Genomic DNA, 61924 nt, shown 5'->3' on the forward strand with positions numbered 1-61924 from the left:
TGTCCTTCGTACACTTCTCTCATCACATATTCTGTTTGAGAGGGTCCGAGACACCTTGCTAGTGGTCCACCGAACATCTTTCGATAAAGATTTCCTTGATATAAACAATATCGAGCAGTTTTTTTACGAAGCACGTGAGCCTTTCCTTTGTCATTAGGCACGGTACCATGCTGTAAAAAGGCAACAATTTCGTTTCTCCAATCCCATATTAAATGATTAAAATTTACCTCGTTTTTATCAGATTCGAGAACGGAATGAAATAAATGTATGACTGAAGCATTTGTATTGTTTGCTACGTCTGCGGCAGATGCGAGATTTGCTAAAGCATCTGCCTCTACATTCTCATCTCTTGGGATCTGCACTACTTTCCAAGTTTGAAATTGCTTTATTAACTCCCGTACCTTTGCGAGGTATTCTTGCATTCGCGTCTCTCTGGCTGTATAAGTCCCCAGCATTTGATTGACCACGAGTTGAGAATCACTCTTGATTATAATTTGTGTTATACCGAGTTCTCGTGCCAATTCTAAACCTGCAATTACAGCCTCATACTCTGCTTCATTGTTAGTTATAGAATGACATTTTATAGTCTGTCTAATAGTCTCACCCGCAGGTGGTACGAGGACTATCCCTAGGCCTGCCCCTTTTACATTAGATGAACCATCAGTGAATAAAACCCAAGTCCCCGGGTTTGCACCATTAAAAACTAGTAATTCTTTTTCTGCTTCTAAATACATCACCTGGCTAAAATCAGCCACGAAATCAGCTAGTACTTGAGATTTTATAGCGGTTCTGGGTTGATAAACAACTTCATATTCACTTAGTTCTATAGCCCATTTTGTTAATCTTCCTGAAAGTTCGTGTTTATGCAAAATATTTCGAAGCGGAAAAGCAGTAACTACATTAATGGGATGACATTGAAAATAAGGTCTTAATTTTCTGGATGCCATGATCAAAGCTAATGCTAATTTTTCTAGCTGTGGGTATCGTGTCTCAGCTTCCAATAAGGACTTACTTACATAATAAATAGGAGATTGTTTACCTTGGTCCTTGCGGACTAAAACAGCACTCACCGCGACTTCAGATACGGCCAGATAGATGAGAAGTTTTTCCCCCACCTTTGGTTTTGCCAACAACGGTGGTTTTGACAAATAAGCTTTCAAATTTCTAAGGGCTTGTTGACAATCTTCATTCCATTCAAAATGATCTTGCTTTTTGAGTGCAGATAAAAACTTAAAACACCTTTCTGAGGATTTGGAAATAAATCTCCCCAAAGCTGCAATTCTTCTTGTTAATCTTTGTACTTCCTTTTTATTAGTAAGGATATCAGGGATTTATTCTATTGCTTTGATCTGAGAAGGATTCACTTCAATACCACGGTTAGAAACAAGAAAAACCCAAAAACTTACCTGATGCAACTCCAATGCACATTTTTCTGGGTTGAGTTTCATATTAAATTTTCGCAAAATTTCAAATGTAACAGATAGATGAGAAATATGATCATGAGATCGCTGGGTTTTGATGAGAATATCATCTATATATACCTCCATTGTTTTCCCTAAATGTTCTTGGAACATTTTGGTGACCAACATTTGATAGGTTGCCCCAGCATTTTTGAGACCAAAGGGCATTACTTTATAACAGTAGGTCCCCCTGTCTGTGATGAAAGAAGTTTTTTCTTCATCACGAGGATCCATCTTAATTTGATTATATCCCGAGTATGCATCTAAAAAACTTAAAAGTTCATGACCTGCGGTTGCATCAATTAGTTGGTCTATACATTCTCAAAAGTATTTTATTTTCGTCTCCTGATTATCAGTAACCCGAATTTCTTTTTAAGCTTTGACCAAAAACTCAGATTTTTGGTTAAACAAATTGGTTCCGTTACCGGGAATCTGATAATCTTTTCTTTTAAGCTATATCTTGTCCATTGTCGTCACCATGTCAAACAACAACACCGACAATAACAGTAATAACACATTGGGAAACCATGAAAATCAAATCCATCAAAATCAAGATGACATGGTTCCCTCCCCTCCAGATTCACCACGTCAATCTCGTGAAGGCACTCATGTTACTGAATCCTGTGCTGATCAACAAGAACAATCTGAACACTTTGAAGGAGTTACAACTGAAGCTTTACAAAAGCTAATTGATGCACAGGTCGACAAAGCTCTTCAGGCACTTGTTAGTCGATTGCCTGCTGCACCACCCACACCAACTCCTAATAATAATACACCGGAGAATCCCCGTTCTGGTCTTGATAATTCTGGAAATGGAGCAACCCCCAGTGATCCACAGGAAGGGGGACCAGGTAATTCAAATAATTCATATTTGCAAAATTTAGTACTAACCTTGCAGAAACAGATTAAGGAACAAAATAAGCGTATTGAACAAATCCCTGGAGTTCCGCCTGTAATAAAAGGAGTAGACATGGACAAATACTCACAACAACCATGGAAGCCAAGTGCTGCTCCCCTTCCAATTCCGAAAAAGTTCAAAATGCCTGACATCCCGAAATATGATGGTACTACAGACCCACGTGACCACGTGACTGCATTTACAACAGGCGTGAAAGGCAACGACTTGACCAAACAAGAAATTGAATCAGTACTGGTCAAGAAATTTGGAGAAACACTTACCAAGGGTGCATTAACCTGGTATTCTTTTTTATCTGAAAATTCTATTAATTCTTTTGCTGAGCTTGCAGATTCTTTTATTAAGGCACATTCGGGAGCACAAAAGGTTGAGAAAAGAATGGAAGATATTTTCAAAATCAAACAAGGGGATTCGGAGTTGCTTAGAAATTTTGTTGATAGATTCCAGCGTGAAAGAATGACTCTACCTCATGTGCCTGACAATTGGGATGCAATAGCCTTTGCAAGTAATTTAAATGACAAAAGTTCTGAAGCCACGAGACGACTCAAAGAAAGCCTTCGAGAATTTCCTGCAACCACGTGGAATGATGTTTACAACAGGTATAGTACGAAGCTGCGAATTGAAGAAGATACCGTACCTAAGTTTCATCATGAAGAAAGGGGTGGTCCCCGAAGATCAGAAACCGAAAAAAGATCAGGTAAAAATAGGTACGATACATATATGGGACCTGCAGGAAAAGACCCACGGTCGAAACAAGATAGCCAGCAATATGATCAAAAATCGAGGAATAGGGACTCTGGTTCTTCTTCAAAGTTCAGGAACAAACAAGAATCACGAGATGATGACAGAAGTTTAAAGGCACGATTCGGCGGATATAATTTTAATGTCTCTACCTCCGAGCTCGTAGCTGTTTTAAGAAGCATGGGAGATAAGGTACGGTGGCCAAAAGAGATGCGGTCAAATCCACATAGACGCAATCCAGATCATTGGTGCGAATTCCACAATGATCACGGGCACAAAACTTCAGAATGTAGATTCTTGCAGAGTGAAGTGGATCATCTATTGAAGCAAGGATACCTCACTGAGTTATTTAGCGAGAAAGGAAAACAAGCTTATATGAAAAACAGGCAAGAGCCACCACAACCTCCTTCACCCAAAAGGACAGTGACTGTGATAAGCGGGGGAGAAGATATTCACGGCATAACCTACACTACCTCCAACAAGGTTTCTAAGGTAACAATTACACACGGGAAACGGGTGCGGCAGGTCCTAGAAAATGAAAGTATTTCATTCGATGACGCAGATACCGAAGGAGTGACAACTCCACATAATGACGCACTGGTAATATCTTTACTTGTACATGATACTAATGTAAAACGAGTTTTGATTGATCTAGGGAGTTCTGTAAATATTATATTACTAAGGGTATTACGTGAAATGCAAGCTGAAGACAAAATGATACCCAAGGCGCACACCTTGTCAGGCTTCGACAATTCAAGTGTAGTAACAAAAGGAGAGATAATTCTAACAACTTTTGCTGCGAGTGTTGTTAAAGAAACTAAATTTCAGATAGTTGATATGGAAATGGCCTACAATATGATCATGGGGACACCATGGATACACGATATGTATGATGTCCCATCAACTCTACATCAAGTTATTAAATTCCCATCACCATGGGGAATTTGCCAAATTCGTGGGGATCAGCAGATGGCTAGAAGTGTCAACGCTGTAACAAGTACGAGCACCGTAAATAAAGAAAAATAGCAATTACAGGAAACAGTTGAATGTAAAAAAGATCAAACTTCAGCTGAACAAGAAAAGACAGATTTGGACTCAAGGCCTGACACAATTCAGGAACCTGAAGAAAATGAAAGCATCAAAACGACAATTGAAGAGCTCGAGACAGTGATATTATTTGAGCAATGGCCTGAACGGAAGGTTTATGTCGGGGCCAATTTAAGCTTAAACATGCGAGGTATGATAATCAAATTTTTAAAAGCTAACTTAGACTGCTTTGCTTGGTCCCACGCTGATATGACAAGGATACCACCGGATGTGATGACTCATAAACTCAATGAGGACCCTTCTTTCACACCAATAAAGCAAAAGAAAAGAAAGCAATGTGCTTTCAAGAACCAGGTGATTCAGGATGAGGTCCAAAAATTATTAAAAATCGGATCGATCCGTGAGGTAAAGTATCCTAATTGGCAAGCTAACACGGTGGTCGTACCCAAGAAAAATGGTAAGTGGCGCGTTTGTGTGGATTATACCGATCTAAACAAAGCCTGTCCAAAAGATTCCTTTCCTTTGGTGAAACAGTAAATAGTTTTGTATTTCAGTAAGATTCCAATAATATTCCGAACCCTATAGATGGTGAGTTCTTCTCCTTTTATAGCTAATCCTAGGAGAAGAGGTGATGTCTTTGTCTTAATGAGGCAATTATGAGCAATAAATTATATTAAAAGAAACGTTACACAATTATTTCTTTTTAAAACAAATATTCTAACGTATTTGATATTTAATGCTATTTTTATACTCTTTTACGTCATCAGATTCGTATCTTCAACTTCTTCCGATCTTCGGTCTTTAGATGACTTGGATAGGTACGAGACTCGTACCTATTTTAGTAACGGTCCGTGTCAATGTTGCTTTCTTTTTCCCTTATTTGTTGTCACCCGTGCCTCTTGGATATTTATTGTGTTTTGACCGTTTGACCAGACCACGTGTCATACCACGTCACCTAAAATGTAAATTCAGTTTTTTCTCAATACACTAGAGAGAAAGATCCACCCCATTCTGATGGTCGTTGGTTTGCAATGAAATTTGGACATGGCCGCTGCAACTCTTGCCTCTCACCAACTCCATTGCTGCTTTTCTTCATCTACCAAATTCGCAATTACTAACAAAAGAAGACAATCTACTATTGAAAATAAGGAATTTCTTTCGCTTTTGCGCCAAATTTTGAGAGTTTCGAGTCAGAATCGCGGCCCTCTTGGCGAGACGATATTATGGTTGTTCTTGAACAAAGACGACGGAGTTGGGGGCTGAGCAACTTGAATTTTCTGTTGATATATTTTAATGTATTTCGATATATCTTGTTGTATTTCATTGTATTCATTATCTTTTTTTTCCATTGTAATTCAATTTATCTCGTTGTATTCCACGTATTTCATTGTATCCACTATCTTTTTTTTTTCCATTATATTTCAATGTATCCCGCTGTATTCTATGTATTTCATTGTATTTACTGTCTCGCTATATTCCATGAATGTATTCATATATATTTTTTAATTAATATAATTTATGTATTCAGATGTATTATATAATTTCTCTGAAGATTGCTATGTTTTTGGGGTGTTTTTCGGTTTGAGAATCTTTTTTACAACTGGGAATACAAAATTTGTATGCTATATTTGTTGAATTATATTAGGAGTTTATTTTGTTAATTGATTCACTTTCCGTTTAAAAATAGTGTAATCCCCTGTTTCACGCTGTGAATACAGTCGAATACAATAATCTATCCAGCTGTAATCCCATGTTTCACGTCATGAATACAGTCGAATACACTCGAATATAAAAATCTGTCTAGCTATAATCCCCTATTTCACGCCTAGAAATGCTATTGTATTCATAAATACAATAGTTTAAATACATCGAATACACTCTAAAAAATATGAAAACATAGTTATAAGAAGTAATATAATAAATGATAGCTACAACTAGCTAACAACCACTAAAACATAGTGATTTATGAAAGTTTCTCTTAATTAAACAATTTTGGTAGCTACGACATGCTGGTGAAATCCTTCTCCAATCAACCCCTTCCTTCTCCCACCAACAGATAAATAAAATGAAAAAGTAGAACAGTGCAAAATGGTAAAGCCTAATTATTTCGAGAAGTCAATTAAATAAATAAAAATTAGACTTTGAGGACTTCATAAATCATGTTGTTAAGTCTTATAAGTAAATAGTACTTTTTCTGTTTAGCTATCGAGAGCCTTGATGCATGACTAACCTTGTAATTACGAATAATAATCACCCCATTCTGAAATGAGGCAGAGATAGAATAACGTCTGTGATATGTTCTTTTAATATGATTTTGTTTTTCTTGGGCCGAGGTCCATTTGAAACAACCTCTTCAGCTTTACAAAGCAGGGTTATAAGATTTGCGTACATACTATCCTCTCAAGACCCCATTTATTAATTACACTGAACTTGTTATTGTTGTTGTATACCTTCTTTTGATAGCTATAATTAAGAAATTGTAAGAGATGTTTTTTTTAAAAAACATTTTGATAAAACTCATAAGAGTTATAACTACATGTTTTCTATTGCAAGTTTTATATGACCCATCATGAACGTATCATATAAATTGTTCATTAATGAAGCATTGCATGACATCTTAATTAATTTTCTAACTTCACGCACATAAGAGCGACAAAATGTGATGTTTACGAGCTATAATGAAAAGATGAATTCAAAAGCAGATCCAGATATAGATTAGGAGTTTATTCACTCATGTCTATATAGCTTGGATGTTAAGATGAAGTATAGTACTACTTGAGAAATTCAATTGTGCCACTGACCCTAGATAAAGAATCTAAGTAATGTTTCTCGTAAGTGGGAATGAAGGCTCTAATATTTGCAGATAATATAACTCAAAGTTTAATTTGAACTCTTTCCTAAAATTTCATTACATGCAATGGAATCAACTTCAACTTTGGTTCTCCATTACCTTTTCGAACAAAATCGAAACAGAAAACAAGAAAAGAGATACTAATACGATCCTTCTGAATTTTCCTAGTATGCATTACATTTTATTCACAAGCATAAATGAAGCTCTATGAGCAGTGAGAATTCATATAATTAGGGCATTTGTACATGAGGTTTACTCTTTAAATTATGTCCTGTTAACCTATTTTCACTAAATTGTTTGGAAAAAAAATGCATTCAAATATTTTAAAGGCGAAATTTATCCGACTGAGATGATTAGAATCTAATAGTCAAATATGATGCAAATAATTTCATATATCAACATCAACTTACTTCCAATTGACAGGTAGTTATTAGTATTTTTATTATTGTTGAACTACATTTTGCTCGTTAAAAACTTTTACTCTTGGTGGTCATTTGGTAGGATTAGAAAAAATAATACATGTATTAGCTTTGATATTACTAATCCTATGTTTGATAGTGTTTTTCAACTTATGTATACTACTAATACTTGTATAGTATTAGTTATACATCCTGTTCAGTACCAATCTTATACATAGCAAACTATGACAATAGCAATACTATAATTTTTAATACATGAATATGCATGTATAAATACATAACTATCCTTTTAAAAATTTTAATATATCAAATCAAATAGTCAATAAAAAATAATTTCAACATTATTAATATATTATATTCAGTACTATTCTTATATCTGTCTCTGTCTTGGTATAGTCCTCTCTTGGTAAATCCAGGCCCATTTCCTCCAGTCCAGTTGTTTTGATTTAACAAGGAATTAACTCTTCGGTAAAATTCTGGAAGAAGATGGTCAGCAAAAGCTGCCAAAACCCTTCACACCTAAGCTACGACTGCACATATTGAGAGGAAAACGAAAGACCCAAAAATCAGCTCAAAACCCAATAACCAAACAAGATTAACGGCAGAATGATCTATTCTTATTTTTTTTCTTAAATGCCCATTATACCCTCGAGCACTGACAGTTGATTCTAAAAAGACAAGTCGAAGCTTGCTGATTTAACGCCTTAACCGTCGGTGGGCCACTCTAATTAAAGTAGTGGCACTATCGTTAATAAAATAACCAACAATGGGTCACATTGACATAAAAAAGTTACTTACATTAACGTAACCTTTTGGTATTTTTCCCACCTTATAAAAATAATAACAACACTCTCCACTCCCCAAAGCAACATACACTACACACCTCAGTCCTAAAGTCACTAACACTGTAACCAGAGTCTAAGAATACTGTCGGCAGTGACAAACAACTTCCTCTATTTCTTGCTTTTTTTTTTCTTGTTTACACACTAACCTCGGTTTCTCCGCCTAGCCGGAAACTGAGGTGGTTATAATTGTAGTGCTGACCCACATTTCACTTACTTACATTATGGAAACTCACTGCCCAAATTTTAGTTTCACTAGTTTTTACTCTGTGGTTTCTGGGGTTGTGTTTTTTTGGGCAGTCATTGCTTCTGCTGGCCCTCTCCGACGTGTTGAAGACACACATTGGTACCCTGCTACGGCCACTTGGTACGGCAGCCCCGAAGGCGACGGCAGTACCGGTAAATTTATTATGGTTAAATGATACTATGTGTTTTTCATTTTAAATCCTAAGTGTTAAGGTTATGTTGTTTAATTTGATATAAGGGGTCGTTTGGCATGAGGTATAAGAAGGTATAATGGTGGTATAAAAATTTAATACCATCTTAATATTATGTTTGGTTAGCAAATCAGGTACTAAGTTATCCTTAATTTTAACACTGGGATAACTCATACTTAAAGAAGGTGGGGTAATTAGCACCGGTATAATTTATATCTTCTTCTTAGAAATTATGTCATTGTCATTCTTAATACAGCATATCAAACAATGAATAAACAACAATCCCAGCATAACTTATCCCAATATAACTTATACCGACATAACTTATCCCAATATAACTTATACCGACATAACTTATACCGGTATAAATCGTAATCCCCTAAATTTACTGAAAGACTCGTTACTCTTTATAAATGAATGAATGGAGTATTTTTCAAAGAAATTGAGTCAAAGTTATCAATTTTCTTTTAGTAAGCTAATTTTAAAAAGAATAAGTCTGGTGCACTAAGTTTCCGCCATGCACCGGTGAGGACCGGATCACAAGGGTCTATTGTACACAGCCTTATCCTGTATTTGGGCAAGAGGCTGTTTTCAAAGCTCGAACTCACCTTCTGGTTACACGACAACAATTTTACTAGTTACGCGAATGCTCCCTCCTTTTTGTAAGCTAATTAATTTGATTTTTAATGGTGGAATTTTTTGGTCAGGTGGGGCATGTGGGTACGGAAATATGGTGGATGTGAGGCCGTTCAGGGCAAGAGTAGGGGCAGTGAGTCCAATTTTGTTCAAAAATGGTGAAGGATGTGGGGCCTGCTATAAAGTTAAGTGTTTGGACCGTTCCGTTTGTTCAAGAAGAGCTGCGACGGTGATTATTACCGACGAATGTCCAGGTGGGTACTGTTCCGGCGGCAGAGTTCACTTCGACCTTAGTGGCGCCGCCTTTGGCCACATGGCTGTTTCCGGTTACGGCGGTAGCCTCCGTGACCGTGGTGTTATCTCCGTCATTTACCGCCGGTAAGGAACTTTTGTCATTTTTTATTCTTGTTATAACGGTCTTGTTTTTTTTTCCTTTCTGTTTTGTCAATTAGTGTTTAATGGTTTGTTAATTAATGTACCATATGTCATAAAGTTTTTGACAAGGCAGAGTAGTACTATTTTTGTTGACAATGACACCCCTGACTTAAGTGACTGTGTTGGGGTTATTTCTAAATATTTTTGGTCATTTTTTATTTGCTGTGATATATTTTAGTATTGATTAAATGCTGCTTAGTTATTTGCGCATATTCACACACGAAAAAGTGAATTATATTCTGTTTTTTTTGTGTATAGTTTCTGTATGTTTTATATCCTTTTTGGTCAAAAACTTCACTGCTACTTCCTTGGTTTGCATGAATTGGAGTCTGACTGCTGACCTACTTTTCCTCTGACCATATTTATTTCACCATTTTTGTGGTTAACTTTCAAGAGATTTTTATTATTATCTTCTCTTTGGAGGACTAATATTATTCTCTTTTCCTCACAGTAATTTATTAAGTAGTAACTTTTACATTTTAGACAGATGATGGGCACTAATATTCTTTAATTTGTGGTTGTAGAACTCCATGTAAGTACCCTGGAAAGAACATAGCCTTCCATGTAAATGAAGGGTCAACACCTTACTGGCTTTCTCTTCTTGTTGAATTTGAGGATGGAGATGGTGATGTTGGATCCATGCATATTAGAGAGGTACATGTCTTATGTCTCCGCTTATATTTATATACACTCGGAGACAAGCCAGAATTTAAAATTTATGGATTCAAATTCGAAATTGCACCACTTCACTGGGTTCAAAATATACTTTTTGCACTTAGTCGGATTATTAATACATATACAGGTCCAGGATTATTAATACATATACACCCCAAGGCAAAACTATATATTAGTTCAAATGAATCCATAACTTCTTACTGGGCTTCGCCCAATATACAAAGTATTTACACTACAAAATAACAATTTGTGTATAGCTTAAGCTCTTTATTTAATTGGTCAAACTGAAGATTGAAAGCTTCCTAGTCAAAAGAAGCTTTCGAGTACTAGTATAAAGGATGAGGAAACATGTTATGGTCTATACTTTCACGGTTATCAAAAAGAACCTTTAAAAAAAATTTAAGCTCTGCTTTAGAAGACTCTTTACAATTTACAAGAAATCTGAAATATATTAGACAAATCCGAATATTTAGTAGCTTTAAGAGAACTTTAAGAATCACGTGATACCAGACAAAGCAAAAAATCTTTGTTTGACATATGAAAGATTCATTTGGCCTACATTGATACTCTCTCTGCCACAATCACACCATTGTTTTACCAACAATATAGATAGCGTTTCTCCTTTTTGTGTATGAATATGAAAAGTTCCTCTCCATCTTGACTTGTTTGTCCAAAGTATTATGCACTTCAATCACTTTCCACATGCTTTTCTTTTTATCACTGTTTTACAATAGTGTTGCCTCCTTTTCATGCCGAGGGTCTTTCGGAAACCTCTCCACTCTTTGGGGCAGGATAAGGTCTGTGCACACACTACCCTCCTCAGACCCCACACGTGGGATTATACTGGGTTGTTGTTGTTGTACTGTTTTACAATAGTGCAAAAGTGTTCAATACATACAAAAGTTACCTCCTTTTTTCAACCAACCAACAACAAACCCAGTATAATCCCGTAGGTGGGGTTTGGGGAGGGTAATCTGTACACAGACCTTACCCCAACTTTGTGAAGGTAGAGAGTTTATTTCTGATAAACCCTCGGCCCTCTTTTCAACCAAATACAATTAAAAATGTCTTCTTCCCTCATTTTTTTATGAAGGGTAGATTCTTTTTCCTTTATCATCAGACAGACAAGAATTTTGAATTTTTTTTAAAAAGACTCTAAAATTTGCTAATTTTTCAGGCGAAGTCGAATGTATGGTTAGAGATGACACATATATGGGGAGCAAATTGGTGCATAATTGGAGGACCATTGCAAGGACCTTTTTCAGTGAAGTTAACAACACTGTCAACTGGAAAAGCCCTCTCAGCTAGAGATGTTATTCCAGGCAATTGGTCTCCTAAAGCCACTTACACCTCTCGTCTTAACTTCTTCTAATTGGCTCCCAATTACTGAAAAATTAAGATACCAGTCCCTCAATTAGCTCTTTGTGTCTTTTTTTAAAGGAAAAGTAGCCGTTTGGATCAGCATATAAAAGTATCCAAGGCTCTTTCCTTTTTTTTTTTCCTACTTTTGTTGTTGTTGTTGTTGTTGTTGTGTGTAACTGCTAGTAGCCCTCTCCAAAGGAGAGTGAGCGCCTTGCCTTGTGGTTTTTCTTGTAATAATAATAATTGTGTGGTGATACGTTAATTTGTTGGGTTGTAGGTTAAGTTTAGTGGGGTCATTTTCTGTGGGTTTTAACTGAGGATAGGACCAAATGAATGCACATGTAATGTAATGTTGCTTGATATGGAAACATGAATGAATGATGTGGGGACCTTTCTGCTCTTTTGGTAGTTTGGTTCTGTTTCCTACTATATTTAATATCTTGTCACTGTTCAATACTTACAACTGAACTCAGAACATCCTATGGTTGCAACATAAGAAATTGATCAACTCATCAACGGTTGCTCAGATCCTAATCACATACAGATTTACTATGACAAATAAACAGAAACGAATTCAGAATCTTTGAACTGACGATTATCATTTCACCTACTACCAAACTCTACTTCATCTAACACTGTCGGTATTACTTTGAAGTCGTTTTTTTCATAGCGGGGTTTGGGAAAAAGCGGGACTACAAAGGTCTATTGTACGTAAACTTACCCTGCATTTTGGTAAGAGACTATTTTTAGGACTTGAATCCATGACCTCCTGATCATATGACAACAACTTTACCATTTTTTTTCCTAGCCATGAGACAAAATGGAACACAGCGAAAGATCAGCACCACCTTATTGAAAGATGATATAAGATCGAGGGACCAGGTACTTACTCATATTCAGTGTTATACCAAATCAAACAATTTAACTATAATGGTCACAAAGTTAAAGTAACAATATACTCCACATTGATTAACCAAAGTAAAATATTTTCAATTCATTTACTTAATGTAAATATCGGATTCGATTAACATTTTCTCTTGAACTTGTGTTGTTGGGGTGGGGTGGGTGGGTGGGGAGTTAGGTGGGGTTTAACTTCAAGATTGGGGCAAAGCAATTGGGTGGCCAATAGTCATGAAAGCATAAATATGTTCTGAAACGCACACCTCTATCACATGCAATAAGAGTAAAGAACTTAGTGACAAGAATGATCTTGTCCACACGTGGAAGCGGTCCCAATTACAAAACAGTTACTACTTCTAACTTCATATTTGGAATCAACTGACACTCAGTTCTATACATGTGAATGGGCATGTGCCCAAATCCTCCCAAGATAAAAGGAGAATTCACACTCGTGACCAAGAGGTCCCTTAGCTAAGATTCTCAAGATTTCTCTTTAACATTTATGTAGAGATGGACAAATTAGGGGCACAAACATTCAACTCTTTGGTCCTTGCAACATCAAACTATTAGGAGTAGGGCTTAACGTGGATTTGAAGCCTGTAGAATACAATACATTATCTAAAACAAATTTACACTATCCGTGTATTGTAATCTTGAAGCGGGTAATCTATCTTATTTTTCAGGTTGTCATCCTGCAATCTTGTTTTAGATGATTTGATAGTGTAAAAGTTCTTTTACAATGTAAATTTGTATAAACACAAACAGTACATCTAAATATGAGTATGAATTGGAAGGGCTAAAACTAAAAGTAATAACTTAAGGGTGCATTCAGTTATCAAACATAGATCATGGTATATTATTTGCTGGAAACCGGGAACAGAGTATGTGACCAACTTCAAGTACTGGAAAGTGAAAATAACAGTGACCTAATGTGTGAGGCTCAACTAGTATCTCTACCTGCTTATCTTGCCACCAGGTCATTGACCTTGTGTTAGAATAGAATTATCAATTGGAAAGAACTAATTTCCACCAACAGACCTCCAACTACAAAAATTACAGTCCTACGCAATGCAGGATTCTACTTTTTCTTTTCACTTTTAATCGATAAGTCCATAACTCCAACAACAAGATATTCTCAACTGTATCAAATATTCATGAAAAATAATGAATTTCTGGAGGGAGTGATATTGGACCTAAATTGAAGCTGGGAAAAACGTTGTAGGGTACACTACAGGAAATGTAAAACTAAGATTGAAATACCATGGCAACACCTATGTTTTAGACACTCTTATTTGCAAAATTCCAATTAAACTGAGAAAAATTTGACAAGCTTGACCATCAAAGTAAAATTATATCAGTTCACTTTACAAGAAAATATTTCATTACCGCTGGGCCTTTTTAACCTTCTCTTTCCTTGTTTATGAGCTGGTTAAAAGTGTATTATAGTTTAAGTAAAATCTGATTTAAGAGTTCTAGACCAAACCGTGTAGCTTTCTTTGATTATTATTAACAGAAGCTTTCACTAAAACAAAAAACTAAATAAAATAATTGTGGTATAAAGAGACTAACTTGCATCGAAGCTCGTTTCTGTTCAAGTAACGTAAAGAGAACTAGTTAAAAACTCACAAACTAGCCGAACGAAAAGAATGTGTCGTGTGTAGATGCGACATAACACCGAAGAATGCTCTCTTAACCTCAATTAAAAGATTAACCAGCCAGGAAAAAAACTTCGAAGCACACAAATAACAAGCTGAAATTCCTGCTACAAAAGCTACTTCCAATTGTATAAAGGAAAAGGGAACAACAAACTCATCGCATTTCGCGCATCTAAGCAAAAAAGCCTAAAACATACCAGGAAGAAAGTCCCTGGCTGCAGAACATATGTCCTCAAAGGCCAGTCGCTCTTATTTGCAACATGACATACAGCAACAGGAAAAAAGAATGAATGAATGATAATAACTCCAGAGCAGTGTAATAAGAATTAATTAGGCTAGAAGAGAGAAAAGGCATTACTAGGAACTTATTTATGCAGTTGAGGCAGAATCACTTTCTGCAGCTTGTCCGCCTTCGACTGAAGTTGGTGTATCGGCCTTTGGTCCTTTTGGAGTACCAACACTAGCAGCAGCCGGAGATCCTTGTTGTGCAGCATCCTTGACTGGTGAAACAAGCTTGTCAATAGCAGCAGCTGGAGATCCTTGTTGTGCAGCATCCTTGACTGGTGAAACAACCTTGTCAATAGCAGCAGCTGGAGATCCTTGTTGTGCGGCATTTTCCGCATTCTTGGCATCATTAACTGCCTTTCCTATGGGACTTTTCTCATTTTTGGCATCCTTAGCCACCTTTGGTGTCGCGATTTTCTCATTTTTGTCATCCTTAGCCTCCTTTGGTGTAGAAATCTTTTCATTTTTGGCATCCTTTCGTTCCTTCATGTCCTTGGCGTCCTTTCCTTCCTTCGCATCCTTGGCATCCTTTCCTTCCTTTCCATCCTTACCATCCTTGTCTTTCTCAGGAGGAGGTAGCATATGTGGTGGAGGGTTCTGCTTCAGTTTGAGAAAAAGCTGGCGCATTCTAGACAGGTCAGTGGGTTTCCCAGGCTTTGGGCCCTGGATAACTGCAACTGAAGGCTTCCTCTCTTCCTCCTTCTTGCCTCGCCTCTTCTCAATATTAGGGACCTCATGCGGTATAATCTCTGCAATTGCTTTAAAGTATTGTTTGTGAGCTTCTTTGTGAAATTTCTCTTGGTTGGCCAGGTACAACTGCACAAAAGCACATGCATGGTCATTTACTATCAATTACTGTTTTAACATATAAGAGGTTTGAGTGCGAGCAGTTACTTTCTCCCTTTCTCGGTTATTAGATTTGTTGGTCTCGCAATTAAGCTTCCGTTTCTCATAAAATGATCGTATGTACTCCTCAGCTTCAGCGATAATCTGATTCCTCATTTCCTTTTCCTTCTTCTCCTTCTCCTCAAGATAAATGGCATTTTGGCTGCAGAAAATAGACAGGAGACTATCAGATTGCAAACATATCTTGGCAAGCATTATATGCATGTAAAAACAATGGGCATCAGTATATATCTCGTGGTGTATATCAAGTAAAATAGCGTAATACAGTCATAAACATTGTAAGAAACCGAATTTGATCCGAATCTCCTTGATGTCCCAAATGCAGTTCCTCGCTAAATATCCACAACTGAATAAGCAACTGAAGAAATTTTGACCAATTAACATCATGTGAAGTTCTAACCGTAGAAGTAAGTTAAACATCAGTGTTTTCTGTAAAAAAACGATACTTATCATTCATAGCCTGTTGAAAATCTCACTGAAAGGGAAAAAAACAGGTTCTGATTATGTTAAAAACTAAAATTAAATTATTGAACTCAGTAACGAGATCAGTTGTGAAAACAGTGTATTAATAGAGGAAGCAAAGCTTAATGACAGGAGAGAAAAGAGGGAGGAAGCAACTATTCATTATATGCATACATTTTATCTTAGAAAGGACATTTCGGAAACAGAACAACACAATCACAATCACAATCACAATCATTGATGATGACAATAATAACATTAACCAAGAAAGCAGACCGTCGTCATCTGCCCCTCCCCCTCCCCCCAAATCACAATCATTGACGACGATAATAATAACATTAACCAGAAAGCAGATTGTTGTTCAAAAATCACCTAAAGAGGAAAGGAACAATGAGAAAATCAGAGCTGAGCACAAAACATAGGGAGCTAGATATTTAATATTCACTGAAGATCATATACGATAAAGTTTGTCTTCTGCTCTACTACACCAACACCACTACGATACTCTCCTCTTTCCTGATGATTAGAAGTCTTACTGGGATGACTGGCTCGTTTCACACAATGACTGATCCAAGATGACCCAGGGACATACAAAACTCTAGCTACAAATTAGTAATATGATGTTAATTTAGTTTAGTAAGCTATTGGTTCTCCTTGACACCTTGGAAATTTTTTACTGCAAGTTTGAAGCTGTTGTTACTTTCTTTTTGTTTTCATATCGAGCGTATAGAAAATCAAGTATGGTAATCATTGCAGATACCATCCAGCAAGTTTCAGAATGATTCTGTGTTTTTAACCTCTTGACTGAAAGGAGTTAACACAAAATGAAATTGCTCTTGATGCCTCCTTTCTAATATATCTCTAAAACACCATTACTTATTCTTAACACTTTATAATAACTAAGTTGAGTTTTACTCACAAAACAGCACATTCTACAGTCTAAACTTCGAAATGACAAAGTCACATCATTGCCAGTGTGTTTTCCTCTTATATCCAACAAAAAAACACAATTGTCATTTCAAGCTGATATATATCTTTGGTATAAATCAGCAGACCATTGCTCTAATGTTTGAGATTTTGAACAAATGTGACTCAAGAATGAAAAAAGAAGAAAGAATTTAAATCCATAGATTCATTAGCCGCTGTCTTTCACTTGATTAACTACTGATGTCTCTCATAGCAATATAATAATTCAAATCCATGAAGACGAAGAACAAACTTAATACATTGACCTTTGGATTTACTGAGCTAAAAGTAACTGGAATCTCTTAATATTTAATGCATGGTTGAGGAATATTTCCTAACCAAGAAACATCATCAAACAGCAATGCACTTCAGAAGGCCTATTTAAATGTTTTACTCAGATAATCCTCAAGAACCTAGACACTTTAACTGCACGTAAATTAAACATATTGCATTGCGAGCAGCATTAATTACCTAGTTTAGTTCCTTTAACCGCATAAAGTCAAATAAATTTTCCCCGTCATGCATCTTCAACGATGATATAGCTCCTCAATGAATGATAGATGCTCAGCTATATCATACTATCAAAATAAAATACCAAAGGGACCACATCATTTATTTCCTAATGCACCAGCAAACTTGAGCTAGTGATCCCGATGCATATCAACAGTGAGGGAACTTGCAGTTTAACCCCATTGTCAGCAGTTATCAACTGAGAAATTGTACCAGTACGAAGGATGAAAAGGACTAACTATACATTGCAGTTAGAGTATACTGGCATATGGTTGCATTATCCATATTCTACATAAGAGGATGTCCAGTGTAAGTGCAATTAATGAAAAGAGGGCTTTAGTATATATGATCTTTTACTGTGTGCTTATATGACTAGAATGTTGGATTTCTAACAACTTGACAGCATCTTCTAGGAGAATCATGCTCAGAGGCAGATCCACTATTTAGAGGGATTGTTCTATATATTCAAAGGATTTAAGTTATATCCACGAAGTAATGAATTTTTTGCACCATCAGTATAATTTAATCAGCTTTATCAAGTTGTTTACTATTTTCTCTAGGTTATCAATCAATGTTATTAAATAAATTTACCTATAATTACATTTTAAGTGACCTAATTGTGTAAGTATCTTTTACACCATCATTGTACAGAACTTAAAAACTCTTCTCAAGATACATACACTTTAATTCCATGCATTATAATATAGAGTATGAGTCCTTTTGACTCTTGATTAATTAATTCCACTATGAGATAAGGGTATATATTTGTCATACAAGGACTCAATAAAGGGCGTATTAAGGCAATTAAATTCAAGCACAAATCCAAAAAAATTGAAAACCAAAAATGAGAAAAGCTCATCAAACATAATTCAGCATATTTTAGACCCAAAAAAGACGCATACACACTGTAATGGGCAAATGATATGTATCATCTGAAGATCAAAAGTTACAGTTTTGAAAACTGACCGACGCCATTCGCGAAAAGCAGCACCTTCTTCACGCATCTCAGTAGGATCGGGAAGCAACGGTCCATCAGTACCGGAGGAGAAAATGCCATCTGTATCAGTTCCGAGATCATAGGGCTTGGATTGCACACCAGATCCTTGATAATGATCCTCCGATGTCTCAAAAGGTGAACTATGATACTCGCCATTATTCTCCGGCGACTGCATGTTATCATGATGGTAGTAATGTTGCTGCTGTTCACCGGTGGAGAAATCGTCTATATCAGATGGAACCGGCGGAGGAACACCGCCATCATCGGCTGAGGGAACGTCGAACTCGTAACGCTGGGAATGAACGTCGTAGCCGTTGTAGTTGTGATCGTCAAAGGTACTTGTGGTCGACGGGATCTCTTCACCATCGAAATTCTCCATTGTTGCAAAGTGTTTGAAAAGGTCCCCTGTGAAAATGTGTGTTTCTATTCTATATGCAAATGGAAATGGAAATGCATGTTTGTTTGTTGAGATGGAATGAAACGAAGAGAGCGGTGCCCTGTGGAAAAGGTCTCCCCTATGCTGCTCCTTCAAAATGAAGCATCTGTCCACGTAGATTTTGTCAAGCCTTACGTGTAGTTTAGGTAAAATTTCTTTTTTTTTTAATTATTATTTTGAAACGATATAAGTACTGTATTTGCAAATTTTACACCTTGGTGGAAATAACTGGAACTTATAGTATGTGTGACCAAGCTTCTTCATGTGATGACCCGGTCAATCGTCTCATTAGTTACCGTTTCGTTTTCCCTATTTCTGCTTTTTTATACTTTGTTTATCCGTGTTATGTGGTATCGGGTTGGTCGGATCGAATCCGGAATGATTTTGGTAAGGTTTGAGTCACTTAGTCTCTTTTGAGGAAGCTTAAGTTGAAAAAGTCAACATAATGTTGACTTATGTGTTAGAGGGCTCGGATGTGAGTTCCGATGGTACGGTTAGCTTCGGGAGGTGATTTGGGACTTAGGAGCGCGATCGGAATGAGTTTTGGAGGTTCGGAGTAGATTTAGGCTTGAATTGGCGAAATTAATATTTTGGCGATTTTCGGTTGGTAGGTGAGATTTTGATATAGGGGTCAGAATGGAATTCCGAGAGTTGTAATAGATCTGTTGTGTCATTTGGGATGTGTGTGCAAAATTTCAGGTCATTCGGATGTGGTTTGGTTGGGTTTTTGATCAAAAGCGAAATTTAAAAGTTTTTGGAAACTTAGGCTTGAATCCGATGTGTTTTGATCAATTTGATGTTGTTTGAGGTGTTTTGAAGATTGGTACAAGTTTGAATAAGGTTTTAGGATATATTGGTGCCTTTGATTGAGGTCCCGGGGGCCTCGGGTGAGTTTCGAAGGGTTGAACGGACCATTTTGAGTTAAAGAAAAGTTGCAGATTTCTGTTCAACTGTTGCAGGTATTTTACTCTTCGCGTTCGCGAGTGGACCCTCACGTTCGCAAAGAGTCAGTTGATGAAGGTGGAATTTAATCCTTTGCGTTTGCGAATGGCTAAGTGTTTGTGCATCGCGTTCGCGGGGTAGTGTCGCGTTCGCATAGAAGAAAATGGGCGGCTGAGTTTCAGTGGATTTAATTCATCGCGTTCGCGAAGGCCTATCTGAATAAAGCATCACGTTCGCGATGTGGTGGTCGCGATCGCGAAAGAGGAATTTGGTCAAGGTTATTTTTGTGCTTCGCGAACGCGAGGCTTTGACCGTGTTCGCGAAGAAGGATTTTCAGGCCTGGGCAGAAGGTTTAAAAGGTCGTCTTGTCCGCGAATGTGGGGTTTATTTCTTCCATTGTTAGTCGTTTTTGGAGCTATTTGAAGGAGATTGAAGAGAGATTCAAGGGGAATCACTTGGAGGTAAGAATTTTGGACTTAAAACTCGATTCTATTGTGAAATCTACCTAATAAATCGTAGAATCTACGCCTAAAATTGAGGAATTAGGGCTTGAGATTAAGAGACTTTAAAATGAGAATTTGAGGGGCCATTTGGACTCCGATTTCAGTGTTCTTGGTATGTGTGAACTCGTGGGAGGATAAGGATTCCGTTGATGTGATTTTTATTGAGTTTTGAGACATGGGCCCGGGGGTCGGGTTTTGGTAATTTCGGGATTTGTGTCGTATTTTGATTATTTTCACTTGGGCTTCGTTCCCTTAGCATATTTTGACGTCCTCGTTCTGATTTTGGATAGATTCAACGCAAGTGGAGGCCGATTCGAGGGTCAAAGGTGTCGCGAGCTAAAGATTTGACCGGTTCGAGGTTAGTAATGATTGTAAATGATGTTCTGAGGGTTCGAAACCCCGAATTGCACATCGTAGTGCTATATTGAGGTGACGCACATGCTTGATGACGAGCGTGGGGACGTGCACTATTGGGGATTGTGACTTAGTCCATCCCGAATGACTATTTTACCGCGTATTTGATTGAAATCTATTTGCTATCATCATGATTTGGGCTGAATGCCATATTTGGGCCTTGTGCCAACTATTTGAACCCTTCGAGGATTTTTACTGGTATTTTCTCACTGTTTTGACTTTATACTTGAACTCAGTCATGTTATATTTCACTGTTTTTCGTACTCAGCCTTTTTTACTCTCTTTTAACACTTACATGATCTTTTAAATGATATTTTTGGGCTGACAATCATGTTTTACTATTGCCTGAATGGCTTGTGAGGATTTTGACTGAGTAAAGCCGAGGGCCTATGTTGTGAGTAAACATTTGATACTGATTATGAGGCCGAGGGCCTAGTGATGATACCACGAGGTGACTTGATATTGCGCTTGGGCCGTAAGGGGCCCCTCCAAGAGTTTGTACACCCCGAGTGAGCGCGAGTACCCATTGTGATGTGAGATTGAGCCAGAGAGACTGGTATTGTTCTATGTGATTGCCCGAGAGGCTGGTATTGTTCTGAGATGTTGCTCGAGGGGCAGAATTATTGATACTGTGCCCGAGGGGCGAGCTTTTTATGTGTTTCTTTTTCACAATGAACTGTCAAATTACCTGCTTAATTGTTGAAAAAGGCTTTTCATGAAGTTAAATTTGAGTTAAAGGATTTTTACCTATCTTTCACTAGTTTACTGTTTTAATGGTTTTACTGCTTCATTATAGCATGCTTTTGTGCCTTGCATGATTTCCTGCTTTCAGTCTTTATTTATGATTATTACTCACTGAGTTGGAGTACTCACTTTACTCCCTGCACCTTGTGTGCAGATTCAGGCGTATCTGGTCCCGTTCCTAAGTGCTGATTATTTCTGGCTCAGGCAGATCCGAGGAGTTTCTAGGTAGCTGTTGGCATTCGCAGCCCAAAGCTCTTCCCTATTTTATTCCTTCCTGTTCTTAGTTTCTGTATTAAACTCTGTAGTTATATATATTTGGAGTATTCTGTTTTGTTAGATGCTTATGACTAGTGACACCCCGGTATCGGGCTGTGTTAGGTTATTTTCTGCGAATTATGCTATTATCTGTTAACTTTGGATTATCTTATCATGCTTTAGATTTATTCCTTATGGTTTTACTGTTAATAATTGGATATGGGAAGTGTCGGCTGGCCTTGTCTTCACGAGAGGCACCATCACGACCGGGTCCGGGTTTAGGGTCGTGACAAGTTGGTATTAAAGCCTAGGTTACATAGGTCTCACGAGTCATGAACAGGTTTAGTAGAGTCTCGAGGATCATTACGGAGACGTCTGTCTTTATCCTCGAGGGGCTGCAGAACCTTTATGAAAAACTTCGTATTCTTGAAATTCTTGTCATGCGGCTTTGTTGATCCGAGTACTAAACTTCTGTTGTTCTATTCTCTCACAGATGGTGAGGACACGCGCTACCGGCCGGAATGGATAACCACCAGTACCACCAGCTGTGGCCATTAGAGGTCGAGGATGCTATCGTGGTTGCGGTAGGGGCAAAGGTGTGGCCCGCACAACAGCTAGGGCAGCACCTGCAGATCCACCAACCACCCTAGTTCAGGATCAGGTCCCAGTTATGGGCACTCCAGCAGCACCAGCTCAGGCACCAGTTGTGCCCATTGTGATTCCGGGTCTTCAGGAGGCCTTGGATCAGATCTTATCAGTTTGCACTGGCCTAGCTCAGGCAGTTTTAGCCACTACAGCCGTAGCTACTTCTCAGGCCGAGGGAGGAAATCAGACTCCCGTCGCTCGCACACCTGAGCAGGTCGTACAGGGACTTCAGACGCCGGGGGAACATCCTGCCCAACTGGTTACAACCGCCCAGGGATATGTAGTTCCTGCCATGGTAGAGGATGAGCAGCGTAGATTGGAGAGGTTTGGTAGGCTTCAGCCTCCGACCTTCAGTGGTGCAGAGGGCGAGGATGCCCAGGGCTTCTTGGATAAGTTTTAGAGGATGCTTCGTACAGTGAGTATTCTAGAGACCAGCGGGGTCGCTTTCACTACTTATCAGTTTTCTGGAGTTGCCTTCACTTGGTGGGAGGCTTTTGAGAGGCTTAAGCCTGTTGGTGCAGCACATCTTACCTGGCAACAGTTCTCCGTTCTCTTTGTGGAGAAGTTTGTGCCGCAGTCCCGTAGTGAGGGGCTGCGTAGGGAGTTTGAGTGGTTGCATCAGGAAGAGATGACTGTGACGCAGTACGAAATGAGGCTCTCCGAGTTAGCTCGTCATGCTATTTGGATGGTTCTGACAGATCGAGAGATGATTAGGAGGTTTGTTGATGGCCTCACTTATCAGCTTTGTATTCCCATGACCAGGGAGAGGGTGATTGGTGCTACCTTTGAGGAGGTTGTAGACATTGCTCGGGAGATTGAGTCTGTTCATCGCAGGAGCGCAAGGAGAGGGAGGCCAAGAGGCCTCGAGGATTTGGTAGTTATAGTGGTACTCCTTCGAGAGATCAGTTTCAGTACGGCAGAGGCCGTCCATTCAGACATGCTCAGCCAGCTCGCCCAGGTTATCGTGGGGCTTCATCGGGTCATGGTTCTCACAGTTCTCATCAGGGCCAGTCCTCACTTAGTGCCCTTCCAGCTCAGAGTTTGTCCCGTGCTCCATCAATTTAGGGCTCTTCTATGCCAGGTGCATTTGCTAGTCACTCCGGTGCGAGGGGTTCCCTTTAGTCCCCTTCTCCAGCACCTGGGAGTTGTTATGAGTATGGTGAGATGGGTCATATGTGGAGGCAGTGCCCCCATCATCTTGCGAGTTCATCTCAGCAGAGGGGTCAGTCATCGGCTTCAGCGCCAGTTACTTCACCACCACCCGCCCATCTAGCTAAGGGTGGAGGTCAGTCAGCTAGGGGTCGCTCCAGAGGGGGAGGTCGATCAGGTGGCGGTCAGGCCCATTTCTATTCACTTCCAGGCAAACCCGATGTTATTGCTTCAGATGCTTTTATTATAGGTATTATTTTAGTTTGCCACAGAGATGCCTCTGTATTATTTGATCCTGGTTCCACCTTTTCTTATGTGTCATCATACTTTGCTTGTTATTTGGATACGCCTCGTGAGTTTCTTGCTTCACCTGTTTATGTATCTACCCTGGTGGGCGATACTGTTGTTGTAGACCGTATGTACTGGTTGTGTGTGATGACTATTGGGGGTCTAGAAACCCATGTGGATCTTTTATTATTGTGTATGGTGGATTTCGATGTCATTTTGGGCATGGATTGGCTATCTCCGTGTCGTGCTATTCTGGACTGTCATACTAAGACAATAACATTGGCTATACCGAGTGTGCCACGGATTGAGTGGCGAGGAGTGACTGATTATGTTCCCAGTAGAGTGATCTCATTCTTGAAAGCCCAGTGTATGGTTAGGAAGGGTTGTCTTTCGTATCTAGCCTTTGTAAGGGATGTCGGTGCTGAGACTCCCAGTATTGATTCTGTTCCAGTTGTGAGGGATTTTCCCGATGTGTTTCCTACAGACCTGTCGGGTATGCCAACAGACAGGGATATTGATTTTGGTATTGACCTGGTGCCGGGCACTCAGCCCATTTCTATTTCGCCGTATCGTATGCAACCAGCGGAGTTGAAGGAGTTAAAGGAGAAGCTTTAGAAACTCCTTGATAAGGGGTTCATTCGGCCTAGTTTGTCACCTTGGGGTGCGCCGGTTCTATTTGTGAAGAAGAAGGATGGCACTATGAGGATGTGCATTGATTATAGGCAATTACACAAGGTAACAATTAAGAACAAGTATCCTTTGCCTCGGATTGATGATTTATTCGACCAGCTTCAGGGAGCGAGAGTGTTCTCCAAGATTGATCTCCGTTCAGGTTATCACCAATTGAAGATCAGGGACTCGGATATTCTTAAGACAGCTTTTAGGACCCGATATGGTCATTATGAGTTCTTGGTGATGTATTTTGGGCTGACCAATGCACCAGCAACATTCATGCACTTGATGAACATCATGTTCCGGCTTTATTTGGTATTCAGGTTGATCCGAAGAAGATAGAGGCAGTTTAGAGTTGGCCCAGACCGTCCTCAGCCACAGAGATACACAACTTTCTTGGCTTGGCAGGCTATTGATAACTAGGAAATATAATGCATTTTACACTCCTTCTTGCTTAAGTTTTTATTAGAAATGTGCGCAAAATAGTCCCAAAGGCTCATAAGTTGTGCTTGATTGCAGGTTTGATCAACATGGTGACAAGATGTCAAAAACCAACTCAAAAAGGAGTAAAACTTGCACAAGTACCAAAATAAGACAAAGCTCAGTCAAACAGGGTCAGTGCGGCCGCACACTATTCTGTGCGGTCCGCACAAGTGAAGTTCAGAGAGGTTGATATTTAGGCCAAAAGGCAATGTGGCCGCAAGGGGTTTTGTGCGGTCCACATTAGGATCATTGCGGCCGCACTCGATTTAGTGCGGTCCGCGGAGCCAAGGTTCAGAGAGGTGGTGTTTTGGAGGTTGAAGTTCAATGCGGTCCGTGGTCCTTTTTGTGCTGACCATAATGGAAGCCATCGCGGCCGCACTCGATTTCGTGCGATCCACATTGCCCAAGTTCAGAGAGCTGAGTATTCAAGTTCAGAGCCTTAGTGCGGCTACACTCATTTTTGTGCGGTCCGCACTAGCCCCGCAGGGTATTTTTGTCCAGATTTTTCAGCCTAGTATAAATAGATTATTTTCCCATTTTTAGGTTATCAAATAGTTTTTTATCAAGAGCTGCGCTCGTGACTTCATTTTTTTAGCTATTTCGAGTAATTTTAGTGTGATTTCAACTTTGAATCTTCAAGTTTAATTTAGTAATTAATTATTATGAGTTTCTCTTCATCTATTTCCTTGTTTTCTTCTCTAATTATGAGTAGCTAGACCCATAAGCTACGGTTGTGGCTCAACCCTAGTGTGGGTAATTAATGGGCCTTGTGTTTTGATGCTTGATTGTCTATGGGTGTTTGATATTTGGTCTAATTTAGGGTTTTAACTGTGAATTAGTAGTTGCAACCACTAGTTTACGCCTAGTAGACTTTGGCTCTTTTGAGAAAAAGAGCCTAAGTCCATGAAATTAGTCCAACAAGGAATTTGGGGCGTACTCAAGAGATTGATAGCCCTAATTAAAGGATTAAACCTAGAGATAGTAATACCCGACTTGAACCTTGATTGCCTGCAGAAATTTGCATACCCAATTGGTCTTGACAAAGTCAATTCGGGCAAAATCACTCGAACTACCGAGAGGTGTAGAGTGAGTAGAATCGTGCAATGGTTATATCATACTCCCCAAATGTGACAATCTAGCTTCAGACTCAAGATTTCGTCAAATGACCACCTAGGCGAAAGTTACTACCCTAGTGGCTTTTAATCATTTGAACAACTCGCAATAGTTTTATATTAGTCTTATTTATCTTAATTTAGCATTGAAGCATTATAAAATTAGAATCGTAATCAAAACAAAAAATGTGTAGAAGTGCAATTAAGAGCAAATACGCAACTCCACTTTAGATAGACACTCAACTGCAATATCTATCTCCCTGAGGAAATCGATCCCGACCTTAATCGGGTAAAAGCTGCTTCGACCTCTCTCGCTACTCCTTAGTAGTGCAGGGTTGGCCTTGATCAACTATTATTGCCGGTTTTTTTAGGGATTCTCATCTATCGCATTGCCCTTGACCAAGTTGACTCAAAAGGGTGTTTCATTTGTATGGTCGGATGAGTGTGAGGAGAGCTTTCAGAAGCTCAAGACATCTTTGACCATAGCTCCAGTGTTAGTTTTGCCATCAGCTTCAGGTTCATATACCATGTATTGTGATGCTTCGAGAGATGGTATTGGTTGTGTTTTGATGCAGGAGGGTAGAGTTATTGCTTATGCTTCTCCTCAGTTGAAGGCCCATGAGAAGAACTACCCCGTTCATGATTTGGAGTTGGCTGCCATGGTTCATGCGTTGAAGATTTGGAGGCATTACTTATATGGTGTGTCTTGTGAGGTGTTTACTGATCATCGTAGCCTCCAGCACTTGTTCAAATAGAAGGATCTCAATTTGAGGCAGCGGAGGTGGTTGGAGTTGCTTAAGGATTATGATATCACTATATTGTACCATTTGGGAAAGGCCAATGTGGTGGCCGATGCTTTGAGCTGAAAGGCGGTAAGTATGGGGAGTTTGGGATATATTCCAATTGAGGAGAGACCTCTTGCAATTGATGTTCAGGCCTTGGCCAATCGGTTCGTGAGGTTAGATATTTCGGAGCCCAGTCGGGTATTGACTTGTGTGGTTTCTCGGTCTTTCTTATATGATCGCATCAAAGAGCGCCAGTATGATGATCCATATTTGTTTGTCCTTAAGGACAGAGTTCAGCATGATTATGCTAGAGATGTGACCATTGCTGATGATGGGGTGTTGAGGATGCAGGGCCGGATTTGTGTGCCCAATGTGGATGGGCTTCGAGAGTTGATTCTGGAGGAGGCCCATAGCTCGCGATATTCCATTCATCCGGGTGCCGTGAAGATGTATTAGGATTTGAGGCAGCACTATTGGTGGAGAAGAATGAAGAAAGACATTGTGGGATTTGTAGCTCGGTGTCTCAATTGTCAGCAGGTGAAATATGACCATTAGAGACTGGGTGGCTTGCTTCAGCGAATGGATATTCCAGAGTGGAAGTGGAAGAGGATCACTATGGACTTTGTAGTTAGACTTCCATGGACTTTGAAGAAGTTCGATGCTATTTGGGTGATTGTGGATCGGCTGACCAAGTCCGCGCACTTCATTCCTATGTGTACTACCTATTCTTTAGAGTGGCTAGCAGAGATCTATATCTAGGAGATTGTTTGTTTTCATGGTGTCCCAGTTTCTATCATTTCAGACAATTTACATTGCAGTTTTGGAGGTCTGTGTAGCGAGAGTTGGGTACTCAGGTTGAGTTGAGCACAACTTTTCACCCTCAGACGGACGGGCAGTCCGAGCGCACTATTCAGATATTGGAGGACATGTTACGTGCTTGTGTCATTGATTTCGGAGGGTCATAGGATCAGTTTCTACTACTTGCAGAGTTTGTTTATAACAATAGCTACCAATCGAGTATTCAGATGGCTCCATATGAGGCTTTGTATGGGAGGCGGTATATATCTCCAGTTGGTTGGTTCGATCCCGGTGAGGCTAGGCCATTGGGGATAGACTTGGTGCAGGATGCTTTGGAAAAGGTGAAGGTGATTCAGGAGAGACTTCATATAGCGCAGTCAAGGCAAAAGAGTTATGTTAACATGAAGGTTCGAGATGTGTCCTACATGGTTGGTGAGAAGGTTCTGTTGAAGGTTTCACCCATGAAGGGTGTTATGAGATTTGGGAAGAAAGGGAAATTGGGTCCTCGGTTCATTGGGCCTTTTGAGGTGTTTTGGAGGATTGGGGAGATGGCTTGTGAGCTTGCTTTGCCACCCAGCTTGTCAAGTGTGCATCCGATATTTCATGTTTCTATGCTTCGGAAGTATATTGGGGATTCGTCTCATGTTTTGGATTTCAGCACGGTTTAGTTGGATGATGATATGACTTATGATGTGGAGCTAGTAGCTATTTTTGGTCGCCAGGTTCGAAAGTTGAGGTCAAAGGATATAGTTTCAGTGAAAGTGCAGTGGAGAGATCGGTCCGTGGAGGAGGCTACCTGGGAGACTGAGCGGGAGATGCGGAGCAGATATCCTCACCTGTTTGAGGCTTCAAGTATGTTTCTTGACTCATTCAAGGACGAACGTTTGTTTAAGTTGGGGAGGATATGACGACCCGGCACATCGTCTCATGAGTTACCGCTCTATTTTCCCATTTCTGCTTCTTTATGCTTTGTTTATCCGTGTTATGTGGTATCGGGTTGGTCGGATCGAATCCGAAATAATTTTGGTAAGGTTTGAGACACTTAGTCTCTTTTTAGGAAGCTTAAGTTGGAAAAGTCAACCGAATATTGACTTATGTATTAGAGGGCTCAGATATGGGTTTCGATGGTTCGTTTAGCTTCGGGAGGTGATTTGGGACTTAGGAGCGCGATCGGAATGAGTTTTGGAGGTTCGGAGTAGATTTAGGCTTGAATTGGCGAAGTTAATATTTTGGCGATTTTCCGTTGGTAGGCATGATTTTGATATAGGGGTCAGAATGGAATTCTGAGAGTTGTAGTAGCTCTGTTGTGTCATTTGGGATGTGTGTGAAAAATTTCAGGTCATTTGGAGGTGGTTTGGTTGGGTTGTTGATCAAAAGCGGAATTAAGAAGTTTTTGAAAACATAGGCTTGAATCCGATGTGTTTTGGTCGATTTGATATTGTTTGAGGTGTTTTGAAGACAAGTTTGAATAAGGTTTTGGGATAGGTTGGTGCCTTTAGTTGAGGTCTCGGGGGCCTTGGGTGAGTTTCGTAGGGTTGAACGGACCATTTTGAGTTAATGAAAAGTTGCAGATTTCTGTTCAGCTGTTGCAAATATTTTACTCTTCGCATTTGTGAGTGGACCCTCGCGTTCGCGAAGAGTCAGTTGATGAAGGTGGAATTTAAGCCTTCGCGTTCGCGAGGATGGTTACACGTTCGCGAAGGGCTAAGTGTTTGTGCATCGTGTTCGCGGGGTAGTGTCGCGTTCGCATAGAAGAAAATGGGCGGCTGAGTTTCAGTGGATTTAATTCATCACGTTCGCGATTGGTGGACAGTGATCGCGAAGGCCTGTCTGAGTAAAGCATCGCGTTCGCGATGTGGTGGTCGCGATCGCGAAAGAGGAATTTGGTCAAGGTTATTTTTGTGCTTCGTGAACGCGAGGCTTTGACCGCGTTCGCGAAGAAGGATTTTCAGGCCTGGGCAGAAGGTTTAAAAGGTCGTCTTGTCCGCGAATGTGAGGTTTATTTCTTCCATTTTTGGTCATTTTTAGAGCTATTTGAAGGAGATTGAAGACGGATTCAAGGGGAATCACTTGGAGGTAAGAATTTTGGACTTAAAACTCGATTCTGTTGTGAAATCTACCTAATAAATCATAGAATCTAAGCCTAAAATTGAGGAATTAGGGCTTGAGATTAAGAGGCTTTTGTGACGACCCGGCCAGTCGTCTCATGAGATACCGCTCTGTTTCCCCCATTTCTGTTTCTTTATGCTTTGTTTATCCATATTATGTGGTATCGGGTTGGTCGGATCGAGTTCGGAAAGGATTTGGTAAGGTTTGAGACACTTAGTCTATTTAGAGTGAGTTTAAGTTGGAAAAGTCAGTTGGATGTTGACTTGTGTGTTAGAGGGCTCGGATGTGAGTTTCGAAGGTTCGGTTGGCTTTAGGAGGTGATTTGGGACTTAAGAGTGCGATCGAAATGAGTTTTGGAGGTTCGGAGTAGATTTAGGCTTGAATTGGCGAAGTTGATATTTTGGCAATTTCTGGTTAGTAGGCGAGATTTTGAAAAAGGGGTCAGAATGGAATTTCGAGAGTTGCAGTAGTTCCGTTGTGTCATTTGGGATGTGTGTGCAAAATTTCAGGTCATTCGGACGTGGTTTGGTCGGGTTTTTGATCAAAAGCGGAATTTAGAAGTTTTTATAAAGTTTGGCTTGAATCCGATGTGTTTAGGTTGATTTGATGTTGTTTGAGGTGTTTTGAAGATTGGAACAAGTTGAATAACGTTTTGGGATATGTTGGTGCCTTTGGTTGAGGTCCCAGGGGCCTTGGGTGAGTTTCAGAGGGTTGAACAGACCATTTTGAGTTAAAGAAAAGTTGCAGATTTTTGTTCAGCTGTTGCTGGCATTTTGGTTTTCGCGTTCGCGAGTGGACACTCGCGTTCGCGAAGGGTCAGGAAGGGAGGCATTAGGTTTGGCCTTCACGTTCGCGAAGGGGAGTCCTGCGTTTGCGAAGGGCCGGAATTAGGGGTGGGCATAAAATCCGAAAAACCGAATTCCGAACCGAACCAAATTAATTTGGTATTTCGATTTCGGTTTTTTCGGTATTTCGGTCTAATTCGGTACTGGATTTTCGGTATTTTAGTATTTCGGTTCGGTTTTCGGTATTATAATTTTACAATTTCGGTACACCGAAATACCGAAATTTTGGTGAACCTATATAATATATATGACTATATCTAAGTTCTAAGCCCAATTACCTATTTAATAGCCCATGCCCCATTGTCCTATACCGTCTTCCGGCGTCCCACCCACCCAGGCCCAACTCCCCCAACCCCCAAGCCCAATCCCAATCAATTACCCAAGGCCCAAGTCAGTTAATAGTATACCCAATACCCAAGTCGAGAATCAAATTAGGCATTCTCATCAAAGTAGGGCAGCCATTAGCCATTACCCATTAGGGCTTACTGCTTGGGAAGGATATCATCGAGAAGAAGAAGACGAGAATCGACTGCGAGTCTAGGATATCAGTCTGCGAGTGTCGAGTCTAGACGAGAATCGACTACTTAGGATATCAGTCTACGAGTTACGACTTACGAGTTACGACCAGTCGACAGTCGAGCTCGAGCCTCATCTCATCTTTACCGGTTAACTTCACTACTTTTGTAAGTTTTGTAAGTCTCATCTCATCTCATTCTCATCCCAGCTCGATTTTCTGCATCAAACTAATTTAGGGTTATAGGCGGCGATTTCCAGCTTGATTCGATTCCTCACTCCTCCCAAATTCCGGGCAAACGAAGTGTCGAAGACGCTGCTGTCCTGTTCTAGTGTTCCGAGCTCGATTCAATTTCAATTTCAAAGGTATGTTTCGCTTTCTTTTGGTTGTACTGCTGATTGAATGAACTGCTATTCCGAGCTTTTCCCTTTAGTAGGAAAATATCATATGTATCACGTTCATGCTGTTTAATTCATTTGCTTGTATAATAACAGTTGTGAGTACACGACTATGTGTTAGGCTTACCATATGATTACTTTGTTTAGGTCTGATTTTTAGAACTTTCCTTGCATTTTTCTTGTGATAGACACTTTAGGATGATGACAGTTGAGTGAATTCATTGTTAGTCTTCTTTGTTATGACATTCTTATGGTTGCTGGTTTGGAAAGATTTAAATAATTGTGGAGTGTGGACTTGTCACTTGAGTAGTAATGGCCATGGTTTTTTATTTATTTATAGATGGCTAGAAAAGGATATTGTTAAATGTTAATGGCTTGTTTAGCCTTTTTAGCTTTTGCTTAGCTGTAGACTGCAGTTACATTAAAGTATTAGACTGTTGCTGCATCTGTTGGAAAGATATTGTTAATTCGTTATAGCCTTTCAAGAAGTATTGGGGTGAGCCTGAAAAGATGAATAAAATGATTTTGCTTCCGTCTTGGATCCACGTAACAAATTTGAATATGTTGAGGGAGCACTTGAAGAACTTTTTGGGTAGGAAAAAGGGAAGAAAATAAATGTTGAAGTGTATGCTTATATGAATTCTTTGTTTAGGGAGTATCTAAAAAAGTATTCAACCGAATGCGCATTTTAAATGGTGAAAATTCTCGGACTGTAATCTAATCATTTTTTACTTACTCTTTCTTTCTGTTGGATGTTGGATTAATATAACAGTACCTTTATTTTTTTTTAGGTAAATGCTAGTGATAGTCGTGGAAAGGCTGATTCAAAAATTGAGAAAGGAATTGGTGGTGGTACTACAAATTCCATAAAAGAACTTGTTAGCAATGAATCCATAGGTGCTAATATTGGCAGGTAAACCTCTGCTTTCTTGAATGTTTGTATCAGAAGTATGATATGTCATAATCCATGTTGATGATTGTAGATTGCACCATCAGAAGACTGTTCTGATTATGGATGAGATTGATGGCATGACTGCTCCTAGATTTCCTATTCTTTCGGAGTTGGCTCGTGATGCGTTGGCAATTTCAATTTCTAGTGTGGCGTCGGAATGCGCGGTTAGCACTGGTGGTCGTATTCTTGATTCATTTAGGAGTTCATTGACTCCTAAATGTGTGCAAGCTCTTATTTGTGTTGCACTGTGTTTAAGTGTTAATACTTAAGACTGTTTTTGTTAGACTGTGTTTAACTTGTTTAACTGTGTTTAAGTTGTTGGACTTGTTGGACTGTGTTAAGTGTTTAACTATGTTTAAGTTGTTTAATATAGTTGTGTAATGTGCATTGTGCAGTTGGCCAGCTTTTGCCAACTACAGTATACGCCAGATTCATTGTGCATTGTGCAGATTGTAATATTGTATAATATGACATACAGTATTGAGTATACTGGCGTGCAAGTTTGCAATTGCAGATTGCCAAATTGTAAAGAAGTTGTTGTCTTGTTTAGCTTTTGCTTTTCAATTATTCTTAAGCCATGTGAAATTGTGAATTGGTTATCACAGATTCACATCACAGGGGTTTCAGGTTTCAGCCACAATTAAGAGAATATAATATGTTATTCTTGTTTCAACCATGTGCACATTGTGCAGTTGTGCATTGTTATCTATCGGAAAACATATTCTTTTAGAGTGAAAATTTCAATTGTGCATGTGCACTGTTAGCACTTAGCATTGATTATTCATTGATTGTTAAACCAGAACCGTACCGAAACCGTACCGAACCAAAATAAGAAATACCGAACCGTACCGAAATATTTTGGTATGGTATTTGGTATACACAATTGATAAACTGAATACCAAAATACCGAACCGAAATTCTTACATACCGAACCGAAATACCGAACGCCCACCCCTAGCCGGAATAGTAAGCATCGCGTTCGCGAGAGGCTTGGTCGCGTTCGCGTAGGTTGGTGAAGCTGAGGCATAGCATTCGCGATGGTGGGGTCGCGTTCGCGAAGAAGAGTTTTGGTCAATGAAATTTTTGTGCTTCGCGAACACGAGGCATTGACCGCGTTCGCGAAGAAGGATTTTCAGGCCTGGGCAGAAGGTTTAAAAGGTCGTCTTGTCCGCAAATGTGAGGTTTATTTCTTCCATTGTTGGTCATTTTTGGAGCTTTTTGAAGGGGTTTGAAGAGGGATTCAAGGGGAATCACTTGGAGGTAATATTCTTGGTCTTAAAACTCGATTCTAATGTGAAATCTACCTAGTAAATCATAGAATCTAAGCCTAAAATTGAGGAATTAGGGCTTGGGATTAAGAGACTTTAAAATGAGAATTTGATGGGTCATTTGGACTCCGATTTCAGTGTTCTTGGTATGTATGTGCTCGTGGAAGGATAAGGATTCCGTTGAGGTAATTTTTATCGAGTTTCGAGATGTGGGACCGGGGGTCGGGTTTGGCCAATTTCGGGATTTTTTGTATAACTTGATTATTTTCGTTTGGGCTTCGTTCCCTTAGCATATTTTGACGTCGTGATTCTGATTTTGGATAGATTCGACGTGAGTGGAGGCCGATTCGAGGGGCAAAGGCTTCGTGGAGTAGTATTTTCATCGGTTTGAGGTAAGTAACTATTGTAAATCTGGAATTGAGGGTACAAAACCCTAGTATTTGACTTGTTTTGATAAATGCGGTGACGCACATGCTAGGTGACGAGCGTGTGGTCATGCACCGGTATGGATTGTGACTTGGTCCGTCTAGTAGCTACTATTAAGACGTGTATTTGATTTGGAATCTTATATTATTCCGTACTTTACTCATTATACTGTACTATGGGCAGTATGTCATGTTTGGGGCCTTGTGCCGACTTGTTGAGACCCTTAGGGGAATTTTTAATGTTTTTCCTCACTTTACTTGTTGAAAGCATATCCTCAGTCATGTTTTACTTGTTTAAATGTTTAAAGCTGGTTTATCACTCCACTTCTAAATGTGAGGACTGTTTGGGTTGAGTTTCCTAAATTTCTATTGTTGTGCCCGAGAGGCTGTGAGGTTAATGACTGAGAGAGATTAAGAACCTAATAGTGAGGATATTATATGTATATATTATGGATCGGACTGCACGCCGCAACGATACTTATATGGATCCGGCTGCACGCCGCAGTGATATATATTGGATTGGGCTGCGCACCGCAACGATATGATGTTTGGGCTGTAGGAGCCCCTCCGGAGTTTGTATACCCCCAGTGAGCATAGTCGACTATTAATTTTGGATCGGGCTGCATGCCGCAGCGGTTACTATGATTTCTATTATTATGAGATACTAATGAGCCTGAGTACTAAGAGCGAGTACTGAGTGACAAGAGTGAGTCACGAGTGACTGAGAGGCTGCCTGAGAGGCCATATTCTGAGTGATACCTTGCTCAAGGGGCCCAGTTATGATATATTTCACTGATTTCACTCTTCTTTTAAAAATAGCCTCTATTGAAAAATTGCTAAGTATATGACTTCAAGTGTTTTAAACTGAAATTGATGATTTTATGACGAAACTGGTTTTAAACTGTGAAGTTGACATGTTATCCTATTGTTTATTCAGTTATATGATTTTTAACTTCACGTCACTACTTTCAGACCTTATTTGCTTTAGTTACTTACTGAGTTGGCGTACTCACGTTACTCCCTACACCTTGTGTGCAGATCCAGGTGCTTGAGTGGCAGAGTAAGGGTCCTCAGCTGATCCAAAGGTTGCCGGAGATTTCAAGGTAGCTGCATGGCGTCCGCAACCCTGTTTTCTCCTTCTTATCTTGTTCTTTTCCGCATTTTCCAGACTTATGTTGTAATAGACAGTCTGTTATGCAGTAGAGGCTCTAGACTCGTGACACCAGATATTTGGGGATGTGTAGTTCATGTTTATTTGACTTCCGCATTTATATTTTTGTTGTTTTTAAACACTTATTATGGAAATTTGATATTTTAACCTGTGTTAGAAAAATGGTTTTGTAAAAAGGAATTTGTTGTAGTTAATGGTTTAGGTTGGCTTGCCTAGTAATGTGATAGGCGCCATCATGACCAGGTATCTAGGGTCGTGACAAGTTGGTATCAGAGCCTAGGTTACATAGGTCTCGCGAGTCATGAGCCGGTTTAGTAGAGTCTCGCGGATCGGTACGGCGACGTCTGTATTTATCCTCGAGAGGTTGTAGAACCTTTAAGAAAAACTTCATATTCCTGAAATTCTTGTCATGCAAGTCTGTTGATCCTAATATTAAACTTCTGTTGTTCCATTCTCTCACAGATGGTGAGGCCGCGTGTTACCTGGCAGGATGGATGACCGCCAGTACCACCAGCTGGGGCCACCAGAGGATGAGGACGCGGTCGAGGCCATGGTTGGGGTAGAGCAGCTAGGACAGCACCTGCAGATCCACCAATTGCCCCAGTTCAGGATCAAGTCCCAGTTGTGGATGCTACATCAGCACCAGTTCAGGCACCAGCGGTGCCTATTGTGATTCCAGGCCTTCAGAAGGCTTTAACTCAGATCTTATCAGTGTGTACTAGTTTGGCTCAGGCGGTTTCAATTACTACGGTCGCAACTATTTCTTAGGCCGGGGGAGGCACCCAGACTCCGGTTGCTCGCACACCTGAGCAGGTTGTGCAGGGACTCCAGACACCATAGGCACCTCCAGCCCAGCTGGGTGCACCAGCTCAGGAGTTTGTGGTACCAGTTATGCCGGACGACAAGCAGCATCGACTAGAGAGGTTTAGTAGAATCATGCCTCCGACTTTTAGCGGTGCAGAGGGCGAGGATGCCCAGTGGTTCTTAAATAAGTGCCAGAGGATGCTTTGTACAACGTGTATTCTAGAGACCAGTGGTGTAGCTTTTACCACCTTTCAATTTTCTAGGGCTGCCTTCACTTGGTGGGAGGCGTATGAGAGGCATAGGAATGTTGGTTCAGCACCCCTTACCTGGCAATAGTTTTCTATTCTCTTTATAGAGAAGTATGTGTCGCAGTCTCGCTAAGAGGAGCTACGCAGGTAGTTTGAGTGGTTGCGTCAGGGAGAGATAATTATGACGCAGTATGAGATGAGGTTCTCCGAGTTAGCCCGTCATGCGATTTGGTTGGTTCCCATTGATCGAGAGAGGATCGGGAGGTTTATTGATGGCCTCACATATTAGCTTCGGATTCTCATGACTAGGGAGAGGGTGACAGGTGCTACTTTCGAGGAGGTTGTTGACATTGCCCGTGAGATTGAGTCGGTTCGCCACCAGTAGCGAGAGGAGAGGGAGGCCAAGAGGCCTCGAGGATCTGGTAGTTACAGTGGTACTCCTTCGAGGGGTCAGTTCCAGTAAGGCAGAGGCCGCCCATTCAGACATGCTCATTCAGCTCGCCCAGATTATCGTGGGGCATCATCGGGTCATGGTTCTCACAGTTCTCATCAGGACCACTCATCACTTAGTGCCCTTCTAGCCCAAAGTTCATCCCGTGCTCCATCAGTACAGGGTTCTTCCATGCCAGGTCCTTCTACTAGTCATTCTGGTGCCAGGAGTTCCCTTCAGTCCCCATCTCCAGCACCGGGGAGTTGTTATGAGTGTGGAGAGTTTGGGCATATGAGGAGGCAGTGTCCTCGTCTTCATGATTGTTAGTCTCAGCAGAGGGGTCAGCCCTCAACTTCTGCCCCAGTCACTTCACCACCCGCCCAGCCAGCTAGGGGTGGAGGTTAGTTAGCCAGGGGTCGCCATATAGGGGGAGGTCGATTAGGTGGTGGTCAGGCCCATTTCTATGCTCTTTCGGGTAGACCAGATGCTGCTGCTTCAGATGTCGTGATTTCAGGTATTGTTTCAGTCTACCACAAAGATGCCTTTGTATTATTTGATCCCGGTTCTACCTTTTCTTATGTATCATCATACTTTTCCCGTTATCTGGATATGACCCGTGAGTCTCTTGTTTCACCTGTTCATGCATCTACTCTAGTGGGCGATACTATTGTTGTAGACCGTGTGTACCAGTCGTATGTGGTGACTATTGAGGGTCTGGAGACTCGAGTGGATCTTTTATTATTGTGTATGGTGGATTTCGATATCATTTTGGGCATGGACTGGTTATCTCTGTATCGTGCTATTCTGGACTGTCATGCCAAGATAGTCACATTGGCTATACCGAGCGTGCCACGGATTGAGAGGTGAGGTTTGACTGATTATGTTCCCAGTAGGTTGATCTCATTCTCGAAGGCCTAACGTATGGTTAGGAAGGGATATCTCTCGTATCTAGCCTTTATGAGGGATGTCAGAGTTGAGACTCCCAGTATTGATTCTGTTCCAGTTGTGAGGGATTTTCCCGATGTGTTTCCTGTAGACCTATCGGGCATGCCACCGGACATGGATATTGATTTTGGTATTGATCTGGTATCGGACACTCAGCCCATTTCTATTCCACCGTATCGTATGGCACCAGCGGAGTTGAAGAAGTTAAAGGGGCAGCTTTAGGAACTCCTCGATAAGGGGTTTATTCAGCCTAGTGTGTCACCTTGAGGTGCGCCGGTTTTATTTGTGAAGAAGAAGGATGACACTATGAGAATGTGTATTGATTATAGTCAATTGAACAAAGTAACAATTAAGAACAAGTATCATTTGCCTCGCATTGATGATTTGTTTGACCAGCTTCAGGGAGCGAGAGTGTTCTCCAAGATTGATCTTCGTTCGGGTTATCACCAGTTGAAGATCAGGGACTCATATATTCTTAAGACAGCTTTCAGGACCCGGTATGGTCATTATGAGTTCTTGGTGATGTCTTTTGGGCTGACCAATGCCCCATCAGCGTTCATGCACTTGATGAACAACGTGTTTCGGCCTTATCTCGATTCGTTTGTCATAGTCTTCATTGATGATATTCTAGTGTATTCGCGTAGTCAGGAGGAGCACGCGGAGCATTTAGGAGTTGTGTTGCAGAGATTAAGGGAGGAGAAACTTTATGCAAAATTTTCCAAGTGTGAGTTTTGGCTCAGTTCAGTGGCTTTCTTGGGGCATGTGGTATCTAGCGAGGGTATTCAGGTTGATCCAAAGAAGATAAAGGCGGTTCAGAGTTGGCCCAGACTATCCTCAGCCATAGAGATTCGCAGCTTTCTTGGTTTTGCAGGCTATTATCGCCGGTTTGTTTAGGTATTCTCATCTATCGCATCGCCCTTGACCAAGTTAACTCAGAAGGGCGCTTCATTTGTATGGTCGGACGAGTGCGAGGAGAGCTTTCAAAAGCTCAAGACGGCTTTGACCACAGCTCTAGTGTTAGTTTTGCCATCAGCTTCATGATCATATACCGTGTATTGTGATGCTTCGAGAGTTGGTATTGGTTGTGTTTTGATGTAGGAGGGTAGAGTTATTGCTTATACTTCTCGTCAGTTGAAGCCCCATGAGAAGAACTACCCCGTTCATGATTTGGAGTTGGCTGTCATAGTTCACGCGTTGAAAATTTGGAGGCATTAGTTGTATGGTGTGTCTTGTGAGGTGTTTACTGACCATTGTAGCCTCCATCACTTGTTCAAACAGAAGGATCTGAATTTGAGGCAGCGGAGGTAGTTGGAGTTGCTTAAGAATTATGATATCACTATATTGTACCATCTGGGTAAGGCCAATGTGGTGGCCGATGCTTTGAGCCGAAAGGCCGTGAATATGGGGAGTTTGACATATATTCCAGTTGGGTAGAGACCTCTTGCGGTTGATGTTCAGTACTTGGCCAATCGGTTCATAAGGTTAGATGTTTCGGAGCCCAATCCGGTTTTGGCTTGTGTGGTTTCTCAGTCTTCCTTATATGATCGCATCAGAGAGCGCCAGTATGATGATCCGCATTTGCTTGTCCTTAAGGAGAGAGTTTAGCATGATGATGCCAGAGATGTGACTATAGGTGATGATGGGGTGTTGAGGATGCAGGGCCGGATTTGCGTGCCCAATGTGGATGGGCTTCGGGAGTTGATTCTGGAGGAGGCCCATAGCTCGCATTATTCCATTCATCCAGGTGCCACAAATACGTATCAGGATCTGAGACAGCATTATTGGTGGAGAAGAATGAAGAAAGACATTGTGGGATTTGTAGATCGGTGTCTCAATTGTCAGTAGGTGAAATATGAGCATCAGAGACCGGGTGGCTTGCTTCAGTAGATAGATATTCCAGAGTGGAAGTGGGAGAGGATCACTATGGACTTTGTAGTTAGACTTCCACGGACTTTGAGGAAGTTCGATGCTATTTGGGTGATTGTGGATCGGCTGACCAAGTTCGCACGCTTCATTCATGTGTGTACTACCTATTCTTCAGAGCGGTTGGTAGAGGTCTATATTCGGGAGATTTTTCGTTTGCATGGTGTCCCCGTTTCCATCATTTCAGATAGGGGCACTTAGTTTACTTTGTAGTTTTGGAGGTCTGTGCAGCGAGAGTTGGGTACTCAAGTTGAGTTGAGCACAACCTTTCACCCTCAGACGGACGGTCAGTCCGAGCGTACTATTCAGATATTGGAGGACATGTTGCGTTCTTGTTTTATCAATTTCGGAGGTAATGGGATCAGTTTCTACCGCTTGAAGAGTTTGTTTATAACAATAGCTACCAGTCGAGTATTCAGATGGCTCCATATGAGGCTTTGTATGGGAGGCAGTGTAGATCTCCAGTTAGTTGGTTTGAGCCCGACGAGGCTAGACTACTGGGGACAGATTTGGTGCAAGATGCCTTAGAAAAGGTGAAGGTGATTCAGGAGAGGCTTCGTACAGCGCAGTCGAGACAGAAGAGCTATGCTGATAGGAAGGTTCGGGATGTGTCCTACATGGTTGGCGAGAAGGTCCTGTTGAAGGTTTCACCCATGAAGGGTGTTATGATATTTGGGAAGAAAGGGAAATTGAATCCTCGGTTCATTGGACCTTTTGAGGTGCTTCGGAGGATTGGGGAGGTGACTTATGAGCTTGATTTTCCACCTAGCTTGTCGAGTGTGCATCCGGTATTTCATGTTTCTATGCTCCGAAAGTATATTGGAGATCCGTCTCATGTTTTGGATTTCAACACGGTTCAGTTGGATGATGATTTGAATTATGATGTGGAGCCAGTAGCTATCTTGCGTTGTCAGGTTCGAAAGTTGAGGTCAAAGGATATAGCTTCAGTAAAAGTGCAGTGGAGAGGTCGGCCCGTGGAGGAGGCTACCTGGGAGACCGAGCGGGAGATGCGGAGAAGATATTGTCACCTGTTTGAGGCTTCAGGTATGTTTCTTGACTCGTTCGAGGACGAACGTTTGTTTAAGTTGGGGAGGATGTGACGACCCGGCTAGTTGTCTCATGAGTTAACGCTATGTTCCCCCATTTCTGCTTCTTTATGCTTTGTTTGTCCGTGTTATGTGGTATCAGGTCGGTCGGATCGAGTTCGGAAAGGATTTGGTAAGGTTTGAGACACTTAGTCTCTTTAGAGTGAGTTTAAGATTGAAAAGTCAACCGGATGTTGACTTGTGTGTTAGAGGGCTCGAATGTGAGTTTCGAAGGTTCGGTTAGCTTTAGGAGGTGATTTGGGACTTAGGAGTGCGATCGGAAAGAGTTTTGGAGGTTCGAAGTAGATTTAGGCTTGAATTGGCGAAGTTGATATTTTGGCAATTTCTGGTTAGTAGGCGAGATTTTGAAAAAGGGGTCAGAATGGAATTTCGAGAGTTGCAGTAGTTCCGTTGTGTCATTTGGGATGTGTGTGCAAAATTTCAGGTCATTCGGACGTGGTTTGGTCGGGTTTTTGATCAAAAGCGGAATTTAGAAGTTTTTAGAAAGTTTGGCTTGAATCCGATGTGTTTAGGTTGATTTGATGTTGTTTGAGGTGTTTTGAAGATTGGAACAAGTTGAATAACGTTTTGGGATATGTTGGTGCCTTTGGTTGAGGTCCCAGGGGCCTTGGGTGAGTTTCAGAGGGTTGAACAGACCATTTTGAGTTAAAGAAAAGTTGCAGATTTCTATTCAGCTGTTGCAGGCATTTTGGTCTTCGCGTTCTCGAGTGGATCCTCGCATTCGCGAAGGGTCAGGAAGGGAGGCGTCAGGTTTGACCTTCGCATTCACGAAGGGGAGTCCTGCGTCCGCGAAGGGCCGGAATAGTAAGCATCGCGTTCGCGAGAGGCTTGGTCGCGTTCGCGTAGGTTGGTGAAGCTGAGGCATCGCGTTCACGATAGTGGGGTCGTGTTCGCGAAGAAGAGTTTTGGTCAACGAAATTTTTGTGCTTCACGAACGCGAGGCATTGACCGCGTTCGCGAAGAAGGATTTTCAGGCCTGGGCAGAAGGTTTAAAAGGTCGTCTTGTCCGCGAATGCGGGATTTATTTCTTCCATTGTTGGTCGTTTTTGAGCTTTTTGAAGGGGTTTGAAGAGGGATTCAAGGGGAATCACTTGGAGGTAAGATTCTTGGTCTTAAAACTCGATTCTAATGTGAAATCTACCTAGTAAATCATAGAATCTAAGCCTAAAATTGAAGAATTAGGGCTTGAGATTAAGAGACTTTAAAATGAGAATTTGAGGGGCCATTTGGACTCCGATTTTAGTGTTCTTGGTATATATGGACTCGTGGGAGAATAAGGATTCCGTTGATGTGATCTTTATCAAATTTCGAGACGTGGGACCGGGGGTCGGGTTTGGCCAATTTCGGGATTTTTGGTATAATTTGATTATTTTCGTTTGGGCTTCGTTCCCTTAGCATATTTTGACACCGTAATTCTGATTTTGGATAAATTCGATGCGATGGAGGCCGATTCGAGGGGCAAAGGCATCGCGGAGTAGTATTTTCACCGGTTTGAGGTAAGTAACCATTGTAAATCTGGAACTGAGGGTACAAAACCCCGGTATTTGACTTGTTTTGATAAATATGGTGACGCACATGCTAGGTGACGAGCGTGTGGGCGTGCAATGGTAGGGATTGTGACTTGGTCCATCCCGTAGAGACTATTAAGCTGCATATTTGATTTGGAATCTTATATTATTTCGTACTTTAGTCATTATACTGTATTATGGGCAATATGTCATGTTTGGGGCCTTGTGCTGACCTACTAAGACCCTTAGGGGCATTTTTACTGTTTTTCCTCACTTTACTTGTTGAAAGCATATCCTCAGTCATGTTTTACCTGTTTAAATGTTTAAAGCTGGTTTTATCACTCCACTTCTAAATGTGAGGACTGTTTGGGCTGAGTTCCCTAAATTTCTATTGTTGTGCCCGCGAGGCTGTGATGTTAATGACTGAGAGACATTGAGAACCTAATAGTGAGGATTATATATGTATATATTTATGGATCGGGTTGCACGCTGCAGCGATATATATATATTGGATCGGGCTGCGCGCCATAGCGATGTGACGCTTGGGCTGTAGTAGCCCCTCCGGAGTCTGTACACCTCCAGTGAGCGTAGTCAACTATAAATTTTGGATCGGGCTGCACGCCGCAGCGGTTACTATGATTTCTATTATTATGAGATACTAATGAGCCTGAGTGTTGAAAGCGAGTATTGAGTGACGAGAGTGAGTCACGAGTGACTGAGAGGCTGCCCGAGAGGCCATATTCTGAGTGATACCTTACTCGAGGGGCCCGGTTATGATATTTTTCACTGATTTCACTCTTCTTTTAAAAATAGCCTCTGTTGGAAAATTGCTAAGTATATGATTTCAAGTGTTTTAAACTGAAATTGATGATTTTACGACGAAACTGGTTTTAAACTGTGAAGTTGACCTGTTATCATGTTGTTTATTCAGTTATATGATTTTTCACTGCTCGTCACTGCTTTCAGACCTTATTTGCTTTAGTTACTTACTGAGTTAGCATACTCACGTTACTCCCTGCACCTTGTGTGCAGATCCAGGTGCCCGAGTGGCAGAGTGAGGGTCCTCAACTGATCCAGAGGTTGCCGGAGATTTCAAGGTAGTTGCATGGCGTCCGCAGCCCTGTTTTCTCCTTCTTATCTTGTTCTTTTCCGTATTTTCCAGACTTATGTTGTAACAGACAATCAGTTATGTAGTAGAGGCTCTAGACTCGTGACACCAGATATTTGGGGTTGTGTAGTTCATGTTTATTTGACTTTCGCATTTATATTTTTATTGTTTTTAAACACTTATTATGGAAATTTGATATTTAAACCTGTGTTAGAAAAATAGTTTTATAAAAAGGAATTTGTTGTAGTTAATGGTTTGGGTTGGCTTGCCTAGTAATGTGATAGGCGCCATCATGACCGGGTATCTCGGGTCGTAACAACTTTAAAATAAGAATTTGAGGGGTCATTTAGACTCCAATTTCAGTGTTCTTGGTATGTGTGGACTCGTGGGAGGATAAGGATTTCGTTGATGTGATTTTTATCAAATTCTGAGACATGGGCCCGGGGGTGGGGTTTTGGTAATTTCGGGATTTATGTTGTTAATTGATTATTTTTGCTTGGGCTTCATTCCCTTAGCATATTGTGACGTCCTCGTTCTAATTTTGGATAGATTCGATGCGACTGGAGGCCGATTCAAGGGGCAAAGGCGTCGCGAGCTAGATATTTGACCGATTCGAGGTGAGTAATGATTGTAAATGATGTTTTGAGGGTATGAAACCCCGGATTGCACATCGTTGTGCTATATTGAGGTGACGCACACGCTTGATGACGAGCGTGGGGTCGTACACTGTTGGGGATTGTGACTTAGTCCGTCCCAAATGATTATTTTACCACGTATTTGACTGAAATCTATTTGTTATCATCACGATTTGGGTTGAATGCCATATTTGGGCCTTGTGCCAACTATTTGAACCTTTCAGAGATTTTTACTGGTATTTCCTCACTGTTTTGACTTTATACTTGAACTCAGTCATGTTATATTTCACTATTTTCGTGCTCAGCCATGTTTACTCTGTTTTAACACTTACATGATCTTTTAAATGATATTTTTGTGCTGAGAATCATGTTTTACTATTGCGCGAGTGGTTTGTGAGGATTTTGACTGAGTAAGGCCAAGGGCCTATGTTGTGAAGAAACATTTGATACTGATTATGAGGCCGAGGGCCCGAGATATGTACGCTACGAGGTGGCTTGATTGATATGAGGCTGAGGTCCTAGTGATGATGCCACGAGGTGGCTTGATATTGCGGTTAGGCCGTAAGGGGCCCCTCTAGGAGTCTGTACACTCTCAGTGAGCGCGGGTACCCATTGTGATGTGAGATTGAGCCCTAGGGGCTGGTATTGTTCTATGTGATTGCCCGAAGGGCTGGTATTGTTCTATGTGATTGCCCAAGGGGCTGGTATTGTTCTGAGATGTTGCCCGAGGGGCGGAATTGTTGATATTGTGCCCGAGGGGCGAACTTTTTATGTGTTTCTTTTTCATAATTCACTCTCAAATTACCTGCTTAATTGTTGAAAAAGGCTTTTCATGAAGTTAAATTTGAGTTAAAGGATTTTTACTTATCTTTCACTAGTTTACTATTTTAATAGTTTTACTGCTTCATTATAGCATGTTTTTGTGCCTTACGTGATTTCCTGCTTTCAGTCTTTATTTATGATTATTACTCACTGAGTTGGAGTACTTACTTTACTCCCTGCACCCTGTGTGCAGATTCAGGTGTATCTGATCCCGCTCTCGAGTGCTGATTATTTCTGGCTCAGGCGGATCTGAGGAGTCTGTAGGTAGTTGTTGGCGTTCGCAGCCCGGAACTCTTCCCTATCTTATTCCTTCATGTTCTTAGTTTCCGTATTAAACTCTGTAGTTATATATATTTGGAGTATTCCGTTTTGTTAGATGCTCATGACTAGTGACACCCCGGTATCGGGCTGTGTTGGGTTATTTTCCGTAAATTATGCTATTATCTGTTAACTTTGGATTATCTTATCATGCTTTAGATTTATTCCTTATGGTTTTACTGTTAATAATTGGATATGGGAAGTGTCGGCTGGCGTTGTCTTCACAAGAGGCGCCATCACGACCGGGTCCGGGTTTAGGGTCGTGATACTCCAAAGCCAAAAACACTTTTTTTTATCAAAATATTTCTTTTTTTTTAAAGTTGAAGTGTTTGGCCAAGCTTTTAGAAGAAAAAAATGCTTTTGAGTTGAAGTAGAAAAAAGTAGCTTCTTTTCAAAAGCACTTTTGAGAAAAATACACTTAGAAGTAGTTTTTAAAAGCTTGGTCAAATACTAATTTCTATTCAAAAGTGCTTTTCAAATTAATTAGCCAAACATAAACGGTTTCTCACCAAAAGTACTCTTGAAAAAAGAACTTTTGAGAAAAAGTACTTCTCAAAATAAGCATTTTTGCAACTTGGCCAAACAGGCTATTAAGCTCCACTCTCATTGCAATTTACGTGAATCAATTTAACTGAGCATGGATCTTAAGAAAAAGTAAAGACTTTTGATTGGGAAATGTCATATATTTGTGTGGCTATAAATTATTACATTAAGGTAATTATTTTCAAATGTGGAAAGGGGTCATTTTTTTTGTATGAACTAAAAGGAAATAGGTTCACATAAATTGACATGGATCGAAGGGAATAGAATTTGATTTGAATAAAGTTTTTCAGTGAGACGGGTTTCATGATTATTTATTAAATGAATATTATGTTGTTCAGCCACCAGGAGGCATGAGATAAACTCAGCCATCTTTGAAGCATGAATACAACAAAATTTTATTCATTTACGATTTTAAAATCTTGTAATCGTAAGTGAATCCACCATACCGAGCTCTTGATAATACAATTGCCTTAAGGTGTTCATATTGTTCATTCAAATTGCTCCATAATTCATATGAATCTTTCAAAATTAAGTATTCAGTCTTTAACCTTTCATTGAGATGATGACGATGGAAAATCATAGCATTTGCTTTATCCTGGCCTGATGCTTAATTTTCTTGTATAATGGTATTCCAAGACCTTTTTAGCATCGGGGTGAATTTTAGCATCAAGGAACCATAATAAATAATTCTTTTCAGAGATGTCAAATGCCATAAATTCAAGTTTTGATAAATTCGACAGAGTGAAACTATCAATAAGAGCTAATGGCTAGAGACAACAATAATTATATTAATTAAATACTAAATAATAAATAATAAAAAGAATTAGGACAAAGTATTATAAAACTATATAAGGTCACACCAAATACTGTAACAAAGTTACTAATAGAGATTAAGGGTCTAGTAGCGCAACTAATAGTTATGACCAAAAATATATTTGTCGTTTCTTTCAACATGTCCTTGAGCAAAAGATAGGTAATACTTTTATCTTTTCCAAAAAAAAAAAACATAAGAATAAGATAAAGAATAGTAAAATTTTCCGGAAACTATTACTAACTTAAAAGAAATTTGAAGAATAAGATAAAGAATAGTAAAATTTTCCGGAAACTATTACTAACTTAAAAGAAATTTGCTATATATCATTGTGAAAGTCAACACATTGTTAAGGGGACTATGAATATATTCATAAATTTAAAACCACATAAGTTGTTTTTATTTTAAAATTCTTAATTAACCAAATGCTTTTTGACATAGGACGATAAGAAATTGAATTAGCACAAAGTATATAAAATAATACCTGAAATATGAGATGAAACAAAACCTCAAAATGGTAGTGGAAATAGTTATAACCTTCGTGCCGATAACTGTTATAGAATAATAGAAAACAAAGTGAAACAAGAGAAATTTAGAGAGAAATAATAGTACTAGATATTTTCTTGATGATCTTGCAAATGATAAGAGAACTGTCACTTGTTTTAGAAATAAATTATATGTTCTGATGCCTTAAAACCTCCTTTTTTATCTCACTTTGATTTGCGCGCAGTCCGGGCATGTATCCGGAAAACCATTATGTAAAAATCTGTGAAAAATGATGAATTTGCTTTTAAAATGAATTTAGGCTAACTTCGGTCAATATTTTGGGTAAACGGATCCGGACCCGTGATTGGACGGTCCCGAAGGGTCCATAGGAAAATATGGGACTTGGGCGTATGCCCGGAATCGAATTTCGAGGTCCCAAACCCGAGAAATGAATTTTTGAAGAAAATTGTTTAACTGAAATTGTAGAGTTTTTGGAAAATTTGAATGTAATTGAATTTGATGGTATCGGGCCCGTATTTTGGTTCCGAAGCCCGGTACAGGTCTTACATGTGATTTAAGTCGAGCCTATAAAATTTGGTAAGAAACGGACTTGAAATGACGTGAACCGGACCTTCAGTTGTTAAAATTTGAACTTAAGAGTTCATGAGATTTTTCTTTGATTTTGATGCTAAATTCATAGATATTGATGTTATTTTGATGATTTAATCGCACGAGCAAGTCCATATGATGTTTTTGGACTTGCATGCATGTTTGGTTTGGAGCCTCGAGGGCTCGAGTGAGTTTTGGATAGACCACAGAGTGAAATATGGACTTGGAAATCGTTGTTGTGTTGCAGGTCTGTAGACTTCGCAATTGCGAAGCTTGGCTCGCAAATACGAAATTTGTATCGCAAATGCGAAGATGGCCTGGGCTGCCTTGGTCGCAAATGCGACATATTCATCGCAATTATGATATCGCAAATGCGATAGCAGCATCACAAATGCGAAGAGAACAGGAATCCTCAGGGTTCGCAAATGCGAACCCCTGATCGCAAATGCGAAGATAGCAGGTTTCTTAAGGGTTCACAGTTGCGACATCTGCAACCTGCTAAATCATAACTTAAACGCATTTTCAGCCATTTTTCAAAGCTTTTCAAAACCTAAACACCTTTGGGTGATTTTTCAAAGACAAGTACTCTTCCAAATCGATTGTAAGTCATTTCTAACTCGTTTTCATTAATCTTTAACATCTTTTCGCATGATTTCAACTCAAAATCAAGGGTTTTCATGGGAGAAATTGGGTGTTTTGGGTAGAACTTAGGTTTTTTAAATTTTTGGGATTTGGACCTCGATTTGAGGTCCGATTTCAAAACAAATTATATATTTGGGTTCGTGGGGGAATGGGTAATCGGGTTTTGGTTCGAACCTCGGGTTTTGACCATGTGGGCCCGGGTCGATTTTTGACTTTTTGGGGAAAATTTTAGAAAACCTATTTTCATGCATTAGAATTGATTCATTTAGCATTTATTGATATAGTTAAGTAACTTATGGCTAGATACAAGCGAATTGGTGGTGGAATCAAGAGGTAAAGCGGTAGTTAAGGCTTGAATTGTGTTCGTGGCATCGAGGTAAGTGTTTGGTCTAACCCTAGCTTGAGGGATTAGGAGTGGTGTCCTATTTGCTATGTACTAGTTGTTGAGTACGACGTATAGACATGGTGACGAGTATCTATACGTTGGTGTCAAGTATGCTCGTGAGTCTTATACTATGATTATTGTGACTCTGTTTTGTATTGTTCATACCTTATGTGATGACTTCTATTGTTGAACAAGGTTTGTGGAAGTAACAATGGTAATTGAATATTGAAGAGCGTTGGCTCAAGTTGTAAAATAATTTGTGGAAGTATTATTGGCAATTGAACATTATAAAGCATTGGCTCAAGTTGTGAATGTCACACCTCCTTTTTACTACCCCGGAAGCGGGGTATAGGGAGTTTTTTCAAATTTAAATGACAATCGAAACGGGATTATTTTATTTGAAATTCAAAGTCACCACTTGGGATAATTTATGGTGTCCCAAGTCACCGGTTCGAATCCCGAATCGAGGAAAGATTGACTCTATTTTACAGTTCGCGAACACAGAAATCCAAGTAAGAAATTCTGCTAATCCGAAAGAATATGTTAGGCATTCCCGGGTTCCGTGGTTCTAGCACGGTCACTCAACTATTATTATTGGCCTATTTATCTGATTTTAAAATATTTTTAAACCTATGTGCATTTTATTCCTTTTAAACCGCTTTTAATAATACAATTGTTATACAACTAATTACTTCGATTACACATTGTAAATCGTGTTACGGGAACCATACTCACGATCTACAACATGTTTATTTTATTAACAAGATTAAATTATGGCCGGATCACATAAATGTACCCCCGGATTTTAGAAATTAAGCATCACAACTACGTCATGAGAACCGTACCCGTAGCTATGACAGTTTATTAGGTTAAAGCGCCTGAAGTAAACTACGAGATTCCAAGGCATTTTCTACACTAATTAAGACATCGATGTGAGGGACATAGACTAGGTGATTGTATGGCACACCTCAACTTATTAAAAAAAGATTTGTATTCGACTAAAGTGAACTACGGATGTTCATATTTAAAACTAATTTGAAATTAGGTATCACAACTACGCCACGGGAACCGTAGACGTAGTTGTGGTGATTTAATTACGTGCCTAAAGCAAACTATGTTGTTTATGAAGACTAATGGCCTAAACACGATCCTAGCGGGTATGGAAGAAAAATAAAATAACCAAAATGAACAAAAACATTTCATGCTCAGGTTCAACATCGTCATCCAAATAGTTTTACATCTATCAAACTAACAAGTAGAATAAACTATCCAACAGAACGCACAAAATAAACACCCATACAAGGCAACATTAAGGTCATTTAAAGGGAATATGAGTCATGGTAGGATGAAATAGCAAAGTAAAGTGAATCAAAGGTATCGAAGAGCCATCTAAAGATCCTTCATTCACCCCTTTTTATCCTAGTTCACTGTTAACTATTGACACCTAGATAACATAATTACTTAATTCAATCTCCACACAACTAAATGAATCCAAACCTGAAAGTATTAAACAAATTACTATATCTCACGTCAGCACAAGGGATATACAATATTTTCACTTCAAATGATTAATACCAAAGAAAGTAACCAAGGAGTCGGACAATCATGTGCAACACACAGAAAATTTTCATATCTAGCAGTAGCGAAGACTTGGTATAGACGATGATATTTAGGCCGTAAATATTTGACGAAATTTAACTTACTCACAAATTATCTCACTAATACTTGGACTTTAACGAGAAAAGGATGCATGCCTAGACTAACATCTCGAACTTAGTAGGGATTCAAATATGCCTATGACTTCATTTCTGATGCATATAACGACCATAACGTGAGGTGTGGACTAGATCTGTGATGAATCTCACTTTGGACAATGAACAAGCAGCGAACTATGTCATTTCACTGAACAACTCGTTTTAAACTCGGCACTATTTGCAAACGGAGTACACACTGATAATGATGGATCGAGAACTAAAAAAAACAAATGAGAACATATAATTTCTAGGTAAGCAAATTTTTAGAAGTCAATCAACCACTGAAGCAATTCATACGAAAATTCCACCCTTCCTTAAATGGCTCCTTTGAGGCTCGGTTCTAGTTAATAAAATCAAAATAGAGAAGAAATGGCAGAGATGAACCTGCTAAACTGAAATTCTTCTAATTGACAATGAAAAATCAGCAAATGCAAATTCCTTCGAGCAGAAAAATCCACCGAGAAACAGCAACAAGAAACATGACCTAATAATCAACGAACGGACCTCGATCGGCACTCGAACTGGCCCCGGAATTCCGAACCCAACCACAAACTCAAATTTAAACTTCAATCAAACTCCATTTTTAACAACCAGAATTTCGAAAATTGAAACAAAAGAGACCGATTACTTTATGTTTCTGATACTGAAAACAAAGAAAAAGACTGAAGGAATTTTTGTATTTCTCAAAAAATAAACTAACAAGTCAGAAGAAAACATCCTGAAACTCTCCTTAACCCTAGAACTTTTTCTCTCTCAAATCCTTTCGAAAATCTGTTCTCCAGAACCCCCTCACACAAGGAAAATCCTCACCTTATATAGACCCTCAAATTTCTCGAACCTTCTGCCCTCAAATCCGAAAAATGAAAACAAAAACCTCTAGATTCTTTGTGTAAATGATTTTTTGGGACAAATGGAGGACATCGATCGATTGACAATCAATCCATGGCTCCCATTAATCTCAAAATCGCTCAGCAAAGCATCTAAACCCGCAAAACCCGGAAGGAATAATTTCACTTGTCAGAGGTAGTTACGCTACGTGGCAAGAGGCGAGAGGAAGGAGAATGTGAGGTGAGTTTGGGGTGAACTCGCTTGAGTTTCAGGCGAGTTTGGGGTGAACTCAGGCGAAGGAGATGAGGGAACAGTACTGGGCGCCGTTTGGGAGTAAAACTAGGGTTAGGATTTTTTGTTTATAATGTGTACATATATTTGGGGGGAGTGGGGCAGGTCGGAACTGGTTAACTTGGGCGGGTTGGGGCGTTTTGGGCTGGTTGAGGTGCTGGGCAGGTTAAATTAAATTCTGGCCCAATTGGACTTAGAACCACCTTTTCCAATTTTATTTTTCTTTTGTTTTGCTTTTTTCTCTTTTTTCTTTTTCTTTAATTAATAAGGATCCTAAATTAAATCCTATATTAATCTAAGTTGTACAATCAAACTAATTATCAAATCAAAAGATTTATAAAATTAATTAAACCTAAATTAAAAGAGAAAAATCATTGATCTAGAATTAAAAGCTAAAAAAATGTAAAAGTAAATCATTTTTTTGTGATTTTCATTTTAATAGAACACTTAATTAACTGATTAATCTTAAAAATATGGGAACAGACTCTAAATCCAATGCATGATATTTTTTGTATTTTTTATGATTTTAATGAAAGTAAACGTGCACAGAAATGCAAACAATTTAACCAAAATTCCTACAAAAACCATATAAAATTGCAAACAATTGGAAAAATCTATTTCTAGGAGTATTTTACATAGGGCAAAAATCACGTGCTCACAGTGAATTGAGTTGTAAAGTAAATGTAAAAAGAGAAGAGGATTATGATATTGTATCCCTTGCCGGGATGTTGTTATTTTAATGTTATCTCCCTTGCCGGGATGTTATTGTTTTTCATATTGTGTCCCTTGCCGGGATAAGATTGTTGTACTATTGTTCACTTACCGGGATTTTATTGTGATTTTATTGATTCCCTTGCCCTTGTTGCTTTGTGATTGTTGTTTGGGTAAGAGAGAGTGTTAAAGCACGAAGGGTGATGCCGTGTATGATATTTGTGAGAGAGCGTTAATGCACGAAGGGTGATGTCGTGCCGCACGATGTACAATTCCGTGCCTTTATATGAGTGATAATGCACGAAGGATCATTCCGTGCAATGATTATGTGAGGTAAAAGCACGAAGGGTGATGCCATACCGATTTTATTGATTTTATGGTGAGGACGAGAGTAAAAGCACGAAGGGTGATGCCGTGTACTTGTCTGTTATTTCTGATTCTTGTTGATAATTGAGTTATGATATTCTTTACATTTAACTATTGGTTTCTGATGCTACTTGTAGTTCCCCCCAACATGATTCCCTCTTCCTATTTTTAATTGTAAAGTTTTTCTTTTATTTCCCGCTGTATATGATTTAACTGCACAGTTTTATTTGGTAATCTGGTCCTAGCCTCATCACTACTTCGCCGGGGTTAGGCTAGGCACTTATCAGCACATGGGGTCGGTTGTGCTGATACTACACTCTGCACTGTGTGCAGATCCCGGTGCTAGAGCTTACGGACATTAGCTTTGGGTTGCTGCCTTCAGTTAATTCGGAGATCCGAGGTAGTCCTGCAGGTGTCCGCAGGCCCTGGCGTCTCCTTCTATCCTTTCATCCTGTTTTATTTATGTATTTCAGAGATAGTGTTGTATTTATTTTTCGGACTTTTATCTGTAGCATTCCTAGACCGTCTGTGAAATTGTGACACCAGTTCTGGGTAGTTTATGCTTAATGATTTGTATTGGTAAAATTTAAATGGTTATATTCTGTTCTTCCGTTTATTAAATTCCGCTATTTACATAATGTTGGTTCTTATTTGTTAAAGGATTAAAATGGGAAAAAGGTAAATAATACAAATGGTTGACTTACCTAGCTTTCACTAGTAGGCATCATCACGACTTCCGAGGGTGAAAAATACGGATCGTGATAAGAACCTTCCTCTTTATAAGAAGAAAGTACTTGGTCACCAAGTATCTATTAGATCCTAACTAAATTAGTGATCACCAATCGAAACTTATTTTTCAAGTACAATATAAAATATATTTTATAATACATGAATACTCACTCTTAATATTATTTATAAATTATAATAGTAAACATGTAATTGTTCGCAACAAATAAACATAAGTTAAATACTTACAGCATAACATAACACCATCTTTCCCTTCTACGCAATAGCAGTGTCAGTATTAAAAGTTAGATAAAATACACTAATATCCCTTTAACTTTGTCCATGTGATTATTTGTCCTTTAAATTTTTTGATGAAACATCTATATCTATATCTATATATATCTATATTATATTATATTATTATCTATCTATACTATATTAAAAACACGAAGGCCCTTAGCGAAATATCGTTCGACTTTTTTACCCTTAAAAAATCGACTTTACACTAGATAAAATTGTAATTTAAGTTGTCTTCCTAATATTTAGGAATAAACATTCAATTACCATTTATGCTAATTTTCCTAAAGTTAGAACTTTAAAATCAACTAGAATTAATTTGTTAATCTTTCCTTATTAGATTGTATTACAATTTTATTTGCAATAGGAAGACGTGATTTTAATACAATAAAGACTTTTGTTTCAAAAGGAAAAACAATACTCTCTTTTTACCACGTCTAATCTCCATATCATTTGTAGGATTTTAAATTAAAACGTTAAAAAAAGAGAGAGAAGATTAATCAAGTACACTACTAAATTGATTAATTTCTAGAATACATAATAACTTACATATCGTTCTATCTATCTATATTAAATGCACGAAAGCCCTTAATGAAATATTGTTCGCCTTTTTTTACCATTTAAAATTAAACTTCACATTAGACAAAATCGTAATTTAGTTATTATCGTAATATACAGTACGTTGAAATCAACTAATTTGGTTATAAAATATTTCTTGTGTTAAATTATGTAGGAAGTCCTAATATTTAGGACTTTAATATAAATATTAAAGAAAGCTCGGTGCACTATATGTGCGGGGTCCAGGTAAGGCCCAGACCACAAAGATCTATTATCATTTACTTATATTGTTTGGCAGAATAGCAATATTACATTGTCTTAACATAAATATTGTTTGGGGAGAAATAACAGTATTACATTGTCCTTTGCTTATATTGTTTACGACAATTTTTATATAAAATATGTTTGAACTTATAATTCTAAGGGGAGGACACTATATATTCTTACTATTAAATTAAGATGTATGTACTTAATTAACTATTTTTCTAATAATTAAATATAATTTTTAAATATTATGCGAAAAAATCGATGAAGAGAAAAAGATGTTATTCGAGTAAGAAGGAGTTTAAAAAAGTATCTCTATTTTCTATATCATTGTAAAGGCGCGAATCCCGAATGCAAAAATAAATAAATTATTTTTTTAATTTTTATTCAATAACTCAAATATATTATTTAATAATATTTACGTAATTTTTTAAAATTATATACTCATTGATATAGCTACACGCCAAAGCGTGTACCCTAAGACTAGTAATTATAAAAGCACGAATGTTAAAACGCTAAATATTGAACGATGAAACTATCCCTGAAATATTAACCGGCTTTTATACCCTTTAAAAGCTAAATTAATTTTAAAAAAAATATTATCCTAAAAGATGAAATTGTAATAACAGCCGTCATATGTAATACTAATTTGACTTGGGCAATAACATTGGACAAAGTCAAACCTATTTCCGATTAATTAGAAGAAAACGCACAAGAAGAGATACAAACCTAATCAATTTGTCATTCTCTCTTCATTCATATTACTTCTTCCTCATATTCAATAGCAGGAATAGCTCCCAATGTCATACACATCTTCAACAATTATGCTCTTTTTAATGCCACCTACTATTAATTTTTTATCAATTTTGACCAAATAGTGAATTACTTATCTTTACTTAAGATCAGTTTTTGCAAAATACTCCCACTTTTCTTTTTTGTAATATCCGAAAGAATTAGTTAAAATATTATTTTACTAAAACGTAGCACAAAAGTATCCAACTTCTAAGCGAAAAGGTTTTTTGGATTCACTAAAAGAGTGATAACATTGTTGGGGTTCATATTTCTTATTACTTCCATTATTTGAAAATCCCTTATGCAACTCTCTCTACGGTAAGGAATGTGTAAGTATCCTTTTGACCAAAATATCTTTAAAATATTCGACAAAAATCAAAGGACACAACTAAAAATAATACATGTTTGGACACCAACGAGTAGTATTTGGCAAACTTCCAAATCTTAATTGTAAGATTCAATTAGCAAATACATATATTTCATGTGGGATAAAACTCTAATTATTAATAGTATTTGAAGTCTAATATGAATAGGCTAAACAAACTTACCATGTTTATTTCTAAGACTAGAAGTCTTTGTAAGCCAAGATAAAGACTTAAATGTTCATTTATTCTATGGAAAAGGGCTTAAAATGCCCCTTTACTTTATGAAATAGGACAGGCTAGCCCTCCGTTAAAAGTTGGTCTTTATTCTGCCCTTGCCGTCAACAAATGGGCTCGTATATGTCCTCCATCACTAACGGAAGACAAATAAAGCCACGTGGAATATATATGAGGGCAAGTTAGACCTAGTTTGAATTGTACAAGGGCATATATGAGTCAGTTATAATAGTAATTTCTCAAACACTTCACAACTCCATATCAGTTTACTTAGACACCTATTTGACAACACCAAACTAATTATACAACAAATAAACTAAGTCATAGACGCAAACATTCAAATGAACGGCAATGACTTCATTAAGTCCTAGTAGCTCAAAAGGGTCGAATCATAACAAAAGACAATAAAAGACAATGTCGGAATGTTCTAGTAGCTCAAATTGGTCGAATAGGAGGTGTCATTACGGACTTACTACCAATTATTTCATGGCATGAGCACATTTAAATGCTAGGAGAAGTTTTTTCAAGTGCCCGAAGCATGAGGTAAATAAATTTTTTTATGGGTTTTTTTAATTATTCCGATTTGCTTGTAAATTTGTTTTATTTATTTTTGGTTTTTAGGATGAAAAATATTCCTATTGGGAATGGTAAGATGAAGAGCTTCCTCCTACAGTTTCAAATCTCATATGCGATTTAAAGAAGGAAAAAGAAACTCTAATCCGTGAAAGAAATGCTCTCTACAGGGAAATTTGATCTTGAGAATATTATGATACTCGTCGATCATGGAGGAATAGAAGCCTTAGAATTAGAAAAAAAATGTTCTAATGAAGAAAGTGACCGATTTAGAGTACTCAGTTGTGCTTGATGCTAAATTTCGGAAGCAGATATGAATTTTCATGTGCGTGATATTGGGATGTCTTGTTATGTTCGTTGGATCAGTGCGAAATAATATGTAATGTTAGTGTTATTGTGGCTTAATTATTATATTTTATTATGTAATGAAGCTTTATGTTTTTATACAAGAATTTAATAAAGTCATTGTCGTTCATTTATTGTGTCTATGACTGAGTTTATTTGCTATGATAATTAGTTTGGTGTCGTCAAATAGGTGTCTAAGTAAACTGATATGGAGTTGTGAAGTGTTTGAGAAATGACTATTATAACTGACTCATATATGCCCCTGTACAATTCGAACTAGGTCTAATTTGCCCTCACATATATTCCACGTGGCTTTATGAGTCTTCCGTTAGTGATGGAGGGCATATACGAGCCCATTTGTTGACGGTAAAGGCAAAATAGAGACCAACTTTTAACGGAGGGCTAACATGTTCTATTTCATATAGTAAAAGGATATTTTAGGCCCTTTTCCGTTTATTCTAAATATGTATGTACAAACAAAAAAGTAATACCAATTCGCAATTATGCAATATAGAATATTTACAAATATACATATATTTTCTTTCGAAAAAATAGAATAACTTAATAATTGGAAAGGATAAAGTAGCGGTGTCTTTCAATTGACACAACAACATGAAAACATCTTCAATATCAAGTTGTTGGAAGAAAATTATTTTCATATCTTTTAATGATTAGCGAGATATATACGTACAATGCACGTACATAAAAACTAGTTATTATAAAAGCATGAATACAATATCGGTTTACAAACACAACCTTATAATATTAAGCATAATAACTCATAATAAAAGGAAATAACCTTAATTCTAGATATTAGCCTTAAAATCCTATTAGTTTTAGGACATAATACTACATGTTAGGAATCCTACATAATTACCTTTAGGAATCCTCTTAGTATAATTACTTTCAGTCTATTTAATTCATATAAAATTGAATAAGTAAATATCCTTATTCTTTAGTCATGTAATCCTATTACTTTGGGGATATACTTCTTAAAAATTCCTATTACTAATTTAATTCGAAAATGTATTATAATGTCCTATTACTAATTTAATTTGAGAATGTATTATATTATCCAAATCCATTTAGAAAAAAGGAGAGCCTATATTATTATAGAAGCATAAATACAATATTAATATATCAAAATAGCCCTAAAATACTAAGCGAAAGAACTCATAGGGAAAGGACATAACTACAATAACCTATTTTCTGGACTACAATACCCTCTTCGCTAATTTTTAATATTTAATATTTTAAAATTAATAAAATTTTGACTATTACATTCTTATTAAAATATGTAAGAAGGTTTAATAAAATCAATTTCATAAGAATCCTCTGTATTGGCAATACATTGCCACTCCATAATGTCCAATACCAAAAAAATAATATTAAATGAACTACATAAAGAGTTGAAATTGAGAAAAAATATCCCTACGATAATATATTTTTATATTATTTGAACGATTTTCCTACTCAATAATATTTTTCTATCAATTTTTCGTGTAATATTGAAAAATACTCAATTATTAAACAACAATTAAGAAAATATTTAAAAATATAAATGTGTGAGAAAGAGGAAAAAAATAGTTGGTAAGAGTCAATATCACTAATGATTCTATAAACATAAAGATCTAAAAGTGAAATGTCATATCAATCTTTTACTATTTGAAAATAAAATTTATATATTGTATAAAATTATAATTAAGATTAAATATTTAAAACAAGAGATGAACTAATATTAAGATCTGAATCAACATAGAATAAATTATTTTTATATTAAAATTAAATAATTAAATCTTTTAATTGATTATTTAGCAAGAGAATCTAATTAAATTATTTATTAAACTCATCATATGCGTAAAATTTCTATTCAAGTTAAACAAAATCTTAGGATACATAACTTTATTACATAAAAGGTGCCTTAGAGCACAAAATAAAAATATTAGTATATTATTAAGAATCAAAATGCTATACAGGTGTCTGAGGAAGCGCAATCAAAGCTAAATTCTAATCAAGAACAAGCTTTCAATACTATATTATAGAGAGTCGACTCTGGTATAACAGGATTGTTCTTTGTAAATGGGTCCGGCGGATCGAAATAATATTTTTATGTCATACATTACTTGCAAATATCATATCAAGAGGCATGACACTGTTAGCAATAATAGCAAGTGGTGTACCAACAACGATTTATTGTGAAGCCACACACTTTAAATTTGATATACCTCTTCAAACAACTTAAATAACCATCACAAATATATCAAAGCAGAACAATGGTGCTGAATTTATAAGGAAATTAGAATTGATAATTTGAGATGAAACACTTATGGCAAAGTGTCAGACGATCGAAATTAATGGTTTGGGAGGTGATTTCTGTCAAGTACTACCAGTAGTTTCAAATCGACAAAAGCAGAGACTGTAAAAGCTAGCTTGCCAAAGTTATACTTCTGGCTTCAAACGAAAAAGATTTAACTGACAAAAAATATAAAGTAAGAACAGATTCAATATTCAGTGTCTTCTTGCTTTGTGTTGGAAACGAATAAGAGCATCCAATAAAGGATGATTTGGTCTTTCCTGAACACTTGCTTATTAATCCCAATGGTAATAGTAGTGCATTTAATAAGAGAAATATTTATATCATTAGATTAAAACGTAATTTGTGCAAATTGCATGATGGAGTTAAAAAGATATCTTAGCTAGCAGAAATGAATATGTTGATCAACTAAATAAAAGGTTGATTGCAAAATTTAATAATAAAAATAAAATATTTTTCAGTTTTTACTCAGCAGAAAATGATACCAGTAATTACTACGAAGAAGAATATTTAAATACTTTAATACCAAATAACCTTCTACCATTCATGTTTGTTGTGAAGTTTATTATTTCTCACGTATGTTAGTGTCACCGTATATATAATAGACTAAGTTAAAATTGATCTTCCATTGTATATAGGTTAATTTTGAAAACAAATATGTCCGCCATGCTACTGAAAAAATTAGATACGCCGAATAACTTATGTAATAGCATACATATGATATATAGAAGCTTTGATAATAATGTCATACATACAAAAATTATGATACTGGTCAATGTGCTTCTAAGTATATTCTTATCCCTTAATTCAACTTTCGGCTTCCGAAACTAAGGAATATCTTTTTAAATTTGTGTGAAAATATTTTTAGTATGTTTATGTTTTATAAATATAACAAATAAAGCACAAGGACAAACATCCTAAATATTGAACTATATTTACCGCAATATGTTTTCTTGCACGAACAACTGTATGTTGCACTTTCAAGAGGGATATCAAGATCAACAACAAGAGTTTTGGTTAAGGCAGAGCAACCAAAGCATTAGGAGGAAACATACACAAAAAAATATTGCCCACAAAGAAGTGTTAGTTAAGATACTATCACATTAAATACTTTTAAACTATAATATATAATTATCTAAATAACATGACAAAACTGATTATGTTAATGTAATAATATTTTTAGTTTGACCAAAATATTTACTATTCTATCCCTAAAATACTTCTTTTTAAAACAAAACTAGTAGTCGTACCCGCGCGATGCGCGGTCAATATTAAAAAAATATTAATTAAATTAAATTATGATCAGGCTTGTTTGATCCTATTAGATCGTATTGCTTTAATAAAATTCAATTGTCATCTTGTTTGTCAATACGATATACCCAATAATGAAATCTCTATTAAATCAAACGTACTTATATAGTCAGTGAATAACTTTTTTGTTCTATTTTTCTTTATTATATTAAACAATATTTAGTATTCGCTTTCTTTTTGTAATATATGAGAAGATATATAATTTATTACTATTGAATTTTTTTTATTTTAAATTTTATTCTGTTGTTCTTAATAATATTATCTAAATTTTAGTGAATAAAATCTATGTTAAACTAACGGGACTTATACAGGCAGTGCATCGAATAACGTTTTTGTTATGTATTTTTCTTTATTATATCTTTCAATATTTAATACTATTACTTTGTTAATAGAAAGTCTCATTAGCATATTACGTTATTTAGTATTTTTCTCTGAAGTTTTTTTTATTACTTTATTTTTGTTTTTTTTATTTTTAAATAATTTTAAAACTCCAACTTAAAACTACTCCCCAATTTGAATTGGTAATTTATTATTTTTTTATTTTTGTTTTTTATATTAAAATTATATTAAAACTCCAACTTGAACTACTCCCCAATTTGAATGGGTAGTTTTTTTTTCTCTATTTTTCGTTTTTATAGCTTTTTTATTTTAAAATAATTTAAAAACTCCAACTTGAAACTACTCCCACCCAATTTGAATGGGTAGTTACTTTTTTATATATTTATATTTTCATTTTCTAATTATAGTTAATTATAAGATATCTATTTTTATTTTAAAATTATTTTAAAACTCCAACTTGAAACTACTCCCCGATTTGAATGGGTAGTTTTTCTTCTCTTTTTTTTTTGTTTTTTTATAGATTTTTTTTTTTGCTTTTTTATTTTAAAATAATTTAAAAACTCCAACTTGAAACTACTCCCACCCAATTTGAATGGGTAGTTTTTTTTTATATTTATATTTTCGTTTTTTATATAGTTAATTATAAGATATCTATATTTATTAATTCAAATAAAGTAATCAATTAATATATATATATATATATATATATATATATATATATATTCATATATATGGTAGTTTTATATTTTTTTATAATTTTCGTTTTTATATATATTTAAATTCAAAAAGAATAACCAATAATTAATTATTAACTAAATTATACGATATCTTTTTCTATTTTAATTATTTTAAAACTCCAACTTGAAACTATTCCCCGATTTGAATGTGTAGTTTTTCTTATGTTTTTTTTCCGTTTTTGTAGCTTTATTTTTTTTTTTGCTTTTTGATTTTAAAATAATTTAAAAATTCCAACTTGAAACTACTCCCACCCAATTTGAATGGGTAGTTATTTTTTTATATATTTTTATTTTTATTTTTTTTATTATAGTTAATTATTAATATAGATATAGATAAGAAATATATATTTATTAATTAAATTAAAGTAACCAATTAATATATATAT

At 38.0% G+C, this 61924-nt stretch overlaps 2 protein-coding genes across 4 annotated transcripts; one reads left to right on the forward strand and one right to left on the reverse strand.

Moving 5' to 3' along the window:
• The first annotated feature begins 8296 nt into the window (after positions 1-8296).
• On the forward strand, positions 8297-12250 carry LOC107792971 (expansin-B3). The gene is made up of 4 exons (XM_016615235.2): positions 8297-8675; positions 9421-9727; positions 10309-10438; positions 11637-12250. The coding sequence occupies exons 1-4, from the start codon at positions 8501-8503 to the stop codon at positions 11829-11831; spliced, it is 807 nt and encodes a 268-aa protein (XP_016470721.1). The 5' UTR covers positions 8297-8500; the 3' UTR covers positions 11832-12250.
• Positions 12251-14481: 2231 nt separating this feature from the next.
• LOC107792972 (clathrin light chain 1) lies at positions 14482-51662 on the reverse strand. 3 transcript variants are annotated; one of them, XM_075223345.1, is made up of 5 exons: positions 50872-51662; positions 47096-47162; positions 18472-19044; positions 15556-15709; positions 14482-15477 (listed from the first exon to the last, which is right to left on the reverse strand). In XM_075223345.1, exons 3-5 carry the CDS (start codon positions 18879-18881, stop codon positions 14746-14748), a joined length of 1296 nt encoding a protein of 431 aa, XP_075079446.1. In that variant the 5' UTR covers positions 18882-19044; positions 47096-47162; positions 50872-51662; the 3' UTR covers positions 14482-14745. The 3 variants fall into 3 exon arrangements, with proteins under 3 accessions (XP_075079446.1, XP_016470723.2, XP_016470722.2); XM_016615237.2 differs by lacking the exons at positions 47096-47162; positions 50872-51662 and having other exon boundaries at positions 14482-14624; positions 14735-15477; positions 18472-24492; XM_016615236.2 differs by lacking the exons at positions 47096-47162; positions 50872-51662 and having other exon boundaries at positions 18472-24451.
• Between the last annotated feature and the right edge of the window lie 10262 nt (positions 51663-61924).

The sequence above is a fragment of the Nicotiana tabacum genome, chromosome 10 (genome assembly GCF_000715075.1).
Source record: "Nicotiana tabacum cultivar K326 chromosome 10, ASM71507v2, whole genome shotgun sequence".
NCBI lineage: Eukaryota > Viridiplantae > Streptophyta > Magnoliopsida > Solanales > Solanaceae > Nicotiana > Nicotiana tabacum.

Excerpts from the sequence above, each read along its gene's own strand:
- LOC107792971 (XM_016615235.2), top strand. The coding sequence starts at position 8,501 with ATGGAAACTCACTGCCCAAATTTTAGTTTCACTAGTTTTTACTCTGTG. Across the intron at positions 9,728-10,308 it reads ATCTCCGTCATTTACCGCCG|AACTCCATGTAAGTACCCTG; the intron begins GTAAGGAACTTT and ends TTGTGGTTGTAG. Across the intron at positions 10,439-11,636 it reads GATCCATGCATATTAGAGAG|GCGAAGTCGAATGTATGGTT; the intron begins GTACATGTCTTA and ends CTAATTTTTCAG.
- LOC107792972 (XM_075223345.1), bottom strand. The coding sequence starts at position 18,881 with ATGGAGAATTTCGATGGTGAAGAGATCCCGTCGACCACAAGTACCTTT. Across the intron at positions 15,710-18,471 it reads GCTTTTCGCGAATGGCGTCG|CCAAAATGCCATTTATCTTG; the intron begins GTCAGTTTTCAA and ends TATTTTCTGCAG. Across the intron at positions 15,478-15,555 it reads ATAACCGAGAAAGGGAGAAA|TTGTACCTGGCCAACCAAGA; the intron begins GTAACTGCTCGC and ends GCTTTTGTGCAG.